This window comes from Hippocampus bargibanti, linkage group LG05 (genome assembly GCF_051943395.1).
Source record: "Hippocampus bargibanti isolate YZ-2025 linkage group LG05, ASM5194339v1, whole genome shotgun sequence".
Taxonomy (NCBI): Eukaryota; Metazoa; Chordata; class Actinopteri; order Syngnathiformes; family Syngnathidae; genus Hippocampus; species Hippocampus bargibanti.
In genome coordinates, this window is record NC_142738.1 from 25,117,801 (window position 1) to 25,189,889 (window position 72,089).

The 72,089-nt window shown below is 40.9% G+C and overlaps 3 protein-coding genes across 5 annotated transcripts in view; all 3 read left to right on the forward strand.

Moving 5' to 3' along the window:
* The first annotated feature begins 4,273 nt into the window (after positions 1-4,273).
* pskh1 (protein serine kinase H1) lies at positions 4,274-14,342 on the forward strand. 2 transcript variants are annotated; one of them, XM_088997451.1, is made up of 5 exons: positions 4,274-4,589; positions 6,174-6,815; positions 9,450-9,501; positions 9,585-10,367; positions 11,730-14,342. In XM_088997451.1, the coding sequence occupies exons 2-5, from the start codon at positions 6,790-6,792 to the stop codon at positions 12,045-12,047; spliced, it is 1,179 nt and encodes a 392-aa protein (XP_088853577.1). In that variant the 5' UTR covers positions 4,274-4,589; positions 6,174-6,789; the 3' UTR covers positions 12,048-14,342. The 2 variants fall into 2 exon arrangements, with proteins under 2 accessions (XP_088853577.1, XP_088853576.1); XM_088997450.1 differs by having other exon boundaries at positions 9,450-10,367.
* Positions 14,343-14,831: 489 nt separating this feature from the next.
* On the forward strand, positions 14,832-46,355 carry mbtps1 (membrane-bound transcription factor peptidase, site 1). The gene is made up of 23 exons (XM_088997453.1): positions 14,832-14,983; positions 27,835-28,384; positions 28,733-28,996; positions 29,587-29,802; positions 29,900-30,010; positions 30,275-30,384; positions 30,808-30,924; positions 32,091-32,158; positions 32,402-32,504; positions 36,042-36,193; positions 36,731-36,892; positions 37,319-37,463; positions 37,608-37,796; positions 38,284-38,456; positions 39,556-39,671; positions 41,470-41,626; positions 42,563-42,687; positions 42,802-42,879; positions 42,959-43,099; positions 43,199-43,330; positions 43,420-43,546; positions 43,807-43,937; positions 45,589-46,355. Exons 2-23 carry the CDS (start codon positions 28,168-28,170, stop codon positions 45,783-45,785), a joined length of 3,231 nt encoding a protein of 1,076 aa, XP_088853579.1. The 5' UTR covers positions 14,832-14,983; positions 27,835-28,167; the 3' UTR covers positions 45,786-46,355.
* Positions 46,356-54,355: 8,000 nt separating this feature from the next.
* The window catches only part of slc38a8a (solute carrier family 38 member 8a), a 23,499-nt gene continuing 5,765 nt past the window's right edge, over positions 54,356-72,089 (forward strand). Inside the window, exons 1-10 of one of the 2 annotated variants that reach the window (XM_088997456.1) lie at positions 54,356-54,637; positions 55,127-55,325; positions 57,331-57,487; positions 62,809-62,913; positions 65,733-65,790; positions 68,326-68,440; positions 69,870-70,017; positions 70,187-70,389; positions 70,467-70,518; positions 71,062-72,089. The exon at positions 71,062-72,089 is cut by the window's right edge and continues 5,765 nt beyond it. In XM_088997456.1, the coding sequence (XP_088853582.1) occupies positions 54,431-54,637; positions 55,127-55,325; positions 57,331-57,487; positions 62,809-62,913; positions 65,733-65,790; positions 68,326-68,440; positions 69,870-70,017; positions 70,187-70,389; positions 70,467-70,518; positions 71,062-71,164 (1,347 nt within the window). In that variant the 5' untranslated portion in view covers positions 54,356-54,430 and the 3' untranslated portion in view covers positions 71,165-72,089. Of the gene's footprint in view, positions 54,638-55,126; positions 55,326-57,330; positions 57,488-62,808; positions 62,914-64,365; positions 64,471-65,732; positions 65,791-68,325; positions 68,441-69,869; positions 70,018-70,186; positions 70,390-70,466; positions 70,519-71,061 lie in introns of both variants that reach the window. The other variant, XM_088997455.1, reaches the window with a different exon arrangement.

Below are 72,089 nucleotides of genomic sequence, written 5' to 3' on the forward strand. Positions count from 1 at the left end.
TGCCCGAAGTCAGTTAGGATAGGAGTCCAGCAACTCACTGCGACCATCTTCGGGAAAAGCAGTGTGGAAAATGGATGGATTTTACTCTGATACCCCAGCCCAACATGGAATATGAGCCACTGCTGTGTTGAGGTCAATTGAAAGTCAGACAGCAAGAAAGAGTCCCAGACCAATTTTAATATATAGGATAGGGAGATACTGCATCTGCTGACATAAATAGAACATCTCTAATAAGCAAAACACTACACATATATCGTACATGAATAGCTGGCCTATTGTTACCATCAGCATACTGTATTTTAGGAATTCTTTATCTCCTGTGGCATCCGAGTACTAGTCAAACAATATCCCCTAAAGGAAAGATGGGTCTGTGGTAATCAATAGTGAGTCTTCTGCTTCGTGGTTGAAAAGTAGTAGAGCAGAGTCTGAGTGGCTTTGTGAGTCTCTTCAAGGAGACTTTGTCGTTTTGCAGTTTTTAGTCTTCTTCTTCTTTTCCTTTCGGCTTTTCCCTTCAAGGGGTCGCCAGAGTGCGTGTGTGAATGTGTGTCCATTCTGAGAGAGGAAGAGAAAGAGAGAGAGATAGAAAGAGAGAGTGAGAGCTCTTAGCTCCCATGACTTGTGATAACACTTGGAAACACTAAAGTGTCCATGGGGATTTCAATTTTATAACAAGATGTAACAAGATTATAATTTAAACGGCTGTGATAAAAGGATATGTTTTCCCAGCCCGCCCCTGCTCCCCCTCCCTTTCTTACAAGATCTCTGTCTGATGCTCACCATTTGTCATCATCACTCCTTTATCCCATCCCCACCCAACATTTTCATTGCCTCAATCCAATTCAAATAGGTTTATTGGTATTAAAATGTGATTTTACCTTCTACCTGACTCTCCTTCTCCTAAAATTGTCCTGTTAATAACTCTCAGCCATTCATGCTTCACCAAGGAGGTCTGCAGCGTTCTATTGTATGTATAGAGCGCTGCCCAAGCCACGGTCAGCCTAAAGGCCAGGGCACTCTCTCACATAAATATTCAACTCGTGGCCATGTATTCTTTATTACGTTGTCCATGTTCATGAATAAGCAGGGTAGGTTGTACGCTAAGTGATAGTAGGTGGTTACAATCGTAAGGGAAGGCAAGGACGACTGCGATAAATATAACTCAATAAAACGTGTATCGGAAGTTAGAAGTCACGGAATCGCCTTTTTAATGCACAGTGACATCATGCGGATAAAGCGAGGTACTGACTCGTGCCCAAGATTGGGGTTTCCTTTAAGACACTGTACTGTATTAACGAATAATTATTCTTTCTCTGACCAAATTTTGCATCCATTCTATTGTGTGTTTCATAAATGACTCTGGTGAGCATATGTAAAAAAAAAGGATTTTGAGAAAATAGAATAGAATAGAATAGAATAGAATAGAATAGAATAGAATAGAAGGAACGTTGAGAGGAGAAGGTGTACTGTCTTTAGTTTGTTGGTTTGCAATGCTAACACTACACAGCTTGTGTAAACGTCGTGTGAAACAATATTTACAAATTTGGTCAGGATTATAACAACAATAATTCATTCATTACTTACTTTCCGGATGCAGTGTATATGAGCAGCCTAAATTAGAACGCCTTAAAGGACAACCGATGTCTCCGGACAAGTTGTGTCCATGATTTGTAAAATCACTTCAACTGACTTCTACTGAGCATATTTTACAAAGATTCCACCGCATATAGCTATATATTAAGTTTTAAGACTTGCGCTGAATATTCCGGAAGTCTTGTTTTTGAGTTGTTGACGGGTTCTCACCCCACGTCACTGAAGGAACCTTGCATCACCTCAATGCATTTTGCGGTACTTTGTTTGGTCTGAAAACTTCGTGTTGATCCGTGATGATGGCGGAATTAGAAGGTAAACACATAAATAACGCAATGGTGAATCGTTGTATTTTACACAGAGGCAACTCTTTGATATTCGTTGACAAAAATTCCAAGCTGAAAAATAAAACTATTTCCAACGGACCTCTGCTGCCATTTGCATTTTCTGTGACACTACATATCAGTCTTGATCCATCAAAATGACCCAGAAGACCTTCTTTAATCGATTGCAAACATTTATACTTTCCCCTTCAGAACTATTTGAATCATATTCATAACTGGATGTGTAACAAGAAAGCATGTTTTCCGAATCTGAAGCCATTGTTTTGATTCTCGAGCAAGGCAAGACGTCTTGGCGTGACGTCACGAACAAGGGGGCGGGACTCTCTGAAAATGCCCAATTCGCAGCTCAATTTTTTTGCAGATTTTGGACACTTTAACTTATTTTTATTGGTGATTTGCATTTGAATAAAAATATCAGTCTGCGTGTTTTGGGTATTTTAGATGCTATAAAACGTTTTTCTGATGTCAGTTAGGAAACCAAAAAAGCCATGTCGGTTGTCCTTTAAATGTGCAATGTATAAGCACATCTTTCACGTTTTAAACATTATGAGTCCTACGATCCGGATGACAGTGATGCTTTCGTGTCAATATTTGTGCTATTTTATGTGAAACGTAGCAACTGGGGGAAAAACGTAATAAGTCCTCATGTATTTCATTTTTCTACTTTCATTCCTTTCATCACTTTGCTGCTGTGAAATGTAAATTTCTCCACTGTGAGACTAATAAAGGCATATCCAATCCAATATATCTCTTCATGTATGCACTGAATTAACACTGAGCTGAGCTCCGGGAAAAAAAAAACTGGAGTGCCATGGGGCGACATGATCTCGCTGTAGTGGGATTCGGCCACACAAGGCAATCATAAAGAATGTTGTTATCAGTTCCATATTGTTTAGATTTGACTCAGATGCTTGCTGAACAGATCTCGGACAGAACCGTGACATCACCAATTCATTCTGTGAGACTGGATCTTATCGAACAGGGGTCAGATCAAAGCCATTCTACACCAAGTTGAACTTTGGCGTGAGAAGTCTGATTTTCCGCTCAAATTTTCCCGTACTTTTCCAAGACAAAAGTCAGCATTTTTGGCGGAGACGTTTCCCTGTATCCAGGAAGTGACGGAGTTGACTTCGAGGGGTCGAGGCAACCCGAGGGAGGTCGTCAAGTCTCTCCAAAAAAGTTCGCGAGGAAGAGGAGCCCTGCATCAAGTGAGCGATCGGCAAATAAACTCAGCGCGGAAATCGAGAGACTCGTCTCCAAAATAAAAAAAACGCATGGGTCGAGAGTTTGCAATACTGCAAGCACCACGTTGTAGCATGAAATAAGGTCAGGCATCTAGAATACATAATTGGATGGAAACATGTCTCTGATAGGTTTATTGGTGGATGTTGTTCTGATTTGTATCAGGTGGATCACGATTCACGACCAAATTGAACCTATTTGCTTTTTTTATGTGTGTGTTCGTCAGAGGTGCCGCCAGGGACTTAGGTCCTATTAACAAAGTCTCATGTTGGCCTTCCACTTCACCCATCTTCTGTGGAGGTTGTCCTTATTATGGAGCTTAGAAAGACCACAAGCCGATTGCAGGGCACACACGCTGTACTGTATGTAGATTTATGGCAATTGAAACCCCCCCCCCTCAACCCCATCGAGAATAATATTTTGATATTACGCATTTGATCACATTAACTACTTTTTCTGTTCACATCTTTTAAAATAAAGACAGAAAACAGATCAAGTGGATATATCATATACAAGGGCAAGGAAGACAACACTATTGGAGTGTCGCTTTTAATATACAAGGATTTATTGCTTTCCAGCAAGATGGAGTCAGGCCGAGGTTATGGTCAACTGGACAGGATGAGAAATGTATTAGGATACAAGTACAGATTTACAACTGGTTGAGGGGACAGGAAAAAAATTGAACAAAGCATGATAAAAATTTTAATATAAGTGTGATTGCAAGGAGAAGCGGATCAGAAAACGGATGGATGATAATGTCTCCTTCTGTAATGCTTGTCATGTTTTAGGTCAAGCATTTTGAATTTGACATAAAATGTATTGCAAAAATAAACCAGCCATGTCTTGCTTGGCCCCCCAAAAATGAAAACAGACATCTGTACTCCTCAAATTCTTACGGTCATATAATTGTATCAACTTCAACAGATTGTGCCACATCGTATAAACATGTCGTAATTTTGCCTGTCTTGGGAGTGTGCCACTGCCACCTCTGCTTTGCCGGCGACACCCTCCTATTACATTTTATTTTGAAAATATAAAGCGGAAAATTTGATTGAGTACTTTTATTTGTACCCTGGCTAAAAGAAGGCGGTCCTGCCCGACAAACACCGACCTGAAAAACATCCGACGAGGAAAGTTTGCAAGGTCTAATGATAACTTTGAACTTGACAACGTATACGAAAGACACTGTCAATTGTGGATTACAGTCAGACAGACCGTCGTTCTCACAGGGTTGAGGAGTCTTGTCGCTTTCATATTGAGGATAGAATTTTAAAAAATCGCGAGTTGAAAATGGAGAGGCCAGCTGAGTGATAGTGGGGTGAGGAGGCTGGATTTGGCAAAATTGAGAGTCCTGCCCTGATGCTAGCATGCTAGTTAGCCGGATCAACTTCGCTATCGCTATTCAGCACGATTAAGGTGAGCATTCAACTATTGTTTTTCATATGTCGCCAATTTAGTGTATGGGATGCCAGAACGGGACACGTTTCACTCACCAATTCGACTGAAATGTTGCGTTTTAATAATAATAATAATACATTTAATTTACCAGCGCCTTTCTGAACTCCCAAGGACACTTTCCAACAAAAACAATACACAAAAGAGTAAAATCATGAATAAAACAATAAATAATAAAACAGTAGATTAAACTAGACCATGAAAGCAAGTTTAAACAGGTGGGTTTTTAGGTGAGATTTGAAAGTAGGAAGGGAGTCAATGTTATGGATGTTGGGTGGAAGTGAATTCCAGAGTTTGGGAGCGGAGCGGCTGAAGGCTCTGCACCCCATCGTGGTGAGACGGGCAGAGGGCACACAGAGGTGGAGGGAGGAAGAGGACCCGAGACGGAACGGAGATTTGAAGTAGGTCAGACAGATGAGGGCTGGGGGGGGGGGGGGGGGGAAGGTTATGGATGGCTTTAAATGTAAACAGAAGTATCTTGAAATCAATACGAAGTTTAACAGGGAGCCAATGGAGCTGCTGGAGGATAGGAGTGATGTGGTGAAAGGAGGGGGTTTTAGTGATGATCCGGGCTGAGGAATTTTGGACTAGTTGGAGCTTATGGAGAAATGTTTGATTGACCCCGAAAAGGAGTTACAATAATCGATACAGGAGGTGACGAGACTGTGGATAAGGATAGTAGTGGTGTGAGGGGTGAGAGAGGGATGGAGACGATTGATATTACGGAGGTGGAAATATGCAGACCAAGTGTTATTTATATGGGAGTGAAAAGATAGTGTGCTATCGAGGATGACACCCAGGCTCTTGGCCTGAGGGGCGGGGGACATGGTAGAACTGTCAATGGTGAGAGAGAAACTGTTTGCTTTGTGAAGGGTGGATTTAGTACCGACAAGGAGAAGTTCAGTTTTTTCGCTGTCTAGTTTGAGAAAGTTATGAGAAAGCCAGGATTAATTTCTGAGAGGCAAAGTGCAAGGGATGCAGATAGTGGCGACCCCGTCAAGGGAAAAGCCGAAAGGAAAAGAAGAAAGTGTACGGGATGCAGGTGGAAGAGAGGCGTCGGGTTTACTGGAGAGGTAGAGTTGATCCGCGAAGAGTGTCATCCGCGAAGCAGTGAAAATGAATGTTTTAATGTCTATTTCGAAGTTCATCATCAGAAGGGCTGGGTTGCCCTGTTTAAACTAACTTGTGGAGTTTTTCTCATCAAGTACACGTGACAACGTTTAGGGATAATATAGACCTCCACTTGTGGAATATAATTAATGCCTAAATGTCATTATTTTAAGTACAACATTTGCGTGTAAATGAGCCATACGTTTTCATAAACAATTACACAGCTAATTATTCTGCATCCATGTTCTGCACAGTGGTTTTACGTTCAGAAAATATTGCGGTGTCCTATTGTCTTTACATTGCAACTAATCTGACTTTTAGCACGGCATACACCGATTGATGCTTGATGTCACAAAACGGATACATTTGTGTTGTTTGGTAATGTTGATAAGAGTATTGTGTTCTACCTTACGGTGTCCATCTTCACTTTGACAGGTTGGCCTTTGAAGCTGCTGATGTTGACCTTGCAGCCTCTTCCGAAGCATCCTTTCAGTGGGAACTCTTAGCAAAGTTTGCAATTGACCAAAAGGCACCTCCTCCCAAGTTTAATTGGAACCTGGAGGGCATTGATCCCTCCTATTGTCTGGTGGATTTTGTGCACCAAGCTTCCCTGCTCACCCATGCAATTTTAGCCGACATGCTCAAATTATTAGATTTCTGACATATATATCATTTTTCATACTCGGGGACAATGACTGGGTCCAGTTATTTGAACAAAAACGGTCGATTGTGACCAGAAGTGCTAAAATATTTGCTTGGGAGGAGACCCAACATATTTGTGATATTGCAGTAATAAAATTCTGGATGTTTTGCATTAGTGGATGGATCTGATGCATTCAAGATCAGAACAGACTGCAGATGGCAGCTGATTGGGACTTCAGCTCTATTCATGAGCCCTCTTTCTGAGTCGGGAAGCAGCTTGGGCGACGCTGAGTCGGCTGATGCTGTAATGAAGCAGGGCTCTTGGTGGACTGTGTGGCAGGCTGGGCTGAGTCCCCGAGTTATGTGATGGGGTGCAGGAACAGTAAGGTCCTCCCTGAACCCCCAGGGGATGTTCAATTGGACCTGGTCAAAAAGGTCAGTAAAACACTTTTCAACCACACTCACAAGACTATTAGGGACAGCTCCTTAACCAGCAAAAAAAAAAATATATATATACTTTTTGTTAAAACTGTCAGAAAATTATAACGCACTTTGACTATTCATGAGTTTTATTCTGTACTCATGGGGAACTGCGTTGAAATAAATTGTGAAGTGTCCCCGAGATGTTAATTATATTGACACGACTAAAAAATGGCCACAATGGAAACATTAGCATTGCTATTAACAATGACCTTTGACCACATTACCTTGTTTGATTCTGGCAAAAAATACATGTTATTTTAGACTTTTTGGGAGGATCTATATCTGAATATTCTCAATTTCTGCTTTCTTGCCGGTAGAGTGAGTGTGAGTGTGAGAGAGATATCAAGGCTTTTCCAGTTAAATCGCTTTCTTGTTGTGTAGGTAAATTGCAAATTTACTTTGACTTTATAATTTTTGCACATATAAAATACATACACAATACTGTATTAAACTACATTATACAGTATTCATAACGAGAGGAATTGTAATTGACTGAACAGCTCATTTACTTAATTTGTCCAGTAGTACAGCCTATGTTGCTCCAGTTGCTCGAATACACAAGTACTGTTCTTTCCAATTAGTTCCCCACAATAGGCTAACACAAGATCGGTACAGTGATTTGATTTCTAATCTTCTTCATAATTATTGTTTTTGTCGAGTTATAATTGTTGTTGGCTTTTATTACATGGTGCAGGACTGACAGTATTCTGAATTTAATTTGTTTTTGTAACCATATCGTCAAATCTGCAGCACCAATAGTGCTATAAAAACAAAGCTCATTATCATCATTGCTAACCATGCTAAATTTAAATATGACCAATAAGGACGGATTAATAAATCATTATTATGGACTGCATTGCAATTGTCAGAGCCCAAACTGCCTCTGACAGTGTGATGATAATTACACTGACATAAATGGAAACTTTCAGACTTCGATGAATTATTAAATGGTTATCCATTATAGTTTCAGTTTTACACAGTCTCGCATAAAAACACACAAAAGAAACTAAGCCTGTTTTTTTTTTACTAGTCATATCACATGTAACAAGGGTAGATGAGGGTGGTGCACTATATTATGCAAAATACAGTAAACATCTGCATATTCGTTGATCGACCTTTAGTTACACCTACCCCTCACCCATTTGATTGAGTTCTGCAGCCAAAAATTAATACAAGTACTGTACCGTGCTTGTACCATCTTCTGCCATTCTGGTGGCAACGAACTATATGAGTGTGAAATTACCTTAGACAAAAGTAGTGCTTGGGTGCCAACTTGAAACATCTTGGTGCCAAGGGATTGTTGAAGTTTCTGAATATCATTTAGACAAAATAAGCTTTTTGTTGCCATCTTGTCAGGAGGGCATTCATATTATAATATACTACCTACTATATATATATATAACTACTTGAGGATTGTCGATGAGAAGGTTTCTTCAGCCGTCATATGTACAAATTTGAAGGTTTCGGACGTTTCGCCTCCTATCCAAGAGGCTTTGTCAGCGAACTAAAGTCTGATCGGTCGTATCGGCCTTATTTATATATCCCTAATGTCCAGACATGGCGACGGACACAGCTATGATCGGTCCCTACTCTCAGGTTGGGGGGAGCAGAGGACCACTCCCTGTGGCCCCACTGATTGTTCCTACATTTCTGACTAACGACTGGCCTATTTGCCCCACTCCCACCGGTATCACCTCATCAGCATTACGAATGTTGCCTAACCTGTTTTGCCTAAGCAGGCTATTGTATGAACGATCCAAATTGAACCTCACCCCACCAGACCGGTTTAATGAAGGATTTTGTTGTTTTATGAGAAATGCTTCTTTTACCCCCCTTTCAAACCATCTATGTTCTTTCGCTAAGATTTTAACCTCATTGTCGGCAAATGAGTGGTTCTTGGATAGGAGGCGGAACGTCCGAAACCTCCAAATTTGTACAGATGACGGCTGAAGAAACCTTCTCATCGATGGACCACTCCTGTACGACTGAGAGCTTACACAGACGTACTTGAGAATGGTTTTCATTTGCAGCAGTGTTTGGCCCAGATCACCCGGATTTTCAGGGGTCGCCTACTATTCGGGATATCACTAAAGCCCTCCTGCAAACTTGCTTGGTATAAAAATACCATACGATGGCAGCACTGCATGAAGGTCATCAATTGACTTGAACATAGTTACCTGTGTCAATAATACTGCTTCTGTATATGAGAAGGGTTAGGCCTGAGCGCAAAATGGCAAAGGGCTGAGTTTTCCGCAAATAACAGAACACAAGTTCTTCCCCACAGAAGCCTGTGAATTTGCCACTATGCTAGTGTTCACTGCAAAAGAGGAACACTGTACTGCATTTTGAACACCAGCATGTGTGCCATTATTAAATGAAATTGATTGATCAGCAAGTGAATGGGCTCTGGAAAACTGTATACATCTTGATTCTGTCAACGACTTGTTCATGTCATTCGCTAATAGAGGACCTAACCTAAATAATGACAAATGACTGAGATGATTTGATCATTTCCTTCGCCCAATTTTTCCCTGCATGGTTGTGTATGATTAACATGGGACGGCTTTAATCTATGTTTTCTACCAGGTTGATCTACCCTGTCAAACAGACATCTATAAGCACTTCATTCGAGGAGATGGTACGGCCAGCAAGATTGGCGAGGCTGGTGGTTGTTTGGGTGACAAGGCAGGCTCCACTCTCCCATCTCTTTCTCTTGTACAGGCTTCCAATCCTGTCACTTCTAACCAAACTCCTAAAAACCCATCAGAGGTGTCAGACCCCCAACGGAAAAAGGTGGCCAAATATCGGGCCAAGTTTGACCCACGAGTAACAGCCAAGTACGACATCAAAGCTTTAATAGGTCGAGGGAGTTTTAGCCGGGTTGTCCGTGTGGAGCACAAGAGCACTCGGCAGCCGTACGCCATAAAGATGATTGAGACCCGGTACAGGGAAGGAAGGGAGGTCTGCGAGTCCGAACTGTGTGTTCTTCGACGGGTTCGCCACACCAACATAATCCAGCTCATGGAGGTCTTTGAGACGGCCGAGCGCGTTTACATGGTGATGGAGCTGGCCACCGGAGGAGAACTGTTCGACCGTATCATTGCCCGCGGCTCCTTTACGGAGAGAGACGCCACCCGTGTGCTGCAGATGGTGCTGGACGGTGTCAAATATCTCCACACTTTGGGGATCACACATCGAGACCTTAAACCTGAAAACCTGCTGTACTACCACCCTGGCGCAGATTCGAAGATCATTATCACCGACTTCGGTTTGGCCAACAGCAGGAAGAAGGGAGACGAGTGTCTGATGAAGACCACCTGCGGCACCCCTGAATACATTGCCCCTGAGATCCTAGTGAGGAAGCCCTACACGAATGCCGTTGACATGTGGGCATTGGGTGTGATCTCATACATCCTGCTGAGTGGAACCATGCCTTTCGAAGATGACAACCGTATGAGGCTATACCGGCAAATTCTCAAGGGGAAGTACAGCTTCTCTGGAGAGGTAAGCAGCCACAAAACGCTGTTATACAATATTTGGATGGGGGGCGTGTGGATAATTACACAGTATGTTTGCCAGAAATCATAATGTGGCGAAACATAGACACATTTCCTTATGTGTCTGAGGGTGACGGAGTCCACACGTTGATATTGTTTTTGTTGTTCTAGCTGTCTCTGTGTGTATGTATACATACAGGTAACATCCGGGTTATGACCGGGTCCGTTCCGACAAAACGGTCGTAAGTCAAACGGTCGTAAATCGAAATGCATTCAAAATGACTGATGCGAGGATCACAGGATCATAACAAATGACGACACGCTGACATCTCCTATACGACAGGATAGTATACGATGTGAATCTGTTGTTTTTAAGCAACGTTTTCTATTGAATACTATTTTTACCAAAATGTAGACAGTTCATTTCTAAATCTTATAACTTTTAGTGTCATTTTAATCATTTCATATTTTGTATTATCGATCTTTATTACTGTGTCGGCGCACACACTTTCTTCTGACCCAAATACGCACGGTTTCCCACGCATGCGAGCTGTCCATAAATCGCTCTCCCTGCTAACGGAGAAGCCAGAAGACGTCACCTGCCTCAAAAAGGCGGCGGCGCCGACCATGAGCCGGACGCAGCTTTTGCGTCGCGGCGATCCCACCCGCTCCACCTCGGCGTCGGTGGACACCCCTTCCTCCCTCCGATTGTCACGTTCGGATTGACAGCTGGGGGAGGGGCCACGCCTCCCCGCTCCACCACTTCCTTCTTCAGGACAGCGGGTATGAAAACGGGACGCTGTCAACTTGTATTTGTACTTTGTATTCCCCTGGACTTTCTATATCTTCGTCCGACCCCCCTCCCCCTAGTTTTGAAAGGCGCTTATAAATTAAATGTGCACAGTGACACAATGAATACCCAAGAGTCCATTTAAACCCTTCACCCACTTTCTGCAGTGCTTATCCTCACTTTGATTACGGGTGAGATCGAGCCTATCCTAGCTGACTTTGGGTGAAAATTGGGGTACACCCTGAACTGGTTAGCAGCTAATCACAGGCCACATATTGACAAACCATTATTTACATATGGGCAACTTGAGCGTTCTCCATTAATCCAACAAACATATTTGGGAAATGTAAGAAACTGGAGCCGCTAGAGGAAGCCCATGCTATGACAGCGCGGTTCGAACCTGGATACAAAGCCCCAACTTCAAAACCAGGAGCAGATAAGCCACTAAGCTTTTCTGCAGCCACGTTTCTTTCATGCTACCCATGACATACAGTATATCCGCAATGTATATTTGTTGCTGTTAGGAGAGTTCTACTTGCAATTCAACTAAGTGTCATTGCACCTGTCTTGTTTCCTCAGCCGTGGCCCAGTGTGTCAAACCTTGCCAAAGACTTTGTGGAGCGGATCCTAACGGTGGATCCTGGCGCACGACTGAGTGCCGGTCAGGCTCTCAAGCACCCTTGGATCGTCAGCATGGCTGCTGCCTCCTCCATGAAGAACCTCCAACGCTGTATATCTCAAAACCTGCTGAAGCGGGCGTCATCTCGTTGCCACAGCACCAAGTCGGCGCAGTCCACACGCTCCAGTCGCTCGACCAAATCCAACAAAGCTCGTCGCATTCGGGAAAAGGAGCTCCGTGAGTTGAACAGACGCTATCAGCAGCAGTACAATGGCTGAGGCTGAATTTACTGGGGAGACTGAAAACGGCAAATACTGTAGGCATTCCTGCCCCCAGAAAGAAACCCGGAGAACACACTAATTGTTCAAAAACTTTATCAACCAGTTATCTTTGGGAATGTACCTGCTGCCAGAAAGACTAGAATAAATGAAAAATGAGAATCCCAGAACTCAGAAGGACAAACATTGTACGGTATTTTGTTTTCTGATGTTTTACTACATCATTGTCATCCCTCAGACCCTCTGTCCATCTTTATATTGAACAGAATGCAGCACGCCTTTTCTTTTGTTCCGTCATTTCATGTGTCTTGACGTATTTATTTATTAATGAAGATAGTTTCCATTCAGTTGGTCGCTGCATTAAATGGCCTTCCATGAGGATCTGTTGAACAGAGAGCTGGCTAACGAAGTTTCTTAAGAGGAGGGTCGGCATGCCCTCAAGCCCTCATTATTCATGACAATTGCTGTGAATTTATGTGCTAATTGTCTTGGAGAGTGCCCATTGAAGACTTGCAGAAACATCAGCACAGCACCCAAAGGCAAAAATGAAGACATGTCTTTTGTTTCAACTTATCTCATCTTGCCATAATTGCTCTGTTTAGCATTAGTATTTTTAACTCGCCAACAGATTGTGAATCTGTGATTTTGTTTCTCTCGATTCTGGCTGAATCCACACAACCCTAGTCAGTGCCTTAGACTGAACAGTCGATTCACAGTTTAAATTTGTGCTCCTTTCCTTTTTTAAATAGATTTCAGTTGTCAAGGTTATGTGGTCATTTAACTTATTTTGTTGTCCTTTTATTAGTCACAGTATTGCCGAGGAAAAAAACTGCAGGTTGCACTTGTCAATTCTAAATTCAGAGAAGCCAGAACCAAGACAAACACTTGAAAAAATAAAACAAAGACAACCACTGCATGGGGTTAGACCAAGGGTATTAAACTCATTTTTACTGCAGGTCACATTGTAGTTACAATTTCCTCTCGGGGGGCATTATGAATTTGGGGAAGCCGTTAGAATGTTTCATCCCCTCCATAAAAATACATACACAGTGCAAAACAAATTTATGAATAACTAGTTTTCAAATCTAGTCAAGAATAATGTGTTATTGTGGTTTACAGGGGACAATTTGAAATATTTGTTCAGACTTTAGTAGGCATCATGGAACTTGACATGCTTGATTTGCTTTCACGGGCCGAATTAAGTAATGCGGTGGCCCACACTTGGCCTTGAGTTTTGCACCTATGGGTTAAACTAAAGCCTTTTTACGAGTAGTAAAATTGTTATATTTTACATTTATTGCCAATTAAGAACTAAAGGTGTTCATTGATATGCTGTTGTCCAATATGTTTGCCAAAGGAAAAAACATGTTTTTTGTTTGTTTGTTTGTTTTTTGGGGGGAGGGGGGGTAGTTGGTGGGGTGTTAATTCCACAAAGCACTTCATGGGAAAGTTGCCTGAATATTCTACAAACACGGTTGTATTCATTTTAATTTAAAACAGATTCTTATCTTACAGACAGTGTATTGTCGGTGTTCAAATACCTGACATGTTTCGGCGTCTACTTTCGCCTTTGTATTCATTTTAGTGTGTTCTTTTCACTAATTTGCTGTTGTGGCTGTTGTGAACGTTTTAACGAATACTGGAACTAAGTTGAGCCATTTTAGCTGACCTCAGTGTTTATGTAAATCGTTGGTTCCAAGAGTTTTCTTGCATTGTCATTCTGTTAATTGCATTTTCCTTATACACACCAAGTTGTGTTATGTGGTATCCTGTGAAATGTGTTTTGAGTCTTTTTTTGGATGTGGGGTCTCTTCTACAATACGCTAAATTGGGGCTATTGGGTACTGATATGAATACACCGTCGACACATAGGCAGCTGTTAAGTGCCGACTTTAGCGCATACTGCACCTCATCATGGAAGAACTCCCTCAAAATAAGTATTTCGTGTCTTACAAGATTGGTTTCTCTGAGAAGATAACAATTTGCAACTAAATGAAATTGGAAGCGCTGAGTTATCAGTATTTTGAGTATCTGAGAACATGTATCCTGTGTGATAGAATAACGAAATAAATTCCTGTTTTGCAAACTGACGGTCCAGCAGTAGTTTCATGTTTTCTATTTACATGTAATTCTGATTTTATATACCGATAAATGACAATAAATGAAGTTGAGAACATTTGCCCAAAATCCTAAATTTTTGATACTATGTATAATGATAAATTGCTGATTCTTCTGCCATTAGTCTTTTTCCACATTTGTTCAATGAGTCGTGTGTGTCAATTAAAAAAAATCAACTGAAACGTGACTTGTTGTTTCATACTCATTTTGTTTTCTATCATTAGTGTACAAAGCTTTATTTTGACTGGTGGAAAATATTAACTGCGTTTGTTTCCTAAGACGCACCTGCTTTCGAAACTATTTTCTGATGAATGAACAATATGACTCACAATACGAATTGGTGTGCAGTACTGTAAACGAGCCTACACGCGCACCATAGACAGTGTAATAGCGCCGACTTCTGGGCAATAAGCTCAAATGAACGAGTCTGGAGGTGCTTGGGTTGCCAGATCGGATATAAAAGATACAATCCTATGGTTATAAACTGGCATTTATATCAGGCGTTGATTAGAATGCAACCAATATGGGAATATACGAGAACATTTATGTTATGTTTAGTAAATATGAATACAATGTATATGATTTTTTTCCAGAACATTTGAAGCGGAGTGAGAGAAGATTTTTAAGCGTCAATTGTCGTGACCTGGCAACCAATTATGACGAGCCGTCAGTGTCTGACTGTCTTCGATTGTTGGTAATGACTTCTGCGAGGTTTTGTACGAGAGTTCTTAAACTCGCAATCAAGACTAAAATTGTTCGTTACAACAAGGAAGGTAAATAATCAAACCCCAGAGACAAACGACAACGGAGTTATCTCGGTGAGTACCATCGTATTTTTTCATAGGAAATGTTTCCCGAAATGACGACTACGCGAACTAGCTAATGCTATACATGTGATGGTCTTGGTTCAAAATGGATATTAGGACTGCATTAATAGTACGCTTTAGGTGACGTCATTAGACAATGCGGAGTGTGTTATTTAAGCGTCCACCACTTTTTGAGAAAATTGCAACGTTTACACCGAAGCTGATGTGAAATTTCCTTTTTGTTTACATCTTTGTTTTGTGAGACACCCTTGCAAATAGTCTATTTTTCAACCCTACTAGAGTACTACTCTTCCTTTCAACGAAATACTTTTATTTTGCACTACTTATAGTATTTTACTATATACAATGTGCTCGCGTGTTTTATTTGCTCAGAAACAAGCGATATTTCGTCTGAAGTATTAATAAAGGCGTTGATTTATTTTATTTTTTTTCTGTGACTTGAATCTCTCCCCCAAGTGCTATTTTGCCATTTACGGTTTGTTAGTTATTTACTGGTGAGGAATTATGGGCCGCGGTAGGTTACTGTGATTATGTTTGCCATGCATTAGTTTTTCTTGCCCAGGGGTGTCAGTCATTTTTTGCCGCGGGCCACATTGTAGTTATGGTTTCCTCTCGAGGGCCGTTATGAATTTGGGGAACCCATTAGAATGTTTAAATCCCTTCAAATATTACATATAGAGCACACAGCAAATTAATGAATAAATCGTTTTCAAATCTGAAGTCAAGGATAATGACTTTTATTGTGGTTGACATCCAAAAATACGAAATTTTGGCTCAGATCATAGCAATCATCATGGAATTTAACAAGTTTGATTTGCTTTCGCGGGCCGAAAAAAATGATGTGGCGGGCCGGATTTGGCCTGCGGGCCTTGACTTTGACACCTGTGTTCTAGCCTGATGCGTTGGTTGCCGTCCTGATTTCAACTGTGGCCCTTTGGGCAACGGCAGTACAGTAATTTTTTTGTTTTACCAAGCATAGCTTCACTGTAACTTTTTTTGTCAAATTTAAAACTTTGGACTTTTCTGAATTTCAACCTAATTTTTTACAAATAAAATGTACCTCTGTTTATTACTGACCCCCTAATACTCTTGCCCAAACCATGACCTTTAATTTTTGACTTCCTCATAATTTTGCTAATTAATTTGTCATTCACCAACTCCATTGAAACTGCTCAGCTGCATGACTATTCAGTTGTTGTATTCACGCGTTAAACAGAATGGCACAACGATTAGCTGCAGGATGTTTTGAACATGGTATAAACTTCCATCTATCCATCCATCCATCCATTTTCAAATCCACTTATCCTTACAAGGTTCGCCGGCATGCTGGAGCCTATCACAGCTGTCTTCAGGCAGTAGGCAGGTTACAACTCGAACTGGTTTCCAGGCCATCGCAGGACACATAGACAACTGTGCATCCGCGCTCAAATCAAACCTTGGAACAATATAAAGCAAGGGTGTCAAACTCCTTTTTTGTCGCGGGCCACATTGTAGTTATGGTTTCCTCTCGGGGGCCATTAGGAATTTGAGGAAGCCATGAGACTGTTTAATTCCCTCCATGTATTACATATAGAATAGAGCAGGCCTGGCCAACCTGTGGCTCGCGAGCCTCATGCGGCTCTTTGGCCCATTCCATGCGGCTCTTCAAGGGCTTTCACGTGACAAGCGTCAATGCATGTGCATGCGGCTCATTAGCACATTTCAAAGCTTCAAATCTTCAGCGCCACTTTAGCTCACTCCATGTGAACAACGACCAGGAATTTCCAAAAGGGATTAAACATTGCAAGTTGGTCACTTTGAAAAGTCAGAAAGAAAAGCAGATAGTCTTTAGGAAAATTTACAAAGCATCCAGAGACCTGTTGCTCGTAGTGCATGCAATGTGCGCGAATGTGCATGTGCGTGCGGCTCTTTGCAGTAACATAATAAAAAAAATGGCTCCTCATCTCTGACTAGTTGGCCACCCCTGGAATAGAGCATACAACAAATTAATGAATAAATAGTTTTCAAATTTGAAGTAAAAAAAGACTGTTATCTTGGTTTACATGGGACAATTTGAACTTTTGGACTGGACTTTAGCAAGCATCATGGAATTTCACAAATTTGATTTGCTTTTACAGGCCGAATAAAATGATGTAGCGGGTCAGATTTGGGCCTCATTGACTTTGACACCTGTGATATAAAGTGTTCAATTAGCCTGCCATGCTTTTCTATATTATGTTGAACATTTAAAATACATACCCTTGTTTTTGTCCCAGATGTTAAGATGGCACAGCCCAAGTTTGAAGTCAGTCAGTTCAATGGTATTGGACAGGGGGTGAGGGCAAAAGTATGAACCATATAAATGTGCAAGATAGGACAGCGATTGTACATTTATAACAGCAAATCCGGCATCATTGGAAGTCACACTGTTGTTCCCTACATATCACACCACTAAACTCTACTTTTGGCTTTTTCTATCCTTTTTTTCTTCTGATGTGTTTTGGACACTGATGCATTGTAGTATACAATGTTTTTCGAATGATCCTGAGCTCTAGTTACTTATCAGGAGGGTGGTGGTCACTCTCCCTAGTACATGGCTTGAGGTTAAATGCTTTCTTTGCAAATTGGTTTGTTGAGATAAGTGGTTCCCAGTCCTCGCAGTGTGTCTGAAACAACTGGTCGATTTTTACAACTCTGTAATATTGTTATCTCGGCATACATCCTTCCCCAAGCACGAACAACTGATTGAACTATCCAGCCATTAAAAACACAGACATCCCTGTTTCCCGAAATGGGTGTTGAACTGCAAGTTTTGATTGAAATTAAGAGTGATCGGAATGCACTTTTCCATTGAAAGAAACAAAGGTGAAACCTACAAATTACATCCTTTCTGTGAACAGTTGAATGTTAAAAAAAGAAACAAGTTCATTTAAAGAGTAAAATCCAAAGGGGGAGGCCCGGTAGTCGAGGAGTTAGCACACCGGCTTCACAGTGCAGAGGTCGCCGGTTCGCGTCCCGGTCCGGCCTCCCTGTTTGGAGTTTGATTGTTCTCCCCGGGCCTGCATGGGCTTTCTCTGGGTCCTCTGGTTTCCTCCCACATGCTAAAAACATGCATGGTAGGCAGATTGACCACTCCAAATTGTCCCTAGGTGTGAGTGTGAGAGTGACTGTTGTACATCTTTGTGTGCCCTGCGATTGGCTGGCAACCAATTCAGAGTATCCCCCGCCTCGTGCCCGAAGACAGCTGAGATAGGCTCCAGCACCCCCGCGACCCTAATGAGGAATAAACAGTACGGAAAATGGATGGTAAATCCAAAGGGAGTTTCACCCAAAGCTTTTACTTGACCTGTCTGACTACCTACCCAATTGTTGCTGTTATTCACTCTCTGTGTGAATGATACAGACGTGTTTGTGATTTTTTTAATGATAAACTGTCATTGGGAAGTGGAGTGTTTAAAGTAACAATTGTCTCAAAAGGAAGAGCCAAATGCCAGAACTGTCATGTGAAGAAAATGTGACGCTCCTCAATAAACATACTAATAGATGAGATCCAAAAATCTTGTCCATTCATCCATTATCCAAACCGCTTAGCCTCTCCAGTGTCAGATGGATTGATATGTGGGTATGTAAAAGGGGTTGAAGACCATAGTATTTGCGTAAATGCTCATTTTCTTCTATCGCCTATTCATTGGATATCATATGCAAAGCCAAATGTCAGAAGAAGGTCATGCGAAAACATGATGTAACGATCCTGGGCTTCAGACACACCGTGGATACAGAATATGGAACTGTAAATTGCTGGGTAGACGCCAGATAACGACCACTCATTGGGTGGCCATGAGCAAGATGATGTTTGTCTTTGTATCGTAGGAAAATTGACCATCCGACTACAATGAAAAGACAGACCTTCACCAAATACTGCTTTTGCACCAGCATTTAATCACAATGTGTTAGATCAGGCATGGGCAAACTACGGCCCGCTTAGGCTTTTTAATCCGGCCCGCCGAATTTGCCCAAATTATAGTACAAACAGTGTCTAAAACTCAGGACAAAAAGTTAGCGAACAACAGGGCAGATAACTGAAAAGTTGCCTGTCCCATTTTTAACAACTTGAAGCACAATGAGACAACTCATCAGATTAAAAAACATTGTAACAAATTATAAAGTTTTTTTTTAAATCAAGAATGCACCTACTACAAATGCTACCTTGCTTAATGTACGGTAAATGTGCATGGCTGTAGATTTTGCTGCAGTAGTCGATTGTCATTGCGGTGCACAATGCAACGTTTGCATTGCTTCCTACGAGCCACTAAGCCCCTTTCATAAGTCTCACGTACACTTTACAGTCACGGTTTAATGTAAATTTACGTTTTTTAGCATATGTTGTTAGCTTCTTTTGAATCTTTCTTCTGGTCTGAGGTTCTGTGCTTCTATTTTGGAAAATGACATGCAATTGCACGACTTTATAACGCTTGCGAAAGTCCGGAAGAAAGAAGCAGGCTTCTGATTGGCTGCTGTGCCGAGTATGCAAATTTGAACTGCAGGTAGTCTTTGTTTGTGTGCTCGGCGACGGTACACGTGTATTGTGAGCGCGTGAAGGCGAGGGCGTCAGTGAGGAGTTTGTTGAGCGCGCGGTCAGGACAAACCATCTATGATTTGGCGGAATTTAACACAAGTAGGTATTATTGAGCTTGAATATTTCGTTGTGTAATAATATGTTTTGAATTTTGAAAGTGATTCCATTTTTCAATAAATGTTGATTTCTTTAACTTTGCCCCTTCGATGGAAACTTATTAAAAACAGACGCAATCTTGATAAATCACAGTGCATGTTATTTTAATCTATTTGCATTTCCTCCTCCAAGTATCTGCGAAATAGTATGTAAACGCCATATTCCTTGAGACAAATTTATTAACTGATCAGGGATATTTTTCACATTTGAAACACAGTTAATAAATTGGGTTGTAGTGTTCTTACTGTGCTATGAGGTTTGTACATACTACATTTAAAGGACAACCGGCACCATTTTTTGTTTTTGTTTCCCACTGACATCAGAAAAACGTTTTATAGCATCTAAGATAACCAAATCAGGCAGGCTGATATTTTTAGTTAAATGAAAAACACCAATAAAAATGACTTCAAATGAATCCGGAAATGATCAGTTTACGAAGGTCCCACCCCCCTGTTCGTGACGTCGCGCCAAGACGTCTTGCCTTTGATCAAGAATCAAAACAATGGCTTCAGATTCGGAGAAGATGTTTTCTTGTTACTCATCCAGTTATGAATATGATTCAAATAGTTCTAAAGAGGAATGCATAAATGTTTGCAATTGATTCAAGGAGTCCTCCCATATCAATTCGAGCCGTCAATGACAGCAATGTAGCACCCAGAAAATGCAGAAGATTGCGCCCAAGCTCTGTTGGAAATGGGCTGATTTGTCAGCTGGGAATTTGTGTCAGCGAATATCAAATAGTTGTCTTGGTGCAACACACAACAATTCACTATGGCGTTATTTATGTGTTTTCCTTCTAATTTCACCATCAACACGGATCAACACGAAGTTTTTAGACCAAACAAAGTACCCAAAATGCATTGTATGTCGCTTTCTCGGTCAGGGGCGGTCCAAACGTGACGTCACATGGGGATCGTCATCAACTCGAAAACAAGACTTCATGAATATTCAGCGCAAGTCTTAAAACGTAAACTATAGCTATATGCTGTGGAATGTTTGTAAAATACGCTTATAAATTATGGACATAACTTGTTCAGAGTATTTCCGACCCAAACACTCCCTCCAAATGCTCCTGGCCCGTCCCCTCTGTCAAATTTTAGAACCCAATGCGGCCCGCGAGTCAAAAAGTTTGCCCACCCATGTGTTAGATTGTATATTTTTAGAGCTCACAAATATTAATGATATTTAAAGGACAACAGACACCATTTTTGGTGCCTAACTGACATCAGAAAATGTTTTACAACATCTAAAATACCCAAAATACGCAGACTGATATTTTTAGTCAAACGCAAAACAACAACAATAAAAAATACTTAAAGTTGCCCAAAACCCAAAACGCCACTGACGATCTGCAACCTGGACAGATCCACGAGTCCTGCAGCCATGTTCGTGACATCACATTGGGAACCTTCTGGGCTAATCCGGCAATCCTGGCCCATATCCTGTATATCGCTTTCTCGCTCTACCCACAATGTCAACAAACAACAATGTTCCTCAAGATACGTCATTTCCGGCATCTTCATCAACTCAAAAACAAAACCCCTTTAATATTCAGCGCGAATTAAAAAAAATAAAAATGTAGCTATATGCGGTGGAAATGCAGTCAGTAGAAGTCATTTGAAGTGATTTTTACAAATTATGGATGCAACTATGTCGGGAGGTGTCTGTTGTCCTTTAAAAATCAGAATCAGAAGGCCTTTAATCATTCCACAGTGGGGAAATGTGCAATCAAAGCTATTTGTATGTCCGCATTATTAATAACAAGGTGGACATTCATACAGATCTGGTATATATACAGTATTCCTGATTACTTAATACTAACATCCACTAAAAATATTGGGAGCCCTTCACTACTCCGTTGAGTTTGAAATATACAGTATATTCATCAAATACACAGTTAAAGATCTTGGTTCGATAAGATTGCTGCTTGTGTTAAATTCATTCAATGGATTAATCCATATAGTAAGTACCAAAACATCATAGATATTAACAATATAGGATTTACAAAACTGTTCCTGTATGTGCGGGAAGACAACTCTGAGCCACGACTCTGTGAACGAAATGGAATGTAGCCAATTAAGAAACAACCCGGATGAGGAAAAAAAGAACCAGGCGTGAATGAAAACAAACATGTCTTACCAGTGTTCCTAGGATAACACCATCCATTAGCCTACTTCAGGACCTGGAGTCAGTAGACTGCATAACATAATATCTTTGTGTGGCAAATCTCTCCAATAAAATATGACTCAACACATACTGTATCTCGATACACAGGGTGCAATATTGTTGTATGACAGTTACAGTGGAACAATTTAATATAGTTCGATCTGAGTGAAATCTCGATTCCATTTTATATGGCGGTGAGCTCACTTCAAGAGGGTATGATGCGACGAGGTCCTTGTTGTCATTCGACATACATGTAGATGAACTTGACATTACTGTAAATTTGACAGATACAGTAAAGTCTCGTTATATCGATATCGGATATATCGATAGTCCCGGTTATATCGATACTATTTCTATGCACGCAAGAAGACAATTACATGCGCGCAGGGTCGGATATATCAATAGTCCCGGTTATATCGATATTTTTCGGACTCCCGAGAATATCGATATAACGAGACTTTACTGTATATCTGTCTAATCAAATATGCTGTAGTATTTGTATTGATATATTTAAAAATTAGATGGTTGGATTAGATGCACTCATAATTTCAAAACCCATTTTCCAATTATTTTTGTTTTTCACGACCCCTTGCTGTTCAATGTGCGGCTGCTGCGTATTGATGTCTTGATTCATTGCATCAGGGTGAGCTCATTTGAAATACAGTGTGCATGTTTTGAGTAACAACAAGTTAATTCCGTTAAGGCGAGGCACCTCCGTAACGTGCGATGCTCATATCAATACCGATGGCAGTAAACATCGGAAGACTTACACTACTCAAATTTTCAAGTGCAAAGTTTAAATGGAATTACAGAAGGAATAATACATTCCATATTCCATGGATGTGTACATGACTTGCTATGCCGTTGCACATGCTTATGATATGTTTCTCATCAGGCAACTCTCATAGGATGTCGTGGCTGCATTACTCTGGAACATACAGTATTCACAATCATGCACCTGACCGGTGTCGAGCTAAGCGGCTTTGGCCAGTGTGCAAGCATGTATGGCGGATTTGTGTCTAGGTGGGTGTGTTAAAATTTGCAGCAATGTCTGCTTTGATGGGTAGGTGTCCACCCACAGTTGTGTATTTTATCTACCTGTTGCTCACAGGGAAATTATTTTTTCCTAGAATCTTGCTTTTCTCGTTGCCCAAGTAAACAGTTTTGTATGTTGTTTTTGCTTTTATGAAAGGGACCACTGATTGGGCTCGACACATGCACTTACATTATACATCATGATGTAAAAATGGTGTCAGCACAGGGGGCAAAAAAATCTGAAGCAATTTTGTTTTTGTGAAGGCTTTCAGCACATTTTGAGATGCCTAAAATGGGTGGACACTGCTTGGTTGATACATCAGTCTTAATACGTCAATCAAGGGACAATGAAGACACTTCACGATTGTTTCCTGGCTTTCTATGTGCTGGTCCTGTTGTTTTTTATTAACATAATTAGAAGATTACCAGAAAAGATGCGTATTAGATGCATTGCGAGAGTGGCTGCCTTTCCAACAGCTCATGTATTTTGTTTTTCTACTTTCATTCCTTTCATCACTTTGCTGCTCTGAAATGTAAATTTCTCCACTGTGAGACTAATAAACGCAAATCCAATCCAATGAGCGTTTCACCTGCAAAGAAATCTGTTGTAATGATATGAACAATAAGACAGGCTTGTTTCATAGATTTTTTTCCTCTCACTTGAGCTAAAGCATTTAAATAGTTTTGATTATGGGTTGATTGTTCAGACATGGACTGTGAGAGTTCCACCCTGTTAGACAAATACCTGTATGTACTTCAAAGTGTTAATTATGGTGCCTCCAATCAAGGGGACCTTCCCCTGCCTGCCTAAGGAATCCGCCCCGGCAGGACTGAGGAGGTGCAAAGACATAATGTTGACAGGATGCTCAATTTCAACCTATATTTGGAAATTCAAACTCACTGACTTGGTGCCATGTCCTTGAAAATATCTCCACGTGCCCAATCCTTTTTTCTCTCCCTATCTTTCCACCATTTCTCCCTTTCTTTCCTGACATACTCTTTTCTTTTAGAATCAGTGACACTGTATCTCTGCTGTGCTTAGTGCTGGTGCCAGTTCGAACTTATTACAAATATGGCATATACAGTTTAACTTTGTATTATGTAAATAGTTTACATTTTATGTTTAAAAAAACAAAATCATCTTATCTGAGTAAGACAAAAAAATGATAGCATACAACTTTTTCTTGGTAATCTCATTCTGTTGTTTTTGAAAATGAGATTTGTGAAATACAAAAGATTGATATTTCCCATTATTCCATCATCCATACTTGTGTGTACTTCGCATGTTTGTTTTGGCCAAGCTTTTACGTCGATGCCCTTCCTCACACAAGCCTCTGTATTTATCCGGGCTTGGGACCGGCACAAGAAGACACTGATTTATCTCCCATTGTGACTACAGAACAAGCAACTGTTGGGTGATCAAAATAACCCAACAGCAACTATATGAACTTAAAAAAGATGAACATGCTCAGTAAAAGGCTCCCAAACACAAAATGGTCATCGGCACATCAACATTCAAAAAAGAAAAACTATACTCACCATTATTATTCTCATTTTAATGGTTTCCTATGGGAAATTAATGTTTGGGAGACACACTTTTCGCCTTACACACTCCGTCTGGGAACCAATTAAGTTTGTAAGCCAAAGTATCACTGTACCTTATTGGCCCGAACGTAAGATGGTGTTTTTGCATTTAAATAAGACTGTAAAGTCGGTGGCTGTTTTATAATTGGGGTTTAAACATTACACACATTCTGGACGCGAATGCTGAATTTGACTCCCCTGGCCAAAGCTGAACCCCTGTCTTCTTCTTTTCCTTTCGTCTTTTCTCCTCAAGGGGTCGCCACAGCGAATCAGTAACCTCCATCTTCAGAGGTATGATACGCCTGTTTGTTTTGGCCAAGCTTTTACGTCGGATGCCCTTCCTGACACAACCCTCTGTATTTATCCCCTGTCACGAAGAATACAAATAACGCTAGCACAAAGTAGAAGAAAAAATAGTCGGTAAGAAAAAAAGGTAAAATAATAGAAGAAATAACAAAAAATTGAGAAATGTAACCACAATCTGGAGAGAGGTGTTTTGAAGAATTGCCAGGTTAACTGGTAGTTGAGAAGTTATAATGTAAACTTCAAGATGATAGTGAGAAATGAGTAAGCATATTCAAACAATTGCAAAACGGCTGTGAATTACGGTGCCACAGAGTGTATTGATGGAGATGGAGAGCTCAAAAAGGTCACCTAAAAATGCTCAGAGTCAAAAAGAGCTTTCCGTGGTCCTCAGATCAGCTGCTTCGAAGAACTTCTGAAACTTCACTTTGATGGTTAATGCAGTTATTGCAATGTTGTTGTTTTATCACAATAGATCGCTTCATTTACATTTCAAAAACCAGAAGCCATTCATTTACGAATGTGTTTGTACTTTAGTTTACATATTCAAATGTTCAGACATTAAAGCCGAAAGGAAAAGAAGAAGAAGAGACATTAAGATTTGAATGGGGCAAAATTACTTGTTTTTTTCTCAAATATATTGTTATAATCGTTTGTTTCAAATATACTGTAATTGTTTTCTCTATAAAAACATGTGGTGTTCAAAAAGTGTCTTGTCAAATGGGAGTTTTGGAAAAAAAAGTCTGTAGTCATCAGGGTTGTCTTATAATCAGCACAGTCTTATATTCGGGCCAATACGGTACAATCACATTGGGAAGCTGTGTTAAACTGGAATAAGATCGAATAACGGAAAACAATAATTTCCAAATCACATCACTCAAATCCATGCTAATTCCTCGATTTGACTGGTGATGCGTAATGCGTAGCTGATTAAAACCCGCAGAAACAAATATCCTGTGACTGTAAAGGCGCTTATAAATGAAATTTATTATCATTACTATAAAATGGGTGACTGAGGAACAAGTACGACTGCTTTGGAAATGAATGAAGAAACAGTAGCAAACATTTTACTTAATTTAATCATTTTAATCCACATTTTCTGGACCAAACATCTACTATTTTAGCCCAACCATCCCCCCGTGATCGACCCATTTCGTGCACGGCCCCATTTACACGCACATGCTATGATGGGCAACGGCCATGAGGGGGCCGAAGGTGAAAATAAATTAGTCGAAACAAGGGTTGTACAGTAGTTTGTTAAAAGGAAATAATTGCCTACCATCGTGGAACACCAGATGCGGGGCCATGCTACACACCTTTGCTGCCTATTACCTATCGTAGCTCAGGCGCACCAATTTAAAATCCTTCTCTCTGTGTCCCAAATTGCCATTCTTTGTCACTGTCATTGGTGAATTGTATACAACACTAACTTTTGCTAATAGTTACAATAATGAAAGCTATATCGCGACAGCTCTAATTCCAAGGTGCTTTTGCAAACATCTGAATGCGAACAATTTCCAGTGACCCTAAAAAATGAAAAGTGACGTTGCATTTTTTTTAAAATACTTTTTGTGAAAGTGAGATTGACAGGATTATTTGGGTGCAGTGTGAATTAACAAAAGTATATATGTATTACTAATAAGCATAACACCCTTTGCAATCGACTGGGTACCCAGAAGCGATCGCACTCGCAATCGACGTAATGGGCATGTCTGATTTACATTTTAAAATGTCCTTAAAGCATCCTTGGTATGCTTTCAAGATATATAAGCATAGTACTTTTTATTTTGAGCCTTGTGAAAACACAGAAAATAGCAAAACTGCAAATCACATTTTTCTTTGAAGGCTTTCTTTTGATTGACCATTGAGCAAAGATTTGTTGGGCTGCATTTGTCACCTGCAGTCAGGTCGTCGGCAAGATTGGGCAAGATGCTGGACCGGCTAGCGATAGCAAGTTTACCAACTAACTTTGCCTTCTAATGTTTGGTTTGGCTCAGAATTTTGTACAACGGGCATCATGCCCCCTCCATGGCAGCGAATAGGATGTGCTTCTTTCGAACATCATAGTTTTTTCAGAGGAAAAAACCAGAGAAGCCATGCAAATGGACATTGTGAAAGATCAGAATTAGAAGTGTTTGGTTGACTAACTACACTTCATAAGAGATCTCACTGGAACTCCGTTAATGCAGTGCATATCCAGTTAATGCCGAGCGTATCCAACTTGGATGATGCAAGCACTCACCAAATTAATACATGCAAGCTTCACTGCCTGATTTTTTTGTGTTCCTTAAAAATATGGGGCCCAAGTCACAGGTACGATAAGGTTGTTGTTGCTGTACAGTAGTAGTAGTGTGCTTGCTTCACATAAAGTTATGTTGTAGGGCAAATGTAAATTGTCAACAAATGAATGTCAAAAAAGAAATGTTGGACATGTGTTGAAACAGGGGTCCTACTACTTTCGACAATCGATTTTTTTGTGTATTCAGGATGTCTTGTAGCCATAGCAACCAGCAATCCCTCCACCATTTGTCATTTTCATGGCCTTTAGGTCTTTTTTTTGCAGGTTCACAGAACGTCTTCCTTTTTGAATGTTTTTTTTGATGAATAACGCTCCCTCATCAATTTGAACATACAGCATGTAGCACAGGACTGGTTCTTACAATACTTTTTTTATCCTACATTTTCTCGACGTGATATAGAAATGTAATCAAAGGTTATACTCAACCTTCGTTGACATCAATAACTCAACATGAATAACCTTTGTTATTGATGTAAACATTAAAAGTTGAGTTAAAATAACACTAGGCCTCGATTTTCCTGGGACAGCACCAATGAATTCAGTAATGGCCCATCTGTTTTTGCTGGCCCGCTTTTTCAAATTGTCAGTGTTGTATTCTGGCCATACTTCATTGAAGCTTATTTAATTTAACAATACACTGTCTTTAAGATAAGAATCTCTTTTAAATTAGATATCAAGTAGATAGGATGAACTTAATGCAACTATTCACTGTGGCTTGACTATTATTTTCTCGTTTATTTCCAGGTTTATGTTAAGAAAGGACAGCATTACTTGATGCCAACTCCTCCTTCATCACTCCTCCCACCATCCTCCAATTCTTCCAACTTTCCAGATAAATTATCTCCTCCTCAGCATGGCATCTGTATTCCTACTCTGGCGGTGTCACTGAACTTCATTTTCACCCACCACCATGGAGAGAAAACGCAGAAAGAAATGATTCACGCCGCACAGAACATTTTGATCATGGACTCACTTTTGGAGCTCTGCACCTTAAATGCTATTTCAGTCCCTTAGCACAGGTTTTAACTGCTCAAAACTGAAAACTGCAGCAGAGTTTCACAGAGATACACAAAGGACATGATTTGTGCAGTTTCACAGCGCAAAATGCTCCTACTACCTGTGTGGTTATCCATACTTATGGGAACGCTTACAGGCGTCCTGCCTGTGGCGGAGGTGGAGCCATCGCCAAAGGGGAAATCTGGCCCTAGTCAAAGGCATAACCTGGAGTCTCTCAACTCTAACTGTTCCCATCTCACTCTCAAACTAGAATTCTCCTCCAAGGTGGTGGAGCATGGTAAGCTGAGATTTGGCATGTAATTTCCGTCGCCAATGATTATTATTACACTATATATATATATATATATATATATATATTTATTATATTATATATATATATATATATATATATATATATATATATATTTTTTTTTTTGTTGCGTTTTTAGAAGACAGTATTTAAGACAATGTGACCATGGAAAAATAATTTGTTGTTGATGATAACAAAGCAGTTCACCTTGATGTTTATTTTGAAGCACTGTGCCAAACATACATCTTTCAATTTTGAATTTGGCATGACAACCACTAACATGGATGTTTTCACGTGAATGTGTCCTAAAACAATCTCTCCACAATTTGCATCCAGAGTACATTGTGGCATTCACGGGATACTTCTCAGCCAAAGCACGTAGCCTGTACATAAGCAGTGCCCTACGGAACGCAAAGGACGGAGCATTGGAGTGGCACATTGTTCCCAGGGAGAACCCAGCTTCTGACTTCCCCAGCGACTTTGATCTGGTCCACATCCGACAAGCTTCACCCAGCAGTCTGCTGGCCTTAGAAGACCACCCTTACATCAAGAGGGTCACTCCACAACGCAAAGTGTTCCGCTCCCTCAAATACATTCCTTGTAAGTGCTGCCTTCCCGTGCTGCTGGCTTGGTAAATATCAGCTGACAATGGGAAAACCTGTTTACATGCCATATAATCCTTGTTTAAGAAAATATTTCAATGTGTTTTGTACTAAAATTAGATCAAACACACCAAGTCTGGGTGTGTTGATTTGGGATGTTGATGGAGAGATGACTACTCGAGATTGGATAAGCTTTTAGTGAAGACGAATGACTAAAGAGCATAAAGCATCACCGTGGGGTTCGAATATTTTCCCGAAGTGACATTGATATGTTATAATTATGATGACATCGACTTTAGCATTGCTGGTCTGTTCAGCTCGATATCACTGCGACACACACGCGACGAGGCACAATTCACCTTGAATGATCACACTGAGCGTGGTTAAAAATAATACCTCCATTGAATTAAAATTATTATAACGATCCACACTTATATCAACCTCTTCTTCTTTTCCTTTCGGCTTTTCCCTTTAAGGGGTAGCCACAGCAAATCAGTGTCCTACATCTTTAGAGGTTTGATCCGCATGTTTGTTTCAACCTGATGACTAAATAAATTATTGCCCAATTGTTGCATTTTGTTTCCCCAGCACCAGAAACCGCTGCACCCTGTAACACTAGCGACAGGATGCAAAAATGGCAGTCCTGGCAATCATCGCGGCCTTTTCGAAGGACAAGTTTGTCACTCGCCTCAGGTTTTTGGCATTCAACTGGCCGCCACTCCAGTCGCCGCCTTCTGCGAGCCATTCCCCGCCACGTAGCCCAGATCCTGCAGGCAGATATACTCTGGCAGATGGGACATACTGGTAAATCTCAATAGTTTTGAATCAGAAGAATGAATGAAACGTGAAGGATTCAAAGGTAAGGGCTTGACATGAGAATTGTCTGCATGTGGGTTTTTAGGTTCTGGTGTGAAGGTGGCAGTGTTTGACACTGGTCTAAGTGAGAAACACCCACATTTTAAGAATGTGAAGGAAAGGACCAACTGGACCAATGAGAAGACACTGGATGATGGTGAGCATTACAAAATTTGACACTAATGTAAATGATCAAAAGTTGCAAATTCATTTTAATTTGAATGTCAATGTAATTTCTTTATAGTAGTGCATTAGGAATCTAAAATGTATCCTGTGATTGTAAAGTGTCCTAGAGAGTTTTGAAAGGCACTTATAAATGACATTAATTATTATTTTTATTAATAGTAGTAGTACTATTATTACAATGTAATGACTTTTAAATAAAAACGATTGGAACTGGCCTTTTATTGTATTTTTTCAGGTTTGGGTCATGGCACATTTGTAGCAGGAGTGATAGCAAGTATGAGAGAGTGCCAGGGCTTTGCTCCTGACTCAGAGCTGCACATCTTCAGGGTGTTCACAAACAACCAGGTATTTACGATAATTATCGGTAGCCCAGGGGCGGACTGATTTGCACATCCACCTCTATCAGCCTAATTATGAGGTTGTTTCCCGGCTTGCACACACATTCTCAAAACATGATTGATACTTTAATTGAATACTCAAAATTGTCTGTAGGAGTGATATTGAGTGTGAGTGGTTGTCTCTCTACGTACCCTGCGGCTGGCTGGCAACTAGCTCAGGGTACATTTCACCTTTCACTCAAAGTCAAATGGTAGAGTCTATGACACACCTTAATGAAGATGAGTAAAAGAGAGGGTGAAGTAGAGTAAGTAGACATATTGACATGTCTCTGGCCTTAACCATGCACAGTATGTTTCCAATTGACATCAAATGCAAGGACAAGTGTGTGATTTATGTATTTATTTTTATTTCACACTTTTCACTGGCCAGGTGTCATACACGTCATGGTTCCTGGATGCCTTTAACTATGCCATCCTGAAAAAGATTGATGTTCTCAACCTCAGCATTGGAGGCCCTGATTTCATGGATCACCCTTTTGTAGATAAGGTCAGTCACTGTCATACTAAAGATCAGGTCACCAATCGGTATAGATATTCTCAATTGCAGGGCAGGTTCTTTATAAGTATGAACAAAACCCAATCACCTTAAAGTGTTACAGGCAAATTAGGTACGACATTTTTCTGTGTTATATAGTAACCAATTTTACTCACAATAATTGTGCTATAAGAAAAATATTTTTTGGATAACACTTTCATCAAGTCGCAGTTATTTTAAATAATTTTTCAATGCATCAAAAAATGCCGTTATAGTGCTTCACTCAATGACTTGCATGATTATGTAAAATGACATGAACACCACACCCACCTGACTTAAACCGATAACTTGTGGTCTCTTCTTAAACAGACTATTTAGCACAATAGAAAACTGTACATCTCTCTTATTATTATTATTATAATGATGATGATGATGTCTGGGAGGTTGTTGCTGTTGTACTACTGATTATCAATAAACACAAGAAATAATATAATCCAGTCATGGAACTCCTCATGAAGAAAATGCTACATTAATAGCAGCTTTTTTTGTCTTAGGGTGGGTGTACAATTTCCTTTTTCGGAGGGGGGTGTATGAAATGTCATTCAAGGAGGAGGAGGGTGAAGGGAAAGGGGCAAGGCAGTGAGACAATTCTCATCAAAATTTAGATAAAACATATGATGTAATTTATCAAAACGTTTTTGGGGAGCCTTGTTAAGGACATGTTTCTCATCCAGAGCACTTGAACAGCACTAGGGGTCGACATGTGCATGTAGTTTGAGCAGCTGTGGTACTGACTTGGGTGTGGTGATCAAATAATGACCTCTTCACACGATTTGTCTCTTTCAATTGAATTTAGTTTTTGTCTTTCTTGCCAGATTGGCTTTGCAAAATGAGATTCTGTTCTCATTTGCCATACCCGAATGAACATACCTCAATTCAATGAATTATCAAGTTGATGGATAATTATTAGATCCAAGGCAGATTTTAACCTGAGAACACCTGACCTGATTTTATTGGGAATTATTACCTTTCGATATCATTGCTCAAGGGGTTCGTTGTGTTTTCTCAATAATATTATAGCCCATAAAAGCAGTGTAATATGGTGTGCCTGTGTGTTCGTGGGTGCATGCGTGTAACTTTGTGTAACTTCTGTTTTCCTCATCCCTTTTTATGTTCAGGTATGGGAGCTCACTGCCAATAAAGTGATAATGGTCTCAGCAATTGGTAACGATGGACCATTGTATGGGTACGATAGTCACTACTTTGAATCATGCTTCAGTTCGAAAACAACATTGTACTTTTATAATCAGTGGCAAATAGGGTATGACGTTGGCAAAAGTATGAAACAATTTTAAAAATCGGAAGTAACCAACATACCTCACTATACTCGTAATAGGAATATATAATGGCACCGTGGCACAAATTAGGAATGTTTGATGGTCATTGCTGCCACAAGACTTGCAAATAATGCACATCATTTTGTTGATAGAACTCTCAACAACCCGGCAGACCAGATGGATGTAATTGGAGTGGGAGGCATAGATTTTGAAGACAATATTGCAAGGTTTTCTTCCAGAGGCATGACTACTTGGGTAAGACTGCAGGAGCGCTGTTACTTTTTCAATGCAAATTAAATGGCGATGAAGTTTGGACATTATGTTAAACATCAATAAAAAGGAATACAGTAGTTTTCAAATTATGTTAAAGGTCAACCGACGTCACTTTTTTGTTTTTTAACTGACATCAGAAAAATGTTTTATAGCATCTAAAATACCCAAAACACGCAGTATGATATTTTTATTCAAATGCAAAACACCAATAAAAATGACTTAAAGTGTCCAAAATCTGCAAAAAATTGAGCTGCGAATTGGGCATTTTCAGAAAGTCCCGCCCCCAGTACGTGACGTCACGCCAAGACGTCTTGCATTGCTGGAGAATCCAAACAATGGCTTCAGATTCAGAAATTCCTTCCATGGATCTTGGACTCCCTCTTCTGGTGGCTTTTGGGTGCAACAGAAGGTTTTCAAACGAAACAGTACAGCAAAATACATTGACGTGATGGAAGGACGGTACAATGCGTCTTTTTTACGGTCAGAGGGGGTCCTTTCATGACGTCACGTACGGACTCGTCACCAACTCAAAAACAAGACTTCCGGAATGTTCAGCGCGAGTCTTAAAACGTAAAATATAGCTATATGCGGCGGAATCTTATTCAAATACGCCCAGTAAAAGTCATTTGAAGCCATTTTACAAATTATGGACACAACTTGTCCGGAGACGTCGGTTGTCCTTTAAACTTGTATTGAGTTGAATACACTACAAAGACAAGAGATTTAATGTTCAACCTCATAAACCTTTTTTACACATTCCAAAAAAGCTGAGAGAGGGTCATATTTAGCACACTGTTAGATAAAAATGTTCAAAAAATTTTTGTGAACTAAGGACACAAATTGTTAAAGCTGTTTAGGTGGTATTATTTTCCCATTCATGCTTTATGTACAGCTTCAGGTGTTCAATAGGTCAGCTTTTCCATTGTCATATTTTATGCTTCAAAATGTGCCGCACAATTGGAGACAGATCGTAAATGTAGGGAGACTAATCTCTTACCTACACTCTGTTACTAAGTGACCATGCTGTTGTAAAATGTGAAGATTTGTTTTGGCATTCGCTTGCTGAAATAAGCAAGGGCTTCCGTGAAAAAGACATTGCTTGGATGGCAATATATGTTTCCCTCAAACCTGAATATACCTTTCAGCCTTAAAGGGGCCTTTACAGTTACATTTTCCATTATCACCAAGAAAACCTCTTGGCCCAAAGGATGTGATGTCCACAATTTCAAAAAACAATTTGAAATATTGACTCGGCAGACCTTGCACCCTGCAATTGGCTGGCAAACAGCCAATCGCCCTTAGACAGCTCGAATAGGCTAAAGCATGCTCGCGACCCTTATGAGGAAAAGTGGCACAGATAGGGAACTTGTTAAACCTCAGAAGGACGCATCAGTCAGTCTTAGCTCAGCTGCGACCCAGAAAACCTGGACTCATTTCTGGGTATTGTTGATTAATGGATTTTTCTTTGCATCATAGAAAGTAAGTGACGCACCAAACACAATATAGTGACACTGGATTTCTAGTGTTGTGTAGAACCATGTGGTGAAACAATTTATACATGGATGTCGGTTTTTGATGTAGTGCATGAGCATTCAATGTTGGTTTTCAGTCTTGCTACTTACCTGCATTGATTTCTCCAGATTCTCTGAACGTTTTGGTGATATTATGGATCACCGATGATTAAATCTCTACAGTTCTTGCAATTATATGTTGAAGAGCATTTTCTTTAAGACTATGAAATTGTTCACTAAACGGCGAACCTAGCCCCATCTTTGCTTGTGATTTACCGACAATGCATAAAAGCTACTTTTAAATCCAATCAAAGCATCCACCTTTTCCCAGGTAGCCTGATCACTGATCAAGCATCCCTCATCTTTGTATTTTTTACCACCTGTCCCAGCTTTTCCACAACGTGTTACAGCCACAAAATACAGTACTGTACAAATGCTAAAATCAATCAGGAATCTTGTCTTTGTGGTGTACTCAATTATTGTTTGCGAATAATTGGGCTCTGTTTTTAATATTGCTTAACCCAACGTCCCATTGGAGGACACTGACCGAGATAGGCAGAAAGCGCAATTTTGATTGGATGATACTAGCCGTCATGTTGAAACAGGTAAACGGCCCTTTAAAGGACAACCGACGACTCCGGACAAGTTGTGTCCATAATTTGTAAAATGGCTTCAAATGACTTCTGAGCATATTCCACCGCATATAGCTATATTTTACGTTTTAAGACTCACGCTGAATATTCAGGAATTCTTGTTTTTGAGTTGGTGACGAGTCTGTACGTGACGTCACTAAAGGACCGCCCTTTACCGTAAAAAAGATGCATTGTAGCGGTCCTTCCATCACGTCAATGTGTATTTTGCTGTACTTGTTTGGTCTGGGGACCTCGTGTTGCACCCAAAAGCCGCCAGAAGAGGGCGTCCAAGCTCCATATAAGGAATTTATCAGCCTGTGGAAACGGAGGTGGCCACAGGAGGTTGCCATTTTGTGCCTCTTTTTTTGGGTGAGACATTTCCCCCCAATGTTGCCTCAAAATGGCAAAAATAAATTCTTTAATCGATTGCAAACATGTATGCTTTCCTCTTCAGAACTATTTGAATCATATTCATAACTGGATGTGTAACAAGAAAGCATATTCTCCGAATCTGAAGCCATTATTTTGATTCACAAGCAATGCACGACGTCTTGGCGTGACGTCACGAACTGGGGGCGGGACTTTCTGAAAATGCCCAATTCGCAGCTCAATGTTTTGCAGATTTTGGACACTTGAAGTCATTTTTATTGGTGTTTTGCATTTGACTAAAAATATCATACTGCGTGTTTTGGGTATTTTAGATGCTATAAAACGTTTTTCTGGTGTCAGTTAAAAAAACAAAAAAGTGACGTCGGTTGTCCTTTAAATGAGCCCGACGAGTAATCGGGCTCCAGTTTTTATATTTTAATTCATTTATCAGTACATTTAAAAGTGTCTTGAAAGACGTTGCGTTTAAAAATGTTCATTTTGATTTGATGTTTGGCAACCACTGTGTAAAATAATTCTGATTCTTCATTCGCATCCCCAGCATGTGTACACAACAGTGTCACCTTTCATACAACTTGAATCAGTCAGCAGCCAAAGCAGACATCTTTCCTGAGATACTATGGAGAATGTGTGCCTCTGAAGATGATGTCTGATTTAATAATAATGATAATAATAATAATAATACATTTCACTCATAAGCGCTTTTCAAAACTCTCAAGGACACTTTACAGGTACAGAATGTCAGAGTGAAAAGACTGCATTCAGCCATGTGCCAATAGACTGAATCAGCTCTATTTTCAATTAATTTGAATCCCCTGCTCATTCCATTTTCTTTCCTGTCTTGGGATTGTAACTTTTCCTTGATATCCATCCACTCCCTGACATTGCGTTGCAATAACACGATAAATGTATTCTGTAATTTACAAGACTGAAAAAAAAAAGTTATTCCAGTTTTGCGATCTTGTCTTGAATCCGATATCTCTGTGCAGGAGCTTCCAGGGGGCTATGGCAGAGTGAAGCCCGATATTGTCACTTATGGTTCTGGTGTTCGGGGGTCAGGGATGAAAGAAGGATGCCGATCTCTGTCTGGCACCAGTGTTGCCTCTCCTGTGGTGGCTGGGGCCGTTACACTTTTGGCAAGGTGAAGATCATAAACTGACCTCAGTCATTCAATGTTTTTTTTGTGCTTCTTTTGATCTATCCTCATCTATATAGTATGCATTGCCATTGAGATACTTTAGCTGTTCACATTCTTAGATTTGTAGTCCATCTTTTACAAGTATGGTTAAAAGGGAGATTATTCGTATGAGAGAATAGGATGAATATATATGAAGAAGCCCTCAAAGAACCCGTGCTGTTGATGTGGATGGGGTTGGTGAGATACATAAGGGTAATATTTTTAATGTGAGGAGCATGACATTACCAGCTAGTGAAGTTGGTCTAGGACGGACAGGTGTAATGAGTTTACTGTAAATGTTGGGACCAATATAACTACGGATAATTTTGTTTGTTTGAGGAGTGAGTTGCAGTAATAAACTGCTGAGCACCCAAATCTGGAGGTTACTTCTCAATCCAAAACTGGAGCTTATTACTCCCCCCCCACACACACAGCCCCACTGATTTTGCATGCTTAGAATATGACACTACATAAATCATATTTACCTGTTCTGTTCTCCAGCACCGTGCTGAATCGAGAGTTGGTGAACCCAGCCTCCATGAAACAAGCTTTGATTGCCTCAGCCCGCAGGCTACCAGGAGTCAACATGTTTGAGCAGGGGCATGGGAAACTGGACCTGATCAGAGCTTACCAGATCCTTAACAGCTACAGACCTCAGGCCAGGTAACGCTAGCCGCGTCAAGTGACAACTGAACTGCCTGAAAACAATTGTTTGTTTTCTAAATGGGTTGTGTTCTTTTATGTGTTAATGTCCTCCTAACACATAATGTATTCTGCAAAATAATATGTGCTCCAACTATAGCTTGTAAGAAATTATAGGGTCCCTTGTCATCTTTTTGAAGGGATACATGTTTTAAGAGCAATCCAGCCTATTAACATGTTTGCCGTGGCTCAGAAAAGTCTGTCACAACTATGTTTCGCTCATTGTGACCGCTGTAGTTAGGAAGTGTAATGTCCCACAATTCACCTTGCGAACGTTAAAGACCAAACTCAGAAAACACGGGGGTGATACATTGTTTTCAATATTATTATTCTGTAAAAAAAATCAAAATCAGTCCATCAAAAATAATGTGTCCTTTCTGATTTCAGTCTTTCTCCCAGCTACATTGACCTAACTGAGTGTCCATACATGTGGCCTTATTGCTCCCAGCCCATCTACTATGGAGGAATGCCCACCATTGTGAATGTCACTATTCTTAATGGCATGGGTGTCACTGGGAGGATTCTAGACAAGGTGAGCACAATTTTCAATCTATCCTCCGTATAAATTGTTTATCTTTACGTGGAACTGCACAAAGCTCCAACAAATGTATTGTACCTGACCTAGTTTTGCTTCATACTTCAAGCAGGCCTCTAAATGTGTCCGTCTCTCATTTAGCCTATTTGGCAGCCCTACCTTCCCCAGAATGGGGACCATATTGATGTGGCCGTCTCATACTCGCCAGTGTTGTGGCCATGGGCCGGCTACCTGGCTGTTTCTATATCTGTTGCCAAGAAAGCTGCATCCTGGGAAGGGATTGCCCAAGGCCATGTCATGGTGACAGTGGCATCCCCTGCAGAGAATGATGTGAGTGAATGGAGCCACACAAAAATATTGCTATTGTTGGGTCCAAATGTTGCTCCAAAAGGATAATCTGTTGTTTGGGTGGAAAAACCAGACAGGAAGGAGAAATAGGTGACAAAACGATTTAATCTTCTGGACGGCGGCATGAATGCATGCTCCTCCAAAAGTTGGTGGGGGCAGAGGGAGAGAGAGTCGGAGGGAGGGAGAACGGGGATGGCTTCCTTCCTTGAGGCACTTATACTGTACATTGAAGAATCTGACGTCATTCGAAGTAGCCTATAACCAACAGGTTACCATGTGCGGGAAGTAAGTCAGTGTAAATTAAAGGAGAAAGAAAATAAGTTCTAAGTTACAGAAGGTATTTTACAATATGTACATGATTGATCCTTCTGTCACCTTTGTCAGGTCTTCTTATAATGGTCATGGGTAAAAAAGGGGAACGTTTGTTTCTGATGTGTTGCACTAATATCTACCCAACATTTTGTGTCAGTCGGAGGTGGAAGGGGAACTGACCTCCACAGTCAAACTGCCCATAAAAGTGAAGATCGTCCCGACTCCTCCACGCAGTAAAAGGGTGTTGTGGGACCAATACCACAACCTGCGGTACCCACCTGGCTACTTTCCACGAGATAATCTCCGTATGAAAAATGACCCACTTGATTGGTATGTGTGTATTTAACCAGAGATTGCCATTCCGTCAAAACTGATAAGGCTTGGTTCAATCTGCAGGGTGATGACCTTTTTTTTGTTTTGTAAAATCCAATTGTTTTCTGTACTCACATCATAAAAACAAAGGGAATGGAATGCCTCTTTGGCGTGTCACAAATGATGACATCACACAGCATTTTTTACAGAAGTAAATATTGCCAAGTGTTTCAGGGTTTTTCTTTTTCTCATCATTGAGCGACAAAGTAAGAATGCGGGAGGAGAGAAATATTTTGGGGAAATACTTTTTTATCTCTACATTTCATGGACACATCTACTAAAGATAACATGACTCCATGGAAATTTTTACTAAATTTTGGATTGGATTTGCCTTCATTAGTCTCGCAGTGGACAAATTTACATTTCACAGCAGAAAAGTTATGAAAGGAATGAAAATAGAAAAACAAAATACAGGAGCTGCTGGAAAGGCAGCCACTCTCGCGGCGCCGTGTTGAAGTCAAAAGAACAAACAAAAACTAAATAACAAATAACATGACAACACAAAATCACAGAGTCATTCATTCCTAAGCACTTTCTGTACCCTCTTTGTTACATGAGGCAGTTCCAAATGAAAGAGGAGAGGATCAGGGACATCATGGTGGAATGTGCACGTCGACTATAAGCTAAATGTTCAAAACAAACACGCAGCTGTAGCATCCATAGACGAAAAGAGATTGTCTCACATCTCCTGTCACACACACATAAATCCGCTTCAATTCCAAGCCGCGGCAGCTCCAAATACGCATCGGTGCTCTGCGCTGACGCTCCTTATCGCGGGCTCCTCAAGCCATCCAACCAGCCGCAGACTGTCCAACAGCACCGACCTTTCCGCTGAGCAAAGCGGGGCTCTGAAGATGCTGCCCATTACAGGTGCAAAAAAGCACAATGGCCCCAGAGCTGTCCAGTTCTGATTAATAATAAAAAAAAAAAAAATCTAAATTGTACTGTTGGTGATGCATGAAAAAAAATCTCATGTGTTGTATACGGGCAAAATCAGAAATGAGTGACAGTGGAAATAGCCTTCTCAGTCAACCCTGTAAAATGTTTTGTTTCCTAGGAATGGAGACCACATCCACACGAACTTTCGTGACATGTACCAGCACCTGCGAAGCATGGGGTACTTTGTTGAAGTGTTGGGCGCCCCTATCACCTGCTTTGATGCCAGCCAATATGGTAGGAATACAGAGTAACATTATACTTAGAGCGGCTTTAAATACAGTAGATATAAATACTGACGCATTATTCAATTGGTGTTTTTTTGTGACTTAAAAAAAGAAAAAAGAGGAAGACCAAGGTAATTCTCAAAACTTCTTCTACTCGTATCACTTTCAAGGGGGAACAGCTAACAAAGTAGACATTCTTTCATTATCAGGTTACGGGTAATCTTTATTTATGCAGGAAATATTTTACATTACTCCTGGCGTGAGTTCGTGTTACTTCCGGGTTTAGTGAACCCTGGTGCGAATGGCTGCCGCTTCTCACCCGCAGGAAAAAAACAGTTCTTATCCCATGACCGTCCTTTTTGTTTTGAAACGCGCAAATAAATTGTATTATTATTATTATTATTATAACTCAATTGAAAAGGACACAGTAGTGTATAATAATAATACTAATAATACTAATAATAATAATAATACATTTTATATATTAAAAATGTGTTCACATGAATGCATGATAGATGAGTAAGGTCAATCAAAAATTATTGAAGTGCGGTGCATACACCAATTTTTAACTCCTATTTGAAATGTCAGAATCCAGATCAGAAAAAAAACTGCATGCTTACTACTTTCATAGTGTGGTTTAAATGAACTTACTGACCCAGTACACCACACAGAATATTTCCACCGACGATCACAAGCTAAGTCCTTTAAAGTTTAGACTAAACTTTAGAGTCTGAACCACTCTGTCGTAGTACCACAACTGACCTGTGAGAGACAGCATGGTGCCATAAGGCAGTAGCCCCCAAATCCCAGGCCATTCCCTCACCTGAGCGAAGTGTCATCCACTCCCACCTATGGTGATCTTCTGAGGGGCAATATATGTAGGATTGGACAATTATAAAATTGAGAATTGTGATCTTGTGTCACCAGTGACTGCAGCCAAATGGGCCCCAGCTTTTCTTTTCAAATTTGGTTTAAGTTGAAGAAATACACTGAATCCGGCACTCAATGAAGGAATTACTAAACGGAAAGTACAAGTAGGAAAGACACAAAGTGCAGCTAATTGATGGGTCGCAATGATTGAATGCAATCTTTTAAGGATTATTATACAATACATATTGATTTATGTTGCACCTTAACAACAGCGGAAGCTATAACAAAGTGCTTAACATGGACAACTATCTTATACAGATTAAGCTAGTTTGATAGTATCATTTCCTTCTCTTCGCTTTTGTGGAAAACTTTTGTGGTGGCCATTATTATTATTATTATTATTATTATTATTATTATTATTATTATTATTATTATTATTATCATCATTGACACCACAGGTGTCAAAGTCAAGGCCCGCCACATTTTTTTCGGCCCGCGAAAGCAAATTCCATGATGCTTGCTAAAATCCTAACCAAAATGTCATATTTTTGGATGTTAATCACAGTAACATTCATTATTCTTGACTTTAGATTTTAAAACTAGTTATTCGTTAATTTGTTGCGCGCTCTGTATGTAATATGTGGAGGGGATTAAACATTCTAATGGCCTTTGAGAGGAAACCATAACTACAATCTGGCCGGACGCAAAAAAATGACTTTGACACCCCAGCTCAACACCATTTTTGGCAAGTGCATAAATTTCTGCTCACCACCTAATTGACATATCACAGTCATGGAGTCTCTGGATCAGCTGACTTTAGTATTGTCCACACTAGGGTTTGGACATAAATAGAAAAGCAATGTTGCTGTAAATATTTGCTGCAGCTTAAGACAATGAAGAGAGACAACCAATGTGTGGCTAATTGACTTTTTGCCCAGGCACATTGCTGATGGTGGATAGCGAGGAGGAGTATTTCCCTGAAGAGATCACAAAGCTGAGGAGGGACATTGACAATGGGCTTTCCCTGATAATTTTCAGCGACTGGTACAACACATCCGTTATGAGGAAGGTCAAATTCTATGATGAAAACACAAGGTACTACACTTACTCATGACTGCTGGCCGCAACATGGTTGATAATACAGAGACTATACAACAGTGTATTGTGACAATTTGATTAAACAGCCTTCACCTTACAACAAGATAATCAGAATCAGAATACCTTTATTCGTCCCGCAATGGGGAAATTTGCAGTCCACAGCAGCAATTGAAGAGGGATGGGGTTGGGGTGGGAGTGAAAGGATAGAAAACAAGATATTCTAAGCATAACAAAATAAAAAAAAGCTGTGCTTTTGGTACTTTTCATCAATGCAGAATGTACAACATGTTTGATTCCTAAGACTTGCTTACGTCTCCTCGTTAAACCATACACATTCCACCCCAAACCATTCTGGGATTGAACGGATTACATGCCGTTAAAAAAATAGACTTCACATCTTTGAAGGGATATGAAGACGGTTTTATGTGAGTAGCATTTACTCATGATTTACAAATGGACATTTTAAACATCTTAGCTGTTTATTTATAGATATATGGCCGGAGCGGGGATTGTACCCATGGCCTCTGCGTGTCTGACTGTTGCCAGCCACCATAAATGAAATGAAGAATTGTGTTATTGCTATTTACAGTTCAGCATTATTTGATTATTATGTGACTTTTCAAGTTTCAGAAAATGGAAAAAAAAACATATCCCGATCCCAGCTGATCTCTAAACCGGCCCCGATTTCCAATCACCCGAATAAATCAGGCCATTCCGAATATTGAGTTAGACTTATGAATTATGGGTTCGGTTCAGTAACAGACATAGTGTTTCGGAAATCAAAAGGTACCGTCACCAGTCAACTATTTTATTTTGACAGTCCTGCGAGCCACATGCTTCAGGGCATTTACGAAACCGCTGTGTAAATAAAGTTGTTTTGTCCATCAATTTCAATTACTGTATCTTTATTTTGTTGTCTTTAATGACATGCAGGCAATGGTGGATGCCAGACACTGGGGGTGCGAATGTGCCAGCGCTGAATAACCTGATTTCAGTGTGGGGGATGGCTTTTAGTGATGGACTATATGAGGGCGACTTCACTCTGGCAGATCACGACAGTAATAAACACACACACACTTCTGTGCCTACCTCTACCCATCTGTCACATTGTGCATTTTTTGGGGGGCTGGGTGGGCTTAAAAAGCTAAGGATGTCCTTCTCTCTCTTGCTAGTGTACTATGCCTCAGGCTGCAGCATTGCTCATTTCCCAGAAGATGGAATTGTAATTGCCAAGAACCTAAAGGATCAAGGTGAATATTTGTAATGCTGTCACATTTTAATGTGGCTGCCTATCAGTGAAGTCAAATGTGTATGTTTTTGTTTTTCAAGGTCTCGAGGTGTTAAAGCAAGAGACTGCAATGGTGGAAAGGGTTCCCATCCTAGGACTGTACCAAACACCATCTGATGGAGGAGGACGAATTGCTCTATATGGTGATTCAAACTGTATAGATGACAGCCACAGACAAAAAGGTAACCTTTGTCGACTTTGTATTGCACGTGTTATTTTCATGTTTTTTTCAACAACACACTTCTCTAATTTACTGTTGACTATTTTTGTCTGCGTCTCAGACTGTTTCTGGCTATTGGACGCTTTACTTCAATACACATCCTACAGTATGACACCCCCCAGCCTAAGCCACTCCCACAGTCGGACGGCACCTCCCACAGGGACAGAGCGCCCAATGCCACAGAGATTAGAGGGTGAGCAGGGCAAATGCAACCTGTTCTCTACAACAAAATATTAAAAAATAACCCTGATTAGCGACGTCATTCTCATTACCTTTTCACAGGAAATCATCTTTATCGCTATTCAAAAGTTCTGGAGGCTCATCTTGGAGACCCAAAGCCCCGCCCCCTACCAGCCTGTCCACATCTCTCTTGGGCTAAACCGCAGCCCCTCAATGAGACAGCGCCCAGGTGGGATTGACTCGACTTTAATGATTCAGCAACAGTAAAGTTGGACATTTTAGTGATACGCCTAGTGTTTTTGTCATGGTAGATATTATGTAATGAATCAAAGCAGGAACATATAATACAATATAATACAAATTGATTCATATAGCGCTTTAACAACAGCTGAATCTGCAACAAAGCACTTAACATGGACAGGTATCATATACAGGAAATAAAGCAGTGACAATTTTTTTAATGTGTGTGCCTTTCTCTTGGCCCTTCAGTAACCTATGGAAGCACCAGAAGCTGCTTTCTGTGGATCTGGATAAAGTGGTGCTGCCAAACGTAAGGCCTTACCGTCCCCAAGTTCGACCTCTATCCCCTGGGGAGAGTGGGGCCTGGGACATCCCTGGAGGTGAATATTGTTTTTTTTGTGTGTGTTGCAGTGACCGTGGTAAACAAAATCATTCAGAACCGAGATATTTTTTTAATTTTTTTACTTTTGATGATGAGGGAGCAGACTGTGGAGGGAAAAAAATCCTTGAAAAACAGACTCCAGAAATTATTGGAAGTTCTTGCATACAATGTGGAATGAGAAACTATGCCATTAATCCCTTTCAATGCTTTCTTTTGTCCTGGCCACTGATTGATTAGAGAGTATGATGCAGTCAACATAAACCCCCAAAAAAGGTTTCACAACTGACTCAGTAATCTGCTCAAATATCAGTCATAGTCCTCGCATCATAGAGAATACATGCCTGTGAATGTGATAACACCATCACATCGATGCGATTCGTTGTTCTGTAGCCACAAAGGGACGCATGTCTTCTTGTGCCGGTCCCAAGCCCGGATAAATACAGAGGGTTGTGTCAGGAAGGGCATCCGACGTAAAAGCTTGGCCAAAACAAACACATTTTGTTCGAGTAAAACTCAAGAAATAATTGAGACTCACACAAAAAGGAAAAGGAGAGATCTGTTGGTTGAATATTTTTTCTTGCAAGGAGAATAGAAGGTACAGGGTACAGCGTTCTCATCTATTCTAATCAATCTTTTTACTCATCCCTTTTATTAGCATCAGTGACTTGCCTTGACAGCCAGTTTCACACAAGCAGGAAATTATTTTACTCTAGTCAAAATAGTGGTTGCACTTTGAACTTTCTCGCAGATCTTTGGCAGACAGTTGGGTCACTCTGCCATTCAGTCGTTGAAGATTAGCTGGGTTCTGAGAAAAACATCCCACCAACTTTCCTCTCCATTTTCTCCTGATTCGTACCAACTTCAACGCACACCTTAATAATTTCACAAGAGTATAATGTATAATTATTAGTAGAATGGTTAGATGTAAAAAGGGAAAGAAAATGTTCACGTATGTTTACATGTAGTACAAGTATAAAAATGAGTATATCCTCATTAAAGGTTAATATGTTAATGGCATTAGCGTTCTTCATTGCAAGCACAATCAAGATCGTTGATTAGGAATTGGTGATTAATAAACAACATTAACATATCATTAATCAATGTATTGGTAACTGAAAACAATAAACCTAACCCCACTTTAATGATTAAATATGACACCACCCTAATGATTACATGTGAATGTGTGATTACATAATAATAAATCAGAACTACGAATACATGAAAGAAACCCCTAACACATTTACAGTAAACTCGGAGCGGCTGTATACGGCTTGAAGATGTCAGTAAAACGTATTTAATCACGTATCACAGTTCACTTAACCAACAACAAATTATAACATTTACTCGTTGACGTTGAAGTCGCTTGCCGCTGCTCTCTTTCCGTGTTGAATTGCGAAACCGAACGTGTTAAGTTTGAACTCTGCCTTGTAAGCTTGTCAATTTGGAGTTGACATATTAGCGTAATAACCATACACAAGGCGCATCAGAGTTTAAGGCGCGCTTTGAGCTTCTAAGAAAATGGAAGTCTTTTGGTGCGCCTTTTAGTCTGGAAAACAAACTTTTTTTGTCACTAAATTCTAATTGCACGATGAAATATCGAATGTTAATATATAATGCTTCCTGTGACATCTGACTGTCCTCATCCACAGGTATAATGCCTGGTCGTTACAACCAAGAAGTGGGCCAGACCATCCCGGTGTTTGCTTTCTTGGGGGCGATGGTCGTCCTGTCCTTTTTTGTGGTCCAGCTCACAAAGTCCAAAAGCAAACCCAAGCGCAGGAAACCTCGAATCAAACGGCCCACGTACTTACAGCAGACAACAAGTGGGAAAACCCCTACGGTTTGACCACTTCGGACTGAGTGTGCCTCGGTAATATGTACATTGCTAAAGGAACAATAACCTTGGAAGCGTGGAGCATAACTGGAGTCCAGTTGTGTCTTGAGGAAGCCTCAACTGTATCACAAATGTCTTGAATGTGACAAACAGTTTTTGTGCTCTTTTGTCCTTTCAAGATGTCTGTGGACATTTGTGTTGTCATGAACTGCCTTGCAACACACATACAACTGGGTTTACTTCTGCACACCGGTTTTTACCTTTTCCTCTCTGCTCAAGATTATTTGACCAAATTTGTTTTGACTTTTTATATTTATTAAATTTGTTTATAACCGAACAGAGTAGTACACAAACTGCCTCATCAAAAAATATGCATTTGCAAAAGAAACGCTTCATGTATACAAAATAACAGATTGCAACGGTTCAAAGGTTATACAACTGTTCCGAAACCTCATTTGTTTCCTGTTTAATTTTTTTTACTGTCATCTCTCTTTGGATATTGTATTGCTTTCCTCAAAAAACAACAGAAAGAGACTTGTTCAAATATCATTTATCAATAAATTAAAATGAAGCATATTGAAACAGTTTGTATTTTACTCCCAGTCAAGTCACATTTTAACAGTGGAAGTTCCTGCTGTATGTAACTCAAGCTCAAGCCATGATTCTGTTATGTGTCGTGTGCAAGTTGTGTTGCCTTTGTGGGTACCTCAAATGCATAGATTGGCAGTTGTATTTAAAACACCTTAGTATACAGTGTAATAATTACGCCTAGTTTCCCAACGCTCTCTCCATCTTAAATTTCAAATGCAACCACATTGTCCATTGGATGAGAAAACTGGATCATGCCGAAACTTCAATCTTCCTGTGAAAGTGAAAATCCACTTTCGCCTTCATCATTTCACCATTATCTTTTTCTAATTTACACTAGCGGCTTTTGATGCAAAATATGGAATTGTTTTCCTTTTTTTGTGTGATTATGTGTGGGGTGGGGTTAGGAATCATTATTTTCATGATGTCAGACAAGTTACAGATGTGTAAAAGATATCTGGTAGATGAAGAATTATAGTTCATTCTGATAGAACGAGTTTATATTATTACATTCAAACAAGTGATTACTCTTCAATCACAAAGTTGGATCTATCACATTCCATTTTTCTGTGAGGTAAATTCTGAATCAGGCTTTTGTTAAAGGACAACCGACGTCTTCGGACAAGTTGTGTCCATAATTTGTAAAATGGCTTCAAATGACTTCTACTGAGCGTATTTTAATAAGATTCCACCGCATATAGCTATATTTTACGTTTTAAGACTCACGCTGAATATTCAGGAAGTCTTGTTTTTGAGTTGGTGACGAGTCCGTACGTGACGTCACTAATGGAACGCCACTGACCGAAAAAAGACACATTGTAGCAGTCCTTCTATAACGTCAATGTATTTTGCTGTACTTGTTTGGTATGAAAACCTCGTGTTGCACCCAAAAGCCGGCAGAAGAGGGTGTCCAAGCTTCATGGAAGGAATTTATCAGCCTGTGAAAACGGGCTGATTCATTCCTTACACGGAGCTCTGCCGCCATCTTCTGCATTTTCTGTGACACTACACGTCAGTCTTGAGCCATTAAAACGACCCAGAAAACCTTCTTTAATCGATTGCAAACATGTATGTTTTCCTCTTCAGAACGATTTGAATCATATTCATAACTGGATGTGTAACAAGAAAGCATATTCTCCGAATTTGAAGCCATTGTTTTGATTCTCCAGCAATGCAAGACGTCTTGGTGTGACGTCACGAACTGGGGGCGGGACTTTCTGAAAATGCCCAATTCGTAGCTCAATTTTTTTGCAGATTTTCGACACTAAGTCATTTTTATTGCTGTTTTGCATTTGAATAAAAATATCATACTGTGTTTTGGGTATTTTAGATGCTATAAAACGTTTTTCTGATGTCAGTTAAGAAACAAAAAAGTGATGTCGATTGTCCTTTAATGGCATGACAAAAAGATGCAACCAAGCAAAGTGCCTTCTCAATATTGCCTAATTAGTGGGTTGATTTTATTTTTGCCCTGTTTCGTGATGTACATCCCCTCTGCCATTTTTTAAAAGGTGTTTCTTTTTTATACTTTTTTTTCCTTGCAAGTTTTTTCTTTTGTCACTTGGCAAGATTCTGAAATGATTCACAAATGAAACCCATTCTGTGTCACCTCTGGCTATTTTTTTTCTAGCCAATGTAACAAAGTTGTAATAGCACTATTCAGCAAAATTCAGAACAGCATCCAGCTGCAGCAGAGTGTGGAATAGGTCAAAATGGCTTTCTGTATAATCACAGTGGATTAATATCAGAACACCCCCCCCCAAATATATATATATATATATATATAATTAGATCAGAATTTGGCAGAGAGATTTCAGTTGTGTCAGATGGGACAAAATCTTAGATAATCATAGTTTTATCCAAATATGGACATGGTAAATTATGGAGAAGGAACATTTCTGCTTTTTGCTGTTGGCTGAGCAGAGTCTAGATTGATGAGTCTAATTTCTCAGTCAGGGGATTGGTTATTAGATCAAATAAGTGAGGCGGGTTGATTTCATCCGAGTTGATGCGCATCTGTGTGCAACAGGTCTGAGCCCTGACTGCTCTTTCGAGCCTAATCGGCCAGGTCAGCCTGTGAATTTGTCACCCGTCCACAGCGGAGAACTAATCTCCCCAGGAACCTTGGGAAAGTGGGAAATGACTCGGAGGCCAGCTTGCTCTTCTAACAAGATTTGGGAAAGCTGGTGGTGAGTGAAGGTCACATGCCCTTTTCGCTCCAAGGTTGCCTGATGTCAGAATGTCCATGTCTCGCCAATCAGGGCAACCGCGTACTAACTGAACGGGCAGTTGAAAGACACCACGGCCGACCTGTTGAACCTTTCTCCCCGCCAGTCCCTCCAGTTGGCTTCCTCCATTATATGTTGTAGCAGCCGGTGGAGCTGACACGAGTTTATGTCCACAGGAGAGCCGATCAAACATGCACAGCGTAGCCGGCTCATGGAAGATTAAAAAATGTGTCATGTGTTCAAGTGAAGATATTTAAATTGTGACCTTACTTAGATCTCGACTTTAATACTTGCGACCCGTGACCACTTAAGCCATTTAGAGACATCCTGCCCAAACCTTAAGATTGCAATTGCAGCATCTTAACCATTTTTCTTGACTCTTTGACTCAATCTGGAATCGGTCAACCAGTGTCTTAAGACTAGGTTTGCTATTGGAAAAAAAAAAAAAAAACATACAAACCATGGCCATCTTTTCTGTTTAATCTTGTGTTCTTGTTTATTTCTATTTTTATAGCAAATTCCATGAGGCATGGATTCCCTTCGGGGGTTGAGAGATCAAAAGTTTCTGAAAATCATTTAGTCAATTTAAATTAATAAGCCATTCATCTGCACTTCTATTTATGCTATTGTATTGGTATCTTAATCAGTGGCTTCTCATCCTTAAAGGACAATCGACGCCCCGGACAAGTTGTGTCCATAATTTGTAAAATCACTTGAAATGACTTTTACCGGGCGTATTTTACAAATATTCCACAGTATATAGCTATATTTTACGTTTTAAAGGACAACCGACATCATTTTTTGTCTCCTAACTGACATCAGAAAAACGTTTTATAGCATCTAAAATACCCAAAAACATGCAGGTTGATATTTTTAGTCAAATGCAAAACACCAATTAAAATGACTTCAAGTGTGCTAAAACTGCAACAAATTGAGTTGCGAATTGGAGATTTTCAGAAAGTCCCGCCCCCTTGTTCGTGACGTCACGCCAAGACGTCTTGCCTTGCTCAAGAATCAAAACAATGGCTTGAGTTCGGAGAAGATGCTTTCTGGTTACTCATCCAGTTATGAATATGATTCAAATAGTTCTGAAGAGGAAAGCATACATGTTTGCAATCGATTAAAGGAGTCCTCCCACATCAATTCGAGCAGTCAATGACATCTGGACTGAAATGTAGCACCCAGAAAATGCAGAAGATGGCGCCCAAGCTCCGTTGGAAATGGGCTGATTTGTCTGCTGGGAATTTGTGTCAACTAGTATCAAATAGTAGCCTTGGTGCAACACACAACGATTCATCATCGCATTGTTTGTGTTTTCCTTCTAATTTCGCCATCAACACGGACCAACGCGAAGTTTTCAGACCAAACAAAGTACCGCAAAATGCATTGTGTGTCGCTTTCTCGGTCAGGGGTGTGTCAGACGTGGTTGCAATTATCGTTTTGGAAACAATTTGTGGTCGGCCGACACTACTGCTTTGGATGGAGAGAAATGTGCACCTTCCTCCCATCCAAAATCCAGAAAAAAACAAAGTTACTTCACATTTCCTTTTGCATCATGACACCATCCATCCATCCATTTTATTTTCTGCTTATTCTTACAAGGGGTGCGAGTGTGTAGGCACCTATTCTCAGCCACCTTGAGGCAGGCTGCCAGCCAATCACAGGGCACACATTGACAACCGACGTAATATTCAGGGAGTCTTGTTTTTGAGTTGGTAACGAGTCCGTACGTGACGTCACGAAAGGAACGTCTCTGACCGAAAAAATGACACATTGTAGCAGTCCTTCCATAATGTCAATGTATTTTGCTGTACTTGTTTGGTCTGAAAACCTCATGTTGCACCCCAAAAGCCACCAGAAGAGGGCATCCAAGCTCCATGGAAGGAATTTATCAGCCTGTGGAAATGGGCTAATTCATTCCTCACGAGAGCTGGTCGCCATTTTTTGCCTCTTTTCTGGGACGCTACATTGCAGTCGAGATGCCTCAAAATGACATGGAATAAATTCTTTAATCGATTGCAAACATGTATGCTTTCCTTTTCAGAACTATTTGAATCATATTCATAACTGGATGTGCAACAAGAAAGCATATTCTCCGAATCTGAAGCCATTGTTTTGATTTTCCAGCAATGCAAGACGTCTTGGCGTGACATCACGAACTGGGGGCGGGACTTTCTGAAAATGCCCAATTCGCAGCTCAATTTTTTGCAGATTTTGGACACTTTAAGTCATTTTTATTGGTGTTTTGCATTTGAATAAAAATATCATACTGCATGTTTTGGGTATTTTAGATGCTATAAAACGTTTTTCTGATGTCAGTTAAGAAACAAAAAAGTGACGTTTGTTGTCCTTTAACAATTTATTATGTGAAATATATTTAGACGAATGTATTTTGCAACTCTGCATGTACTGTACTTTATCCTTAATTTCAAACAGCATTTTTGTTAGTGTTCGAAGGTGCATTAAACGAAACAATTGCGTCCCCCATGCACGCTTGTTCTACTACTAGTCCTTCTAACTACTAATAAAAATGTCCATAACACTACTATCACTACAATAATAATAATAATCAGAATCAGAATCCTCTTTATTGCCAAGTATGTAGAACACACAAGGAATTTGTTTCCGGTAGAACACGCTGCACTAGTATCGTTGTCAAAAAAAAACTGCTAAGTGGCACTATACAGTTCCATTTTGGCTACTGTTGAAAGAGTTCAAAGAGTTAATGGCTTGGGGGAAGAAGCTGTTTAAATGTCTGCTGGATTTGGTGCGCATGGATCGGTAGCGCCTGCCTGAGGGGAGTAGCTGGAAAAGGTGGTGGGCAGGGTGCGGAGGGTCCAGTAGGATTTTCCGCGCCCTAGTTTGGATTCTTGCAGTGTGCAAGTCCTCGAGAGTGGGTAGGGCGGTGCCAATGATTTTTTCCGCCGTCCTAACTGTCCGTTGAAGTCGGATTTTGTCCATTTTTGTGGCGGCCCCGAACCAAACGGTGATGGAAGAACACAGGATGGATTCGATGACAGCCGTGTAGAAATGCTGCAGCACCTCCTGTGGCAGGCCATGCTTCTTTAGCAGCCTCAGGAAGTACATTCTCTGTTGGGCCTTATAATTATAATTATAATGTATAGTGCCACTTAGCAGTTTTTTTGACGACGATACTAGTGCAGCGTGTTCTACCGGAAACAAATTCCTTGTGTGTTCTACATACTTGGCAATAAAGATGATTCTGATTCTGATTCTGATATTGCTGGTAGAAGAGATGATGATCATGGCAAAATAACCACGGCCAATAATCCACACCTGCCCTCACAATCTACATCGTGGGCATGCGAATACATAGAAAAAGTACAAAAGTGTAGCTAAAAGTTTGTTGGTTAACTTTTGAAGCTCATTCTCACATGTGTAGTTGTCATTAGTAATATATATTTTTGCAACCGCGAAGGATTTTTACCCGTATTCTGTGGCTGAATCGTATTTCGGTTGTCCTTTAAGTGCCAACTTTGCCATATTGCCGGGATGTTGTCTCACAGATGTCAAAGCTGAACTCACCCTCTCGCTTTTGCCTGCTTTGTTACCAAAGGTACTTTGCAGGGTAAACAAAAAGGCCGCCATTGCCGACGCCCAGTCAGCCTTTATTGACTCAAATCCCATCAATACACTTTGGTATTCTTTCAGGAAATATGAATTGGAAGCTGTGTTTTATTTCTCATCTTTATATTGTGTACTTGATGTCAATGTTTGTCCCTCCTCAAAGCTGGCTTATTATTTCATTTCCTCTCAACTTTCACTGTTTGGATATCTTTGAATCTGTATTAGGGTGGGACAAATATGGTTGAATAGTTCAAGCATGCTGAGAGAAAGAGACACTAGGGTTCATTTTATTTAAAAACTTTAAAAAAACACAGATTTGTAAAAATGCATTTCTGCATCTGTTTATGCACCTTCAAGCCCCATTCGTATCTCCAGATTGTTGTTTCGAATCACAATATGAATCAGAATCATCTTTAGTATGTAGAACACACAAGGAATTTGTCTCCGGTAGAACCCGCTGCACTAGTATCATCATAAGAAAAATGGAGGCACTAAACAGTTGTTTTTGGTTACTGTTTAGATCAGTGGTCTCAAGCTCGCGGCCCGCGGGCGAACTGTTGCCCCAGAAAGAATATTTTGCGGCCCACCTTGACATGAAAGATTAATGTTAGTGCGGCCCGCATGATTGATATGAATGATACTTGTGTGTGGAGCTGAACAAACCATGGAACAAACCGCCATTTTGGAGCTACAGAGTGAATTTAATCACAGATTTGCAGACTTCAAGACGCACAAAGCCACATTTCAATTTTTTTGCGGACCCATTCTCTTTTGATGTGCAAGATGCCCCTCCTGTCTTCCAAATGGAGCTCTGTGACCTACGGTGCAACTCTGCACTCAAAGCCAAGTTCAGGGATGTGAATGCAGAAGCAGACAAGCTTGGGCAATGTTTGAGAGAGATAACCCCCAGCTTCCCTGAAGTTTCCTGAATGTTGAAGCGGACCACGTGTCTTTTTGGCCGCACATACTGATGTGAGAAGCTCTTCTCCTTGAACTTCAATAAGTCCCAGTCCGTACAGGTCCAGACTTACTGATGAGCATCTTCAAGCCCTAGTCAGAGTGTCCACTGCCTCCTCCCTCAAGCCAAATGTGGCTCGGCTTTGTGAAAAGAAGCGCTGCCAGGTCTCTAGCAGCAAGAAGTAGGCAAGAGAAGCCATGTTTAGGACAGTTCATGTTCAATATTTTATTGGTGTCCAGAAAGTTAAAGGTTAAAGAACTGTGAATACAGACATTTGGAACTTTATTAAAATAATTAGTTTCCTGTGTTTTTCCTGTTCCTGATATGTGTCAGAATAAACATATTGATATCTGATTAATCACTGAATTATTTCAAATAAATTGTGATTTAATTGTGTTGCATCCTTAACACTTATAACAACAATATTAATTAAGCAGCACATTGGTATTTTTTATATTTCTTATAAACAAAGGAGTAAAGAAGCCTTTGTCAAATTACTTGATTTTTGTTGATTAGAAAATGGTTATTTAATTAATTTTTTAGAAGTTGGTAGAGATGAAAAAAACAATTGGGGGAAGTATGATTAATATTATATAACAGAGGTGTCCAAAGTCGGTCCTCGAGGGCCGCCGTCCTGCCTGTTTTCCAGCTCTCCCAGGAGCAACGCACCTGATTCAAATCATCAGGACCATTTTGATGCTGCTTCAGAGCTGGCTGATGAGCTGATCATTTGAATCAGGTGTGTTGCTCCTGGGAGAGCTGGAAAACAGGCAGCGGCCCTCGAGGACCGACTTTGGACACCCCTGTTATATAACGTCTAAGTAGATAGATAGACTGGCACTTGGCTCCTCAAATTGATTTATTTGGGTTAATCCTTTATATTGGAGTAGAAAAAAAACATTTTGACCTAATTCCTTAGTTATTTAGCCTTGAAATGTGGGTCAAAATGGAATTATTCATTTTTCGCATTGTTTTGACCCAATTTGTTTTATTAATTTAACCCCAAAAAGTTGGGTTAAAACAGAATAACCAATTTTGTTGTTTGTCCTTTTTTAAATGGTAATTGGGTAAAAAGTAACCCAAAATGAGGTATTTTCCCCCAGCTGTTTTTAGAGTGTAGGGTCCACCCCTCCCACCTTTTATCCTTTCTCTTGGGGTGTCAGCTTACTTCACACACTTTCCTCAGTTTGAGTGCTCACCTGTTCCTCTCAATGGTCAGGATCGTGTCCTGGCTACTGGTTCATATGGCTTGAATGCATCGAGCCTTTGTCTGTCCCGCTGAGTTTGTCATTTGAATGAATATGGAGGAGTTGGCCAGAGAGAGCATCAGCATGCTGGCGTCAGCAACAGCCAAACCCCCGGCGGACCTGGCTGGTCCACGACTCGGATCTATTGGGGCCATCGTCATCATGCTCAAGTCTGCCCTGGGCGCCGGACTGCTCAATTTCCCGTGGGCTTTTGAGAGAGCCGGGGGCATTCACAACGCAATCGCCATGGAGATGGTTAGTACCTTCATCAGTATCTTTAGCTGTCAACCTTTTTTTGTTTGATGTCTTTATTGGTATGTTGATAGACCGTAATTTCCCATGTCAGCATTTTAAATCGCACCACAGGATTAATACATTTTAAGTGTGTATACAATATGTGTTTTCAGGTGTTTAAAAATATACAATTATATATAGTAGTTGTATTATTATTGGGATTTTTTTTCCAATGGGGGTGTCAAAGTACAGAGACGTCTGTTTTGCATCCAATTAGATGAACTCCAACCAGTGTGTCGTCAGAAACTCTTATCTGGTCTTTCAGTATTTACCCAAAGTGAACATAATTTCACATGCAAAATTAGAGCGCATTTTATGGATTTCTTGCCCTGGAATTCTTTTATCTTGCTCTTTCGATGTGACTGTAAATAACACGAACCATTTAGGGGGCTTTGGTTTTTTTCCCATACTACATTTTGACATTAGCGCAATTTTTATTTTTCCAATCAGGTTTCTCTTGTGTTCCTGGTAAGCGGTTTGATCATCCTGGGCTACTCGTCGTCAATCTGCGGTCAATGCACCTACCAGGCGGTGGTGAAGGAGGTGTGTGGCCCAGCCATCGGTCAGCTGTGTGAAATATGCTTCATTTTTAACCTATTTATGATCTCCGTGGCCTTCCTTGTCATAGTGGATGACCAGCTGGAGAAATGTGAGTTTTGGCTCTTTCTTTCCATTTTTATATTTTAACTCGTTAACACAATGCATCACCGCATACATGGTCATTCCATGCACATTAGGGGAAGGTTCATTCTCAAGGTCTTAAAATTCAGAAAGCTGGAGCCTGTGAAAATCAGTAAAAGATGACTTCCTTTTCCACACATTGATTGCAACCAACATGTGTGTGGTTTGGAAACGTGCTCTTTTGATGATTGCCTTCAGTAAATGAAACCCGTCTTCATTTGGCTCACGATCGGGTGACATTGGACACACTCATGTTGAATAACTAATTCATATTAGCTCTTAGTGTTTGACAGGAAGTGACCATTATGTATATCCACCTTGGGATTTATAATTGATCTCCTATGAAATTAAGACCCGTGCACACCAATTCACCATCACATCAATACCACGTTTCCTCCACTTTTTGTTTTAAAAACATGATCTGGTACGATGTCTGGCTTGAACTGTTTGTTCCATTTCTTATCCATACTTTTATCGTCATTCTGTTTGAAGTTGACATAGTTTCAACACACGACTTCTCCCTCTATCCTTCTTATGGAAGTAACAAGGAAATGGCCTATATGTCCACATCTGGCTACTTAACATATCTGACTCATTTTTTCATTTTAAGCACTTGAAAGGGATGTAACTCTGCATAAAATGGTTACAAATTGTAAATAGCTAATTGTGTGTTTTGGGGAAAACTTCATCTCTGAGAGTTTTATGGATTTTAAATCCAGTGTGGAGCAGTGGAGGCTGGTGAAATTACTGTCAAGATTTTTTTTTCTTCATAAATCGAGACATTATTGTGTCTGTGTGCGTGTGCGCGTGCGCGTGCGCGTGTGCGTGTGCGTGTGCGTGTGCGTGTGCGCGCGTGTGTGTGTGTGTGTGTGTGTGTGTGTGTGTGTGTGTGTGTGTGTGTGTGTGTGTGTGTGTGTGTGTGTGTGTGTGTGTGTGTGCTATTTTATTTAGATATATTTTTTGGTTGATGAATTAGGACCAATCTGGTATTGAAAATGGTGTGCTCTGACAATTCATACATTGAATCTCTTGATTAGCAGTGATAACTGTTTTTTTGGAAATACTGCAATGAGAACGAATACAACTGCCCCTACTCTATATTTTATTTAAATGACTGTATTGTAGATTTTAATTGGATGATAACAATGAAATTACCAGTAGTTATTTAGGATTTTATCATTTTTTAATCCGTTTTGTCTTTTATCATCATCTTTTATGTACATCACTTACAGAACTCACAATTGTAGTTATTGTGCGGAACTCTGCAAAGTTGAGTTTTAACCTGACATTCAATTTAAGAAAGGCATAAGTAAACACAATTACTCCAGCAGTGGTTAGAACGCCAGAAAATCCCTCACTCTTCATTGACAAAAATCACCTACTGTAGTCACATTTACGATACTTAATACAGACAAAGTAGCATTGAAACTGATTACTTAGGTCATACATTTTCTCACATTACATCATCATGTGACCATATACACCACCGTCTATGTCGATCGATAGGCACATAGTTATTCAAGTAAACTATCTAAAATGTTTGAAAGTGATCCATGCAACCCACATTCTTACCTAAGAATACGAATAATAAGAATAAGAAAGCCTTTAATAGTCCCACAATGGGGAAATTTGTAATCTACAGCAGCAAAATTGAAAGGGGTATTATTACATGTACAAAAATATTCAGAAAGGAACTATGCAACTGCACAAAAATGTTTCAGAAAAAGATCTATACACAGTGCACTATAAAAAAGAAAACATATATTGAACAGAAAAACAAGAATTGGATGTACAAAAATGTTTCAGATGAGTACTCGATAATATCCAAATTTGTTATTTGAACCACATGTTCCACCTGTGGGTGATTTGGTATCGCAATGCTTTTTGTCTGAAAAGAAACCTGAATCTCAATCAGCCTTACATGCCTGACTTTCTTAATTTGTTCATTCTTGTTTGCTTATTGTGTCCTTTAGTGTGCGGTTCTCTGTATGAGCTGCTAACCGGGTTGCCAGACTCAGAGAGGCCCTATTACTTCTACACGGACCAACGCTTTGCTCTGGTGCTTCTTTGTGTCTTCCTCATTCTACCGATTTCTACTCCCAAAGAGATCAGCATTCAAAAATACATCAGGTCAATTTTGCTCTCTGCACTAAAACATTCACACTCACACTTACAGACACACACACGATACGCACACACACACACACACACACACACACACACACACACACACACACACACACACACACACACACACACACACACACACACACACACACACACACACACACACACACACACACACACACACACACGCCCGGGCTCTCACGCGATGTGCGCTGCAGAAAGGATTTTAAGAGGATTTGACAGACAATAATATGCATTGTAATTTATATTTCTGTTTGAGTAGCATTTATCCAGACAGGGGTGTCATATGAAGCATATTCATGCCTCAACAAAAATCATTCACGTCATGGAATGATGACGAATGAAATTACAATTATGTCACACACACACACACACACACACACACACACACACACACACACACACACACACACACACACACACACACACACACACACACACACACACACACACACCCGGATGACATGTCCAACCCACCGAAGTTGCCTCTTTGCCAGTATGGCCTCGATACTGGTGGAGGCAGTGCGTTGAAGGATGTCGGTGTGTGGAACACGATCCTGCCAGGTGATGCCAAGGATTCGTTGGAGGCACCTGATGTGGAATGCATCAAGGCGTCTCACATGGCGTCGATAGATGGTCCAGGCTTCTGCGCCATATAGCAGCGTGGACACACACACTGCTTGGTAGACTGCGACTTTTTTTGGAGTTCTTAAGTGGTTGTTTTCGAACACACGAGTACGCAATCTGCCAAAAGCTTTGGAGGCTTGATGGATGCGGGCCTGGACGTCATCATCAATTAGACAGGAGGGTGTTAGAATGCTGCCGAGGTAGCTGAATTGTTGGACAACCTTGAGGGGTGTGCCACTGAGGGTGAACGCTAGGGTTGGAGAACTCTCTTTTGCCATGACCTCCGTTTTGGTTACATTGATCACGAGACCGAGTGATCGGTAGACGGAGGACATGGTATCAAGGGCATTTTGCATGGCAGCTGGGCTGTGGGCCAGCAGAGCACAATCATCTGCATACTGTAGCTCGTGGATGCCGCTGATCAGGGTCTTGGTCTTGGCCTGTAGGCGTCTGATGTTAAACAGGTTACCATCCAGGCGGAATTGGATTTGTACGCCGCCACCTTCCTGGATGGACTTATGGAAGAGGAGCGTAGCTGCCATCAGGAACAGGTTGAATATAGCAGGGGCCAGTACACAGCCCTGCTTCACCCCGACTTCCACAGGGAACGGGGAAGATTGCTGGCCACCAACAAGTACAGTTGCTTGCATGCCGCTGTGGAACTGTTTTAGGATGCCGAGAAATTTGGAGGGGATGCCAAATTTCTGCAGTATGGTCCAGAGAATGTCACGGTTAACTGTGTCAAATGCCTTTGTAAGGTCAATGAAGGTGATATAGAGGTCCTTGTTTTGTTCCTTGCATTTCTCCTGAACTTGGCGCGCAGCGAAGATCATGTCCAGAGTGCTTCGATCCTTCCTGAAGCCGCATTGTGTCTCTGGGAGGATGTCTTCGGTAATGTGCGATGTAAGACGGAACAGCATTACTTTTGCAAGAATCTTGCCAGCAACAGAAAGTAGGGAGATGCCACGGCTGTTGCCGCAGACTGACTTGTCCCCCTTCCTTTTGTAAATGGTGACAATGTTGCTGTCTTTCCATTCCTGAGGAAGTGTCCCGTTTTGCCAGATGTTGCAGATGAGGTGGTAAAGCTTCCGTGTCAGGAGGTAACCGCCGCTCTTGAATACCTCAGCTGGAAGTCCATCAGGGCCAGGGCTTTTGTTGTTTTTAAGGCTCCGGATTGCAGAGATGACCTCTGTGAACTGAGGAGGTTCATCAAGGGAGGGAACTGATGGAAGCTCTGGGAGGGAGTCAAGGACAAATGTGTCTGAAGGGTTTACTTGGTTGAGCAGGGAGTCAAAGTGCTCTGCCCAGCGCTCAAGTATTAGCTGTTTGTCCTTCAGTAGTACAGAACCGTCTGCAGATTTAACTGGGACAATGTGTTGTCTTCGTGGGCCGTGCAGGGATTTTACAGCATCATAGAAGGCGTGTGTGTTGTTGTTGTCTGCATGCCTCTGGATTTCTTGGGCCTTGCTGAGCCACCACTTGTTCTCCATCATCCTCAGCTGTTTCTGTGTTTCACCACGGATGGCCTTGTAGTGAGAGAGGAGAAGTGGAGAATGAGGGTTGGAGAGAAGTGTGGTATGGGCTTTGCCCTTGGCTTCCAGAAGCTCCTGTATGGCAGCTGAGCTGTTATCGAACCAGTCTTGATGACGTTTCTGAGTGAAGCCGATGGTCTCAGAGGCAGCTTGATGAATTGTTGTCCTCAATTTTTTCCACCTGCTTTCAACATCAAGGTCACCGTTACTGGTGTCGTTGTCCAGGCTGGCAAGTCCCTCTGCCAGCTTGTGGCGGTAGCTGGCTGCACATTCTGGGGACTCCAGGGCCCTGGTGTTAAGACGCCTTTGGGGTTGCTGTTTCTTATGAGGAGGTCGAATTCTCAGCTTGAGCCTGGACTTGATCAGTCGATGATCAGTCCAGCATTCAGCCCCACGCATGGCCCGCGTGATGCAGACATCATTTTGGTCTTGTTGCCTTGTGATGATGTAGTCCAGTAAGTGCCAATGTTTGGACCTGGGGTGCATCCATGATGTGATGTATTTCTTATTCAGTTGAAAGATGGTGTTAGTTACAATCAACTGATGCTCAGAGCACAGAGTGAGGAGTCGGAGGCCATTGCTGTTTATTTTCCCCGTCCCGTGCCTTCCGATTACTTGTTTCCAGAGCCTGGCATCAGTACCTACTCGGGCATTGAAGTCACCCATCAGAACAAGTTTATCAGAGGCAGGGATTTTGGATATGGTAGCATCCAGGGACTCGTAGAAGGCATCTTTGGTGTTATCGTCAGCATCCAAGGTGGGAGCATAGGCGCTGATTAAAGTTGCGAAGCGACCTTTTACCAGGGGAATACGCCAGGTCATAAGCCGTTCACTGATGCCTTGGGGGGACTCAGGGATGTTACTGAGTAAGCTGCTTTTCACAGCAAAGCCAACTCCATGGAGTCTTCGCTCATTCTCTGGGAGACCCTTCCAGAAGAAGGTGTAACCTTCACCAACTTCTGTGAGTGAATCCTCGCCTGAGAACCGAGTCTCACTGAGTGCGCCAATATCGATGTTGTACCTTCTCAGCTCATGTGCGATGAGGGCAGTTCGTCTTCGAGGTCTCTCCATCCCGTCTCGAGCATCGAGGAGGGTGCGAACATTCCAGGAAGCCAGGTTCATAGTCATGGGTTTGATTATATTTCGTTTTCGACCGCAGAGGGGGGATGCCTTGGTGGCTGCGGTGGGCCACCCAGGTGTGGTGGAACAAGCAATGTTTAGGTCACCTTTTCTAGACCCTTCCCCTATAAGGGGTGAGCAGTGCGGACCCTGAATAGGGCTGCTCAGACGCACAGGATGCTGCCGAAGGATAATGTTGCTCCATCCCATCTTCGCAACGACCATCAATCCTGTACCGCCCCTGTGTAGGAATCAAGCTAGAAGCTTCCAGTCACATCCATGACCTGCCCCCGTCACTTTATCCTATCGCCAGTGGACTTATATGGTGGAAGCTGAAACCTGCGCTACTAGTGGATTTAGTGTGAGGGACGGGGCGCGCAATTCCTTCCCCCACATACTTGGCCGCACCCACTGTATTCCAGTGGCAAGAGTGAAGACTCGAGACGACCTTCAGGTGAGTGCGGTTGCAAGGGGCTGCCGGTGGTCCGATCTGTTGGACTCCGCCTACGCCTACCCCCGGGTGCACACACACACACACACACACACACACACACACACACACACACACACACACACACACACACACACACACACACACACACACACACACACAAAACTTCATCCCAATAAGACTTAGATTCCAAACATGCGTTTAAATGACTTATCCACATAATCTGTGAAAATAGTTTTCTAATGATAAAAACAGGAGAAAAATAAATATTACACTTCGATGATTTGGGCATCTTTTTTATGGTGGACATGGATGAGATTCTGCAGTCTGGTTGATCTGAGAGGGTGTAATGAAAATATATTCCTGGAGGGTTCACTGTTGCCCTTTCTCTGACAGATAACCTACACCCACCCCTCAAAAAGCAACATACCTACGTTACATAACATGAATGGAGCTGTTGGAGTTACTCATAAAAGACGTTGGAAATGTTTGTATTCTTGCATCCAAGATTGTTTTCGGAAAAATTATATTTTTTCCATATTGATATATTAAGGCGGAAGGCTCAGTTTGGATAATAACCACGATGTAAACCCCATATTTACTGGTATGATAACGTGATCAATGTGGTGTATGGGGGTTTGTATAGTTGTCAACTTAACTCAACTCACCTATATTTATAGAGCACTGAAAACAGCCAACACTGCATACAGATTGTTGTACTTGGAGCAACTATCATATAAAAGTAATAAATCAATCACAAATATCGTGAACAAATACCAGGGAGTACAACTAAGACCAAGTCCGAGTCATGCTGACTCAAATGCCAAAGAGCACAAATGAGTTTTGAGATGGGTTTTAAAGATGAGCAGCGAGGGGATTTGCCGAATGTTCAGGGCTCGACCCCCTCTGACCCTCTGTGTAATTTTTGGCACATCTAATAAAGTCTGGTGAGCAGGCAGACCTGAGGCGCCAGGAAGGTGTGTAGGGGTGGATGAGCTCGGAGAGGTAAAGTTGAGCGAGGCCATTGAAAGATTTGAAGACAAATAATAAGATCTTGAAAACAACTCTAAAATGTTTACGAAGCCAGTGACGGGATGCCAGGGGAGGAGTTAAGTGCTCCCTCTTATGAGTACCAGTCAAGAGATGAGCAGCAGCATTCTGGACCAGCACGAGGCACTTCGTGGAAGATTTGCTGACTCCAAATTAAGCACATTACAGTAATCGAGCAGAGATGTAACAAAGGCATGAATTACGGTCTCAAGGTGATCATGAGAAAGGAGAAGTCTTCATTGACGCAGTTCAACAAAATAAAAAATAAAAAAAACATTTTCTCTACTTTGCATGGTTAAGATAGTGTTCTATTGTACTATTATACTATCTGTATGTTCTGGTATCAGATATTACTACTACTTGGTTGCTTTGGTGCAGTAATTTTTGTCACCACACATGAATAAAATAAGTGATAGTTTGACGTGACCCATTTAAATGCAGTAACCTCGTTGTCACACTCCAATCATTCACATTTTTTTTGGGTGCAATGTCTGAATTTGTCCCCCGACTTTGTTCACTTACAGTGTATTGGGAACTCTGGCTGGGATCTACCTGACTGTAGCCATCATCATTAAGTACCATATGCTGCATTCTGTTCAGGTTCACATAATTCCACTCTACAGTAATGGGTATGTACGTGTATGGATGGCTATGTTGGTGTGTGCGTGCGTGTGCTACACACACACACACACACAAAACTTCATCCCAATAAGACTTAGATTCCAAACATGAGTTTAAATGACTTATCCACATAATCTGTGAAAATAGTTTGCTAATGATAAAAACAGGAGAAAAATAATTATTACACTTTGATGATTTGGGCATCTTTTTTTATGGTGGACATGGATGAGATTCTTCAGTCTGGTTGATCTGAGAGGGTGTAATGAAAATATATTCCTGGAGGGTTCACTGTTGCCCTTTCTCTGACAGATAACCTACACCCACCCCCCAAAAAGCAACATACCTACGTTACATAACATGGATGGAGCTGTTGGAGTTGCTCATAAAAGACGTTTGAAATGTTTGTATTCTTGCATCCAAGATTGTTTTAGGAAAAAGTATATTTTTTCAATATTGATATATTAAGGCGGAAGGCTCAGTTTGGATAATAACCCCGATGTAAACCCCATATTTACTGGTATGATAACGTGATCAATGTGGTGTATGGGGGTTTGTATAGTTGTCAACTCAACTCACCTATATTTATAGAGCACTGAAAACAGCCAACACTGCATACAGATTGTTGTACTTGGAGCAACTATCATATAAAAGTAATAAATCAGTCACAAATACCAGAGAGTAAAACTAAGACCAAGTCCGAGTCATGCTGACTCAAATGCCAAAGAGCACAAGTGAGTTTTGAGACGGGGTTTAAAGATGAGCAGCGAGTGGACTTGCCGAATGTTCAGGGCTCGACCCCCTCTGACCTCCGTGTAGTTTTTGGCACATCTAATAAAGTCTGCTGAGCAGACCTGAGGCGCCGGGAAGGTGTGTAGGGGTGGATGAGCTCGGAGAGGTAAAGTTGAGCGAGGCCATTGAAAGATTTGAAGACAAATAATAAGATCTTGAAAACAACTCTAAAATGTTTACGAAGCCAGTGACGGGATGCCAGGGGAGGAGTTAAGTGCTCCCTCTTATGAGTACCAGTCAAGAGGTGAGCAGCAGCATTCTGGACCAGCACGAGGCACTTCGTGGAAGATTTGCTGAGTCCTAACTAAAGTACATTACAGTAATCGAGCAGAGATGTAACAAAGGCATGAATTAAGATCCCAAGGTGATCATGAGAAAGGAGAAGTCTTCGTTGACGCAGTTCAATAAAATAAAATAAAAACATTTTCTCTACTTTGCATGGTTAAGATAGTGTTCTATTGTACTATTATATTATCTGTATGTTCTGGTATCAGATATTACTACTACTTGGTTGCTTTGGTGCAGTAATTTATGTCACCACACATAAATAAAATGAGTGATAGTTTGACGTGACCCATTTAAATGCACTAACCCCGTTGTCACACTCCAATCATTCACATTTTTTTTGGGTGCAATGTCTGAATTTGTCCCCCGACTTTGTTCACTTACAGTGTATTGGGAACTCTGGCCGGGATCTACCTGACTGTAGCCATCATCATTAAGTACCATATGCTGCATTCTGTTCAGGTTCACATAATTCCACTCTACAGCAATGGGTATGTACGTGTATGGATGGCTATGCTGGTGTGTGCGTGTACGTGCGTGTGCGTGTCTGTGTGTGTTTGCGCGTGAATGTGCGTGCGTGTGTGTGGGAGAGAACTCACCACACATCCTGGGTTCTGGTACCAGTTCTCTCCAGAATTTCTACGTGCAGCCAAAGAGTTGAGAGAGTCCGTTTTGGGCACCTCCAAATCTGAGACAATGGTTCTCAGTTGAAAAAGGATGGTGCGCCCTTTCCGGAGCAAGGAGGAGGTCTTCCACCAAGTAGAGGAGTTTAAGTATCTTGGAGTCTTTTTTGGATAGGAGGGAGCGAAAAATCGACAGGCGGATCGGTGCGGCCTCTGCAGTGATGCGGGCTTTTTACGGATCTGCCGTGGTGAAATAGGAGCTGAGCCAAACGACAAAGCTCTCAATTTACCGGTCAATCCACGTTCCAACCCTCACCTGTGGTCCCGAGCTGTGGGCCGTGATCAAAAGAACGAGATCCCGGATACAAGCGCCGAAATGAGCTTTCTCCATAGGGTGTCCAGACTCTCCCTTAGAGATAAGCTAAGTAGCTCGGCCATCCGGGTGAGGCTTAACGTCAAGGCTCTTCTCCTCCACATTGAGAGGAGCCAGATAAGGTGGCTCAGGCCATCCTTGATTTGGATGGACACCTCCCTGATGAGTTATGATGTGGCATGCCCCACTTGCAGAAGACCCCAGAGATGACCCAATACACGCTGGAGATGCTATGTCACACAGCTGGCATGCAAATGCTTCGGGATCCGTGGATGATGGGACGAAGCCTGGGCTTTCCTGCCAAACTGGCTACCCCTATGACCCAATCCTGGAGAAACGGCAGAAAATTGATAAATGGAAGGGTGGATGAATTATTTAATAATTTCTGAAAACATTTATCACAAATGAGCATGTACTGTGGACTATTTAATTTCATCTCATGCTTTAGGCTATGTTTTAATGTCTGAAAGGGAAATTGGGGTCTTCTGGGACATGCTTCTTGACTTGACAGGCAGAGCAATGCAATTAAGTTATTTGCTGGAAATATGGCCGCCGCGAGTCTTATCCATAAAACCTGCTTTGAATTGAGATCATGAGGATTGACAAAATACATTACCATGCTACCCTCCTTCATAGAAGCACTTTCACAGTCCAGGCCCAGCAGTTTACAGCGAGTTACACTTCAAAGTGACATTCAAGGGTGACTCTTGATTCCAAAGTATTTGAAATGGTATCTAACTTCACTCTTTCTTTTTAGAATCAACTCTTGGGCCTCCATGTTTAGTGTCATCCCAACCATCTGTTTTGGTTTCCAAGTAAGTATAACAATGGAGAGATAGATGTATTTGGTATCAATTATGTGTTTGCAACATAGACGTTGTGACGAGCAGGTCACATGGTGTTTGTTTGGCCAGCACTTGATTCTGACTTTCAATATCAACGCGAAAGTGTATTCAGTTATGCAGGCAACATTTCAAGTTACCTTAGACCACAGGTGTCAAAGTCAAGGCCCGCGGGCCAAATCCGGCCCGCCACATCATTTTTTTCGGCCCGCGAAAGCAAATCAAACTTGCTTGATGACTTCCATGATGATTGCTAAAATCTGAGCCAAAAGTTCATATTTTTGGATGTCAACCACAATAAAAGTCATTATTCTTGACTTCAGATTTGAAAATTATTCATTAATTTGCTGTGTGCTCTATATGTAATATTTGAAGGGATTTAAACATTCTAATGGGTTCCCCAAATTCATAACGGCCCTCGAGACGAAACCATAACTACAATGTGGCCCGCGGCAAAAAATGACTTTGACACCCCTGCCTTAGACTGACTCTTCTTAACTCAAGCAGGAAAGTGAGTTTGACAAATTATTTCTTACTTATCATATTTATGTTGTGCCGCATATGATTCTAGCGATGTTCTTGTAATGGGGGCGCCAATGCTTTTGTTGAGTCAGGTGGTTATTTTTTGCCTTGCTTAAATTCTTTGCCTTGCTCAAAGGCAACAACAGCAGTTGTAAAGAAGCAGTGAGCATCGATTCAGTAACTTGTTGATACGTATTTGTTTTTGTCAGTAATCTGACTTGGACAAGACCCACACCCAGATGCTGAGGGACTGGGCGAGTGGTACCCCACTTAATTGCTCCTATAAAAGAAAACTACAATCTTTCATTTATTAAAAATAAGAACACTTTAAAAAAAAAAAACTGTAATTTTGCTGTGTTTTTTCCATTTAGCGAAGTTTAAAGTAGGCCCAAATGAAAGTCGTTTGTGAAAGAGTTAACAGTCTTGAGAAATATGTTTTACATTTATCTCAGAATGTCGGTGTTAATGTTTGCAAATGTGTGAGAGATGGTTCCATCAACTCACGTTCTCAGCTTGCCTGCTTTGCACTGATTAAATTCCTTCAGAAACATATCAGCAGTTTTTGGCAAAGGTCAATCGAAAAATAGAAGTGGTAACTGAAATAATTCAATTGGCATGTTTGTGAAAGGATAAACTGTGAGAAGTTGAGGAAAGGAATGCAAGGTCTGCAAAGTCCAACCCTGAACGTTCTCATCATTCAGTGTGTAAAAGGCACCCTGTTCGTACAGCAGCTAGCAACTTGAAACACTTTTGAACAAGTTTTTCATATTTAAAAAGATCATTCTGTAATTTCAAAACAGTGCAGGCTTGTGTGTCACTACCCAAGTTGCCAGGGTAACCCCTGAAAGATGCAGGCAGGATTTTCGATAGGAAAGAGAGCTTGCGAAAGAATGAGTGCACATTCTCTCACACATACGCACAAACTCACCCCCTCAGGGTGAGTGATTGCCGTGGAAAGGTCCAAATGGAAAGTTGATGAGATCCTGGCAAGGGTTGCAGGGAAAAGCAAATGTGACTTAAACCAGGTAGATGGCGTCGGGGCTCAAGTGGGGACAAGAGCCTCTATCTTGAGCCGTGTGATTAACAGGCTCACTAGTTAGGGCCCAAATCCTTCATTTAACATCATACTGCAGCTTTCCACTGAACGAGATAAAAATAATACAAAGTAAGATCAAAACTGTGCTCTGGGAGTAAGCCATGTTTGGGACTGAGACCAATTCCCACAAAACCTCACTTATAATCGCCTCATGGATCTTTGCTGGGAAATAGCAAAGGTTAAGAGTGTACAAAGGTGTGTGTGTGTGTGTGTGTGTTTGTGTGTGTGTGCATGTGTGTGTGTGTGTGTGTGTGTGTGTGTGTGTGCGCATGTGTGTGTGTGTTTATGTGTGCGTGTGTTTGCGTGTGCGTGTGTTTGTGTGTGCGTGTGTGTAGGGCGCCGCCTCACCCCGCAAATATCAGAATCAAGTACATCAGTAGCAAAATGTTTTTTATAAATAACTGGTTTGAATAGGTTGACAAGAAGTTTCCCCAGCGCTCTTCTTGTTCATATGTTGTGACTTAGCAATGCACACTATAGTCGAGGATCAGAATGTGTTTGATAAACGCATTGTTAGCCAATTATGAGGCTGCTCAAATTGCATGACACAAAAACACAAATATTCTTTGCAGTACTAATTTAGTTGCAACATGGAGGAGACCATGGACATCACATCATCTTCGGTCAAATATTATGCCGTAAGTGAATTGCATGTTTAGTGTGGGGAAAAATATTTGACCATCATTGTTACTCATTTACTCTAACATTTAAACCACTCAATAATGTAGACTAAACAGGGATGCTTTTGAACTCCATTGCGCTGTGACAGGGAGTCTGAGGTGTTCACATTTCCACCCGTGCCCCCTTCACCGAATTCATCGTTGATACCCAGTGTATTTGACTTAAATTTGAATCTCAATTGAGAGTGCTTTTTTTCTACTGTTTTACAGTGTCACGAGGCATCCATCGCCATTTACAGCAGCATGGAGAACCAACGTCTTGCTCACTGGGCCTTTATATCTGTGGTTACTATGATTATCTGCCTCATCATTTATTCTCTCACAGGTCAGGTATCGGCCTGCTTGCCTCATATGCTACCACACTTACAACACCTTTCAAGTCCTAAATTCCAAACCAGAAATGCAAGAGATTGTATTAAGAAGAAACCAATTGGGGGTTTCTGGCCTGTCAGAAGTTGAATTGACTGAATTGTACTCTATAATATTATATGTATTATATGTATTGTGGAAATGTGTCTATTATCAAATCTGACCTTCCGCAAATCCCCCCATCAACTTTTTCTCTGATATATTTCAATGGCTTTATGACCTGGGAAGATTATGCACATAAAGTTTGGATGTCCTAATATTAGACACATTAGACACATATAGGAAGCAATCAAAAGCATTTGAACAGTCATTGTGGGCAAAGTTTTTCTCTTTATTTCCTTTCTTGGTGGCTAGGCCAGATGTGTTGCTTTAATCTCATCGCTTTGCGGGATAAAAGAGTCTTAAATTGGTCTTTCTTATTTAAAAAAAATACACCCGACCTGCGCAAGTTTCCTCCGGGTCCTTCAGTTTCCTCCCACATTCCAAAAACATGAATGGCAAACACTCTAAATTGTCCCTTGGTGTGAGTGTAAGCGAAGTTTGTCTCTGTGTGCCGTGCATTTGGCTGGCAACCAATTCAGGGTGTCGAACGCCTAGTGCTTGATGACGGCTGGAATAGGCTCCCTAATGAGGATCAAAGCAGTCTGGAAAATGGATGGATGGATGGATGGATGGGTACACCCAACCCTGTGCCTTTCAAAGTACTCTTCTCAGTCACAAAAGAAAAATACAAGTGAAGAAGTTAGCAAAAATAGTAATAAAATAAACTGATTTGGAGAGCTTCTTTAAAAATTATGCAAGCCAATTTAAACACCAACATCTAAGCTGTATTGTTTGACAGAAGTCTTGAACTGGGCCCTAAATGAGCTACATTCTTACTTAACTCATTCACTGTCATTCCTGAATTTATTCGGGAATTGAAAAGCGTGACGTAGAGCGTCATTCCCAAATTTGTTCGGGTTGTGTTTTTTTTGTGGGGGGTGCGAATCAAGCTGCGGTCAGACCTCTGGAAATATTTTTCCCTCCCATGAGGGGGCAGCCTTTGCCTTTTCAACATCTGCCCGTGGCTGCTCGTGATGCAATGGTGGAATAAGTCTCAATGATTCATTTCATCTTAGATGAAAGAGTTACTAAATACTGAAAAAACGTTTTGAGATAATCTAAAAATAACCTCAACAAGACAAATGACTGTTTTCTCACTCTGCTCAATAAGGACAGAGTCAAGTTCATGGACATGGCTCTGATGTAAAAATAGACTGCAAAAACACATGAGTACATCCTGACAAACAACCCTAAACCAGACGGCTCCTCCACAATTGATTTCAGTAAGGAGCTTTGGCTGCGTTATTGTGCTTGTGTGGAAATGCTGTCTTTGTCTGTTGCAGGGGTTTATGGGTACCTGACATTTGGGAAGGATGTGAAGGCCGACATTTTGATGTCATACATGGGCAATGACATTCTGATGCTCATTGCCAGACTCCTCTTTGGAGTCTCTATTATCACCATCTACCCCATCATTCTGTTCTTGGGCAGGTCAGGGTCATTTCATTTCTCATTCACGTCACCTTTATTTGCTCAATTGATCACAATTTGAAAATTTACAAATGCAATATTATATCTTCTATATAATGTGTACATTTTATGTTCACTCTTCAAAGTTCTGTGTATCTTTGTAATTTTTTTCCCCCTACAAACCGGTAAGATCCGTGATCCAGGACCCATTGCTGAGTTGGTGGCGGAGGCGTGGCCGCGTGGTGACGGTCAAGTTTGAAAGTCGTAGTCGGTACACGCTGACATTCCTCTGGATAACTGCAACACTTCTCATCGCTGCATTTGTACCAGACATCAGTAAAGTCATCAGTGTCATTGGTGGGATCAGTGCCTTTTTCATCTTTATCTTCCCAGGTAACGCCCTTGTTATGCGTCCACATTTTCTTACATGTTTACCTGTAACCACGAAAATCCTTTGTGTGCTTGATTAGGACTTTGTTTGATGTTTGCCATGCAATCCGAGCCAGTATCTAGTAAAACCAGGTGAGACAATTCTTTGTTTGCGTTTGGTTCTGTGTCATGACGCGTTTGTCCAGATATTGTTATTGATCTAGCAATTAAAACACCTCAGGCTCCATTTTTGTGATCGGCATAAGCTCTGCTGCTTAGATCCACTGCTCATCATTTTTTCAGTTAATTTTAAGCCAGGAAATTTGCGAGAGGGAGGGCTGCACCGCTGTGGGAGTGGTCACTGCCTATTTCAGCTTTTATAGTTGGGATTTTTCTGATATAAAAGTTTCACTTGGCCAGGAGCTTGGGCAGGACTGCCGAATTGGCAAACATACACAAAGCGAGCCTTGCACCAATATGAAAATTATGACCAGAGGACTTTTGCGTTATTGTACAGATGCGCTTCATGGAAACGGAGCCATTGATCTTCACGGGACTAAGTTTGTGAATCAAAACTGCCAAACTGTATACATTTTTTACCATACTCAAAAATGTTACTAACTACAAATTTATCAAGTTTTAATTATTGACTAAGTTTGCAAATAAACATCTTTTCTGTATCCTTCTCCTTTTCAGAATTGTCCTCACACTGTGGGGAGTGGTCACACTTCTATGTGGTGCCTTCATCTTTGGCCAGAGTACCACGATTGCTGTCATGCAGCTCCTTGGGAAGATCTGATGTTTCAATTTCGATTTTATCCTGCCAATCCAAAACACTCAAATTCTGCAATCTGGAGACGACTTAAACGTACTTTTGAACATCAGTTGCTCATCAGTCGCGATGATCCAATGACTTTCTGACTTGGGTTCATTTCTTAAAATGACACCCTGACGCATATTTCTGACTGACTTTCAATTGTGATGAGAAGTTATGTATGTAGTCACTGCAATTGAATCTTACCACACAAACATTGAATTTTAGTTTTTGTGCAGTAGAAATATATGCTGTGGGTCTGTGCGGCTAGAAAAAGAGCCTGGGGCCACGAAGAGCAATCAATATGGACAGCTTTTTCAAATTAAGGATCAATAACTGTAGTGCAGCGTAATTCTGACACAAATCAGTACGGTCCCATGTAGAAACACTTTTTTGATATAAAAAAAGACCTGGATGCTTCAGGCTGTCAAATATGGCTATTTTTGCAAAGTGGAATTTGAGGCTGCATATATACCATCCAGTACAGATACCCAATAGTTGTAATTGGTGGCAACCTAATAACCTGACATCAGTGTTTTCTTCACTGTGAACGATGGTGTATCACAGGGGTGTCAAAGTCATTTATTGCCGCGGGCTACATTGTAGTTATGGTTTCCTCTCGAGGGCCGTTATGAATTTGGGGAACCCATTAGAATGTTTAAATCCCTTCAAATATTACATATAGAGCACATAGCAAATTAATGAATAACTCGTTTTCAAATCTGAAGTCAAGAATAATGACTCTTATTGTGGTTGACATCCAAAAATATGAAATTTTGGCTCAGATTTTAGCAATCATCATGGAATTTAACAAGTTTGATTTGCTTTCGCGGGCCGAAAAAAATTATGTGGCTGGCCGGATTTGGCCCGCGGGCCTTGACTTTGACACCTGTGGTGTATCAACTAAAAT

Excerpts from the sequence above, each read along its gene's own strand:
- pskh1 (XM_088997450.1), top strand. The coding sequence starts at position 6,747 with ATGGGGTGCAGGAACAGTAAGGTCCTCCCTGAACCCCCAGGGGATGTT. Across the intron at positions 6,816-9,449 it reads AATTGGACCTGGTCAAAAAG|GTTGATCTACCCTGTCAAAC; the intron begins GTCAGTAAAACA and ends GTTTTCTACCAG. Across the intron at positions 10,368-11,729 it reads AGTACAGCTTCTCTGGAGAG|CCGTGGCCCAGTGTGTCAAA; the intron begins GTAAGCAGCCAC and ends TTGTTTCCTCAG.
- mbtps1 (XM_088997453.1), top strand. The coding sequence starts at position 28,168 with ATGATTTGTGCAGTTTCACAGCGCAAAATGCTCCTACTACCTGTGTGG. Across the intron at positions 29,803-29,899 it reads CTGGCAGATGGGACATACTG|GTTCTGGTGTGAAGGTGGCA; the intron begins GTAAATCTCAAT and ends GTGGGTTTTTAG. Across the intron at positions 41,627-42,562 it reads TTCTATGATGAAAACACAAG|GCAATGGTGGATGCCAGACA; the intron begins GTACTACACTTA and ends AATGACATGCAG.